The sequence below is a fragment of the Chanos chanos genome, chromosome 12 (genome assembly GCF_902362185.1).
Source record: "Chanos chanos chromosome 12, fChaCha1.1, whole genome shotgun sequence".
Classification (NCBI taxonomy): Eukaryota; Metazoa; Chordata; class Actinopteri; order Gonorynchiformes; family Chanidae; genus Chanos; species Chanos chanos.
The window spans coordinates 22,160,069-22,231,866 of record NC_044506.1 but is presented as its reverse complement, the minus strand read 5'-3'; the positions used below and the strand labels follow the sequence as shown (position 1 = coordinate 22,231,866).

The 71,798-nt window shown below is 42.5% G+C and overlaps 4 protein-coding genes and 1 long non-coding RNA gene across 5 annotated transcripts; 3 read left to right on the top strand and 2 right to left on the bottom strand.

Moving 5' to 3' along the window:
- Positions 1-28,963: 28,963 nt before the first annotated feature.
- On the top strand, positions 28,964-37,706 carry pip5k1aa (phosphatidylinositol-4-phosphate 5-kinase, type I, alpha, a; the record flags this gene model as incomplete). The annotated part of the gene is made up of 13 exons (XM_030788609.1): positions 28,964-29,121; positions 29,595-29,760; positions 31,800-31,834; positions 32,043-32,132; positions 32,818-32,948; positions 33,110-33,227; positions 33,558-33,710; positions 34,122-34,421; positions 36,262-36,449; positions 36,640-36,723; positions 36,997-37,045; positions 37,186-37,270; positions 37,459-37,706. Coding segments are annotated over exons 2-13 (1,527 nt in total), but the record flags the coding sequence as incomplete, so codon positions are not given.
- Positions 37,707-37,954: 248 nt separating this feature from the next.
- LOC115825247 (uncharacterized) lies at positions 37,955-41,411 on the top strand. The gene is made up of 4 exons (XR_004025744.1): positions 37,955-38,067; positions 38,785-38,920; positions 39,155-39,239; positions 39,405-41,411. It is a non-coding gene; the product is annotated as an uncharacterized LOC115825247 (long non-coding RNA).
- Positions 41,412-42,036: 625 nt separating this feature from the next.
- LOC115825127 (26S proteasome non-ATPase regulatory subunit 4) lies at positions 42,037-47,581 on the top strand. Its single transcript, XM_030788903.1, has 10 exons — positions 42,037-42,082; positions 42,980-43,120; positions 43,261-43,375; positions 43,738-43,824; positions 44,345-44,413; positions 44,798-45,013; positions 45,158-45,266; positions 45,536-45,667; positions 45,922-45,977; positions 46,872-47,581. Exons 1-10 carry the CDS (start codon positions 42,057-42,059, stop codon positions 47,043-47,045), a joined length of 1,125 nt encoding a protein of 374 aa, XP_030644763.1. The 5' UTR covers positions 42,037-42,056; the 3' UTR covers positions 47,046-47,581.
- A 16,268-nt stretch (positions 47,582-63,849) lies between these two features.
- apoea (apolipoprotein Ea) lies at positions 63,850-66,576 on the bottom strand. Its single transcript, XM_030788607.1, has 4 exons — positions 66,534-66,576; positions 65,506-65,659; positions 64,814-65,101; positions 63,850-64,135 (listed from the first exon to the last, which is right to left on the bottom strand). Exons 1-4 carry the CDS (start codon positions 66,574-66,576, stop codon positions 63,850-63,852), a joined length of 771 nt encoding a protein of 256 aa, XP_030644467.1.
- Positions 66,577-69,213: 2,637 nt separating this feature from the next.
- On the bottom strand, positions 69,214-70,354 carry LOC115825576 (apolipoprotein A-IV-like). Its single transcript, XM_030789359.1, has 3 exons — positions 70,315-70,354; positions 69,915-70,065; positions 69,214-69,793 (listed from the first exon to the last, which is right to left on the bottom strand). The coding sequence occupies exons 1-3, from the start codon at positions 70,352-70,354 to the stop codon at positions 69,214-69,216; spliced, it is 771 nt and encodes a 256-aa protein (XP_030645219.1).
- Between the last annotated feature and the right edge of the window lie 1,444 nt (positions 70,355-71,798).

Here is a 71,798-nt window from a genome sequence, read left to right as displayed (position 1 = left end):
CACTGACTGTGATATGACTTTTTTTCTCAGAGCCTAATTCATCCTTTGGTCTAATTGACAGCATTCACTGTTTTGTTTATACTCTGTCCAGTTGTAGGTTTCTAAGTCTCTCGTCTTAAAGCACACCTGAGCTCAAAGTGCAGTTATAATGAAGTTATAATACAACAGGCTAGTGTTTATGTATTCACCCACAGTCCTGGCTGGGCTCATTCTAAATTTTGTCAAATCAAATTTTTAATTTCCATATCATGTTTTACTTCAGTTTTACTTTAATACAGTGGTACACCAGAAAAGAACAATTAACTTCATTGCCTGTCATATTCCTTAAAGCTAGTGTATGTAGAACATTTTGGTATATGTGTTGTTTATCAGAGGATGTCAAGGAGCCCTGAAGTAAGCTTGAGTGGCCAATCACATTAATGGTAGTCTGTTATGAAAAGTTAACACAAAGGCATTGCAAAGCCAAAGTAAAACTCAAACATTTTGTCCAGGTATTATTCACCTTTATTTTATACAGAATCTGGAGGGTTAAAGTAATGCGAAGGCAGAGTGTGCAGTAAGAATAGCATTTGCAGTAAATATGCAGGAACTTGCTAATTGATCAGTCAAAATTATATCATTAAAAATTGTGTGTATATCCAGGTTGGTTGATTGAAGGCAAGAAGAGTCTTCTTTTTTCATTTGAAGTCACTAAAGGAAAACAGAAAACATCATTTACAAATCTGTTTTCTCAACATGCGAAAACAGCACATTGCTTTTTTGTTAACAGAATATTTGCTATGTTGAATGTAAGTTCTGAATTGCCGAAGCACTTGCATTAAAAAATGAGTTTCTTTTAGAGTTTTAGGGAATGTCAGAAGAGAAAATGACATATCAGTAGAACTTAATGTTATGTGAGACCTTTTGAAAGCACAATTGTAGTTCAGTTGGCATTTTCATTTTGCCATACACATCATAATCCTAAATGCAATGTTAAATTAATGTAATTGAAACAGATGTTAACTGTAGCATTTAGGTCTGATAACACAGAAGTACCACAATGACAAAAATGAGTTTCAGTTTTTTCCATAAGGTGCATGTATGTTTCACTGTACAATGCAGACCTAATTATGAGTGTGTTTAAAATAGTATTTAGATTTAAGTTTGGACAGACACATTTCCTTGATTATCTCTATTGAAGCAGCAATAATGCCAGACCTTAGCACCCTCTCCATTAATGACTTGAGACGGTGTAATGAGACATCTAACTAAAGGGTCAATTCCTTTTCAAATCATGGACCATGACAGACACTAAGTCAATTTATTCTTAATATTCTAAAGAACTAAGGGCTAAGGACGTGAAACTTGAATCTACAGAATAATATTAATCAAAATCATATGCACCTCCTGTTTTTGCTTTCAGTAGAAGGAATGACACTCACCAGGTGGGGAAGTCGTACGCTGTCCATGAATTCATGTAGACTTGCATGCCTTGGCTCTGAATGGAAAACTTGTCATTGAGTTTTCCACAGGCCCCACACACCTGGTCAGCCATCTGCTCGCTTACTGTCACTGTGACCGCTTCAAACTGGTTATAGGACACAGTGAGGCCAGACTCACTCTTAATGACAACAGCATCTTCAAGGAGTTTGACAGAAAGCATCTTAGAATTTGACCGAATTTCTCTGTAACCACTTGATGTCTTCATAGTGTGACTGATCTTCCTGCCATTTGCCTGTCAATAGAAAAGAAATTGTTAATGCAGTTACACAAGTTAAAGTCTTTAATTCCAATGTAGACAAATAGAATAAAACAGTGTTTAAAAATACAACAGTCTGGATGAAGCATAAACATTTCCTCATTACTTACCCAAATTTCACGTTTACTGTTGACGGAAACGAATGCTTCTTCATAGAAGACATACACATTGGTAACACTTCTGCGATTAGTATAGCCACATGATTGCAGTTCCACCACCACACGGAACCATTCTGCTTCCGAAGCGACATCACACACTCTGATGATCTCGTATGGCCCCGAGGCTACTACTATGCCAGCTTCTCCGTTAAAAAGAGAGAAAGAACCTCCTACTCCCATTGTGCACTGCTGATGTTTGGGGGCCACAGGGTAACAGTCCCTCTTCCCATTAACCACTCCACACTGTTCTCCACTGCGACAAGAGGTCGCTTCGCATTCAACTTTGCCGGTGTTTGGCATGCAAGTGCATTTTCTGGTACAGGTGTCATCTCCCCAAACTGACTCCCCGGTCTGTAGGTGTTGTCTCTGACCTCCCATGGTGTACACACAACCACCACCAACAGCACCGCCACACTCGGTCCTCGGGACACACTTCTGGTCACGGAGCACGAAGCCTTCGTCACAAGTGCAGGCCTCTACACAGGAAGAGTGGCATGTGGCGGGAGCATTGGGATTCTCACAGGTGGCAGGGCAGGCACTTGCACAGGTTTCAAAGTGGCTGTTCTTGGGACACTGCCCCTTCACTGGGTAACAGCCACGCTCATAATTCTGAATGCGGCAGATCTCATCACTGCTGCATTTCACTGGCTCTCGTTTCAGATGTCCGGAATACAAACAAGTCAAGCGTTCACTACAGTCGTCTGTTATCACGGACTCTCCAACCTGAAAGACAAAAATCGGTATTTCATTGGTGACGTGCCACCTGGATTATTAAGTCAGCCTTTTGTTGAGAACTACCAGGGAGAACTGACAGCAGCAATTTAGGGCATTTATTTCGATATCTGTCCTTCTTTATGACAGGCTCACATTCCGTGAGGTAACACATCTGTGTCACATCTGGTTGTAATATGTCTTCTTGCTACATCTGTTCACAAGGGGGCACTACTCCACATTAAACACCTGGCTTATTCTACATCAAACAGATTTTTCCTTCAGATATTCAAGGAATGAAAGCCAAACCTTATAAGTGCGGCCTTTGTCGTAGCAGCCACACTGATACGCTAAAACGCATCCTGTTCCGTTGAAGTAGTAGCCAGGGTTACAGGCACAGCCCTCAGCGCATTGCAGAGGGCAGGTGACACCCTTGAGGCCAGGACATGGTGTGGCACATGGCTCAGCGCATATTTGGTAGAAACTGTTGACGGGGCAGTACAGAGCTGCAGAACACAAGAAGGCATAATGTGAATCTGGAGCATAACGTGCATTTTCAGCAATGACGATGGAGATGACTGCACCTTGTACCGAGAGCAATGCTCTCATATGGTACCCACATTTTTAACAAATACTTACGGCAAAAGGTTGGTGTCCTCCAGCTCTGAACGGCAACTCCTAGGCTCTGACAATCCTGCACGTATGCTGCAATGCTGTCGCACAGCATCTTGCGAGCTCCCTCACTACTGCACAGGTCATAGACGCAATCATTGAAGTAGCTCTCAGGAGTAAGCACTCTGTGGCAAGCAGCAAATGGCCCGCTGGGGTTGGTGATTATGTTGCAGGTAGCTTCATACACACGCTTCGTTGCTTCTTGACATGTGGGCGTTGGGAGTGCCTTATTACAGTAGGCGCCTTGGCCAGGCACAATCCAGGCATTTCCAAAGGAGTTGATGTCTTTGGTCTCTTTGCCGTCTGGCAAGCGCAAGTCGTCGTTCTTGTTTCCGTTTAAGTTGCCACACAGGCCACAGGTCTTGCCTTGATAACTTGTTGGCACAGAAATGGCAACATGGTACTCCAGATCATAGGTGACTTTCAAGCCAAACTCTGTTGCGATGACATAATGGAAGCCCTCCTGGTAGACTTGCACTTGTCCGTTGTGCAAGCTCAGAGGTAGGTATGCTGAAACACCATTAACCTGAAATGAAAGGAACACTCTTATGGAAACCTGCAATGCATTTGCTTCGTGCAAAATCAGTCGCACGCTGACCTTTACCTCCCTTGGTCTGAAGGACATGGAATTACTGAAAACATCTCTTTGGTCACTATCAGCTTTTCTTTTTTTTTTTTTGGAACAAAGTTATTGTTATTACAACACGCTTAGGGTACTTACTATAACTGCTCCCTTCTGATTCATTTGCAGCACCAGGGTCAGACCATAAACCTCCACAGAAACCGACTTGGCAACAGATAAGTCTGAAAGAGGTGACACTCTCCTCAGTCTACCGTTTTCCACCTCTACTGTGAAGGGTTTGACTTGTGTGCCCTCCAGATGGCAGGCCTTGCTTGCAATATACGTGCAGTTGCTTTGGAAGTTGTAAATAGTGTTATCAAAGGTTCTGTAGTGGGTGCCAGCAGAGATGGAACAGGTGGCGGAGGACTTGGGGGCCACAGGGTAACAGTCCCTCTTCCCGTTAACCACTCCACACTGTTCTCCACTGCGACAAGAGGTCGCTTCGCATTCAACTTTGCCGGTGTTTGGCATGCAAGTGCATTTTCTGGTACAGGTGTCATCTCCCCAAACTGACTCCCCGGTCTGTAGGTGTTGTCTCTGACCTCCCATGGTGTACACACAACCACCACCAACAGCACCGCCACACTCGGTCCTCGGGACACACTTCTGGTCACGGAGCACGAAGCCTTCGTCACAAGTGCAGGCCTCTACACAGGAAGAGTGGCATGTGGCGGGAGCATTGGGATTCTCACAGGTGGCAGGGCAGGCACTTGCACAGGTTTCAAAGTGGCTGTTCTTGGGACACTGCCCCTTCACTGGGTAACAGCCACGCTCATAATTCTGAATGCGGCAGATCTCATCACTGCTGCATTTCACTGGCTCTCGTTTCAGATGTCCGGAATACAAACAAGTCAAGCGTTCACTACAGTCGTCTGTTATCACGGACTCTCCAACCTGAAAGACAAAAATCGGTATTTCATTGGTGACGTGCCACCTGGATTATTAAGTCAGCCTTTTGTTGAGAACTACCAGGGAGAACTGACAGCAGCAATTTAGGGCATTTATTTCGATATCTGTCCTTCTTTATGACAGGCTCACATTCCGTGAGGTAACACATCTGTGTCACATCTGGTTGTAATATGTCTTCTTGCTACATCTGTTCACAAGGGGGCACTACTCCACATTAAACACCTGGCTTATTCTACATCAAACAGATTTTTCCTTCAGATATTCAAGGAATGAAAGCCAAACCTTATAAGTGCGGCCTTTGTCGTAGCAGCCACACTGATACGCTAAAACGCATCCTGTTCCGTTGAAGTAGTAGCCAGGGTTACAGGCACAGCCCTCAGCGCATTGCAGAGGGCAGGTGACACCCTTGAGGCCAGGACATGGTGTGGCACATGGCTCAGCGCATATTTGGTAGAAACTGTTGACGGGGCAGTACAGAGCTGCAGAACACAAGAAGGCATAATGTGAATCTGGAGCATAACGTGCATTTTCAGCAATGACGATGGAGATGACTGCACCTTGTACCGAGAGCAATGCTCTCATATGGTACCCACATTTTTAACAAATACTTACGGCAAAAGGTTGGTGTCCTCCAGCTCTGAACGGCAACTCCTAGGCTCTGACAATCCTGCACGTATGCTGCAATGCTGTCGCACAGCATCTTGCGAGCTCCCTCACTACTGCACAGGTCATAGACGCAATCATTGAAGTAGCTCTCAGGAGTAAGCACTCTGTGGCAAGCAGCAAATGGCCCGCTGGGGTTGGTGATTATGTTGCAGGTAGCTTCATACACACGCTTCGTTGCTTCTTGACATGTGGGCGTTGGGAGTGCCTTATTACAGTAGGCGCCTTGGCCAGGCACAATCCAGGCATTTCCAAAGGAGTTGATGTCTTTGGTCTCTTTGCCGTCTGGCAAGCGCAAGTCGTCGTTCTTGTTTCCGTTTAAGTTGCCACACAGGCCACAGGTCTTGCCTTGATAACTTGTTGGCACAGAAATGGCAACATGGTACTCCAGATCATAGGTGACTTTCAAGCCAAACTCTGTTGCGATGACATAATGGAAGCCCTCCTGGTAGACTTGCACTTGTCCGTTGTGCAAGCTCAGAGGTAGGTATGCTGAAACACCATTAACCTGAAATGAAAGGAACACTCTTATGGAAACCTGCAATGCATTTGCTTCGTGCAAAATCAGTCGCACGCTGACCTTTACCTCCCTTGGTCTGAAGGACATGGAATTACTGAAAACATCTCTTTGGTCACTATCAGCTTTTCTTTTTTTTTTTTTGGAACAAAGTTATTGTTATTACAACACGCTTAGGGTACTTACTATAACTGCTCCCTTCTGATTCATTTGCAGCACCAGGGTCAGACCATAAACCTCCACAGAAACCGACTTGGCAACAGATAAGTCTGAAAGAGGTGACACTCTCCTCAGTCTACCGTTTTCCACCTCTACTGTGAAGGGTTTGACTTGTGTGCCCTCCAGATGGCAGGCCTTGCTTGCAATATACGTGCAGTTGCTTTGGAAGTTGTAAATAGTGTTATCAAAGGTTCTGTAGTGGGTGCCAGCAGAGATGGAACAGGTGGCGGAGGACTTGGGGGCCACAGGGTAACAGTCCCTCTTCCCGTTAACCACTCCACACTGTTCTCCACTGCGACAAGAGGTCGCTTCGCATTCAACTTTGCCGGTGTTTGGCATGCAAGTGCATTTTCTGGTACAGGTGTCATCTCCCCAAACTGACTCCCCGGTCTGTAGGTGTTGTCTCTGACCTCCCATGGTGTACACACAACCACCACCAACAGCACCGCCACACTCGGTCCTCGGGACACACTTCTGGTCACGGAGCACGAAGCCTTCGTCACAAGTGCAGGCCTCTACACAGGAAGAGTGGCATGTGGCGGGAGCATTGGGATTCTCACAGGTGGCAGGGCAGGCACTTGCACAGGTTTCAAAGTGGCTGTTCTTGGGACACTGCCCCTTCACTGGGTAACAGCCACGCTCATAATTCTGAATGCGGCAGATCTCATCACTGCTGCATTTCACTGGCTCTCGTTTCAGATGTCCGGAATACAAACAAGTCAAGCGTTCACTACAGTCGTCTGTTATCACGGACTCTCCAACCTGAAAGACAAAAATCGGTATTTCATTGGTGACGTGCCACCTGGATTATTAAGTCAGCCTTTTGTTGAGAACTACCAGGGAGAACTGACAGCAGCAATTTAGGGCATTTATTTCGATATCTGTCCTTCTTTATGACAGGCTCACATTCCGTGAGGTAACACATCTGTGTCACATCTGGTTGTAATATGTCTTCTTGCTACATCTGTTCACAAGGGGGCACTACTCCACATTAAACACCTGGCTTATTCTACATCAAACAGATTTTTCCTTCAGATATTCAAGGAATGAAAGCCAAACCTTATAAGTGCGGCCTTTGTCGTAGCAGCCACACTGATACGCTAAAACGCATCCTGTTCCGTTGAAGTAGTAGCCAGGGTTACAGGCACAGCCCTCAGCGCATTGCAGAGGGCAGGTGACACCCTTGAGGCCAGGACATGGTGTGGCACATGGCTCAGCGCATATTTGGTAGAAACTGTTGACGGGGCAGTACAGAGCTGCAGAACACAAGAAGGCATAATGTGAATCTGGAGCATAACGTGCATTTTCAGCAATGACGATGGAGATGACTGCACCTTGTACCGAGAGCAATGCTCTCATATGGTACCCACATTTTTAACAAATACTTACGGCAAAAGGTTGGTGTCCTCCAGCTCTGAACGGCAACTCCTAGGCTCTGACAATCCTGCACGTATGCTGCAATGCTGTCGCACAGCATCTTGCGAGCTCCCTCACTACTGCACAGGTCATAGACGCAATCATTGAAGTAGCTCTCAGGAGTAAGCACTCTGTGGCAAGCAGCAAATGGCCCGCTGGGGTTGGTGATTATGTTGCAGGTAGCTTCATACACACGCTTCGTTGCTTCTTGACATGTGGGCGTTGGGAGTGCCTTATTACAGTAGGCGCCTTGGCCAGGCACAATCCAGGCATTTCCAAAGGAGTTGATGTCTTTGGTCTCTTTGCCGTCTGGCAAGCGCAAGTCGTCGTTCTTGTTTCCGTTTAAGTTGCCACACAGGCCACAGGTCTTGCCTTGATAACTTGTTGGCACAGAAATGGCAACATGGTACTCCAGATCATAGGTGACTTTCAAGCCAAAGTCTGTTCCGATGACATAATGGAAGCCCTCCTGGTAGACTTGCACTTGTCCGTTGTGCAAGCTCAGAGGTAGGTATGCTGAAACACCATTAACCTGAAATGAAAGGAACACTCTTATGGAAACCTGCAATGCATTTGCTTCGTGCAAAATCAGTCGCACGCTGACCTTTACCTCCCTTGGTCTGAAGGACATGGAATTACTGAAAACATCTCTTTGGTCACTATCAGCTTTTCTTTTTTTTTTTTTGGAACAAAGTTATTGTTATTACAACACGCTTAGGGTACTTACTATAACTGCTCCCTTCTGATTCATTTGCAGCACCAGGGTCAGACCATAAACCTCCACAGAAACCGACTTGGCAACAGATAAGTCTGAAAGAGGTGACACTCTCCTCAGTCTACCGTTTTCCACCTCTACTGTGAAGGGTTTGACTTGTGTGCCCTCCAGATGGCAGGCCTTGCTTGCAATATACGTGCAGTTGCTTTGGAAGTTGTAAATAGTGTTATCAAAGGTTCTGTAGTGGGTGCCAGCAGAGATGGAACAGGTGGCGGAGGACTTGGGGGCCACAGGGTAACAGTCCCTCTTCCCGTTAACCACTCCACACTGTTCTCCACTGCGACAAGAGGTCGCTTCGCATTCAACTTTGCCGGTGTTTGGCATGCAAGTGCATTTTCTGGTACAGGTGTCATCTCCCCAAACTGACTCCCCGGTCTGTAGGTGTTGTCTCTGACCTCCCATGGTGTACACACAACCACCACCAACAGCACCGCCACACTCGGTCCTCGGGACACACTTCTGGTCACGGAGCACGAAGCCTTCGTCACAAGTGCAGGCCTCTACACAGGAAGAGTGGCATGTGGCGGGAGCATTGGGATTCTCACAGGTGGCAGGGCAGGCACTTGCACAGGTTTCAAAGTGGCTGTTCTTGGGACACTGCCCCTTCACTGGGTAACAGCCACGCTCATAATTCTGAATGCGGCAGATCTCATCACTGCTGCATTTCACTGGCTCTCGTTTCAGATGTCCGGAATACAAACAAGTCAAGCGTTCACTACAGTCGTCTGTTATCACGGACTCTCCAACCTGAAAGACAAAAATCGGTATTTCATTGGTGACGTGCCACCTGGATTATTAAGTCAGCCTTTTGTTGAGAACTACCAGGGAGAACTGACAGCAGCAATTTAGGGCATTTATTTCGATATCTGTCCTTCTTTATGACAGGCTCACATTCCGTGAGGTAACACATCTGTGTCACATCTGGTTGTAATATGTCTTCTTGCTACATCTGTTCACAAGGGGGCACTACTCCACATTAAACACCTGGCTTATTCTACATCAAACAGATTTTTCCTTCAGATATTCAAGGAATGAAAGCCAAACCTTATAAGTGCGGCCTTTGTCGTAGCAGCCACACTGATACGCTAAAACGCATCCTGTTCCGTTGAAGTAGTAGCCAGGGTTACAGGCACAGCCCTCAGCGCATTGCAGAGGGCAGGTGACACCCTTGAGGCCAGGACATGGTGTGGCACATGGCTCAGCGCATATTTGGTAGAAACTGTTGACGGGGCAGTACAGAGCTGCAGAACACAAGAAGGCATAATGTGAATCTGGAGCATAACGTGCATTTTCAGCAATGACGATGGAGATGACTGCACCTTGTACCGAGAGCAATGCTCTCATATGGTACCCACATTTTTAACAAATACTTACGGCAAAAGGTTGGTGTCCTCCAGCTCTGAACGGCAACTCCTAGGCTCTGACAATCCTGCACGTATGCTGCAATGCTGTCGCACAGCATCTTGCGAGCTCCCTCACTACTGCACAGGTCATAGACGCAATCATTGAAGTAGCTCTCAGGAGTAAGCACTCTGTGGCAAGCAGCAAATGGCCCGCTGGGGTTGGTGATTATGTTGCAGGTAGCTTCATACACACGCTTCGTTGCTTCTTGACATGTGGGCGTTGGGAGTGCCTTATTACAGTAGGCGCCTTGGCCAGGCACAATCCAGGCATTTCCAAAGGAGTTGATGTCTTTGGTCTCTTTGCCGTCTGGCAAGCGCAAGTCGTCGTTCTTGTTTCCGTTTAAGTTGCCACACAGGCCACAGGTCTTGCCTTGATAACTTGTTGGCACAGAAATGGCAACATGGTACTCCAGATCATAGGTGACTTTCAAGCCAAACTCTGTTGCGATGACATAATGGAAGCCCTCCTGGTAGACTTGCACTTGTCCGTTGTGCAAGCTCAGAGGTAGGTATGCTGAAACACCATTAACCTGAAATGAAAGGAACACTCTTATGGAAACCTGCAATGCATTTGCTTCGTGCAAAATCAGTCGCACGCTGACCTTTACCTCCCTTGGTCTGAAGGACATGGAATTACTGAAAACATCTCTTTGGTCACTATCAGCTTTTCTTTTTTTTTTTTTTGGAACAAAGTTATTGTTATTACAACACGCTTAGGGTACTTACTATAACTGCTCCCTTCTGATTCATTTGCAGCACCAGGGTCAGACCATAAACCTCCACAGAAACCGACTTGGCAACAGATAAGTCTGAAAGAGGTGACACTCTCCTCAGTCTACCGTTTTCCACCTCTACTGAGAAGGGTTTGACTTGTGTGCCCTCCAGATGGCAGGCCTTGCTTGCAATATACGTGCAGTTGCTTTGGAAGTTGTAAATAGTGTTATCAAAGGTTCTGTAGTGGGTGCCAGCAGAGATGGAACAGGTGGCGGAGGACTTGGGGGCCACAGGGTAACAGTCCCTCTTCCCGTTAACCACTCCACACTGTTCTCCACTGCGACAAGAGGTCGCTTCGCATTCAACTTTGCCGGTGTTTGGCATGCAAGTGCATTTTCTGGTACAGGTGTCATCTCCCCAAACTGACTCCCCGGTCTGTAGGTGTTGTCTCTGACCTCCCATGGTGTACACACAACCACCACCAACAGCACCGCCACACTCGGTCCTCGGGACACACTTCTGGTCACGGAGCACGAAGCCTTCGTCACAAGTGCAGGCCTCTACACAGGAAGAGTGGCATGTGGCGGGAGCATTGGGATTCTCACAGGTGGCAGGGCAGGCACTTGCACAGGTTTCAAAGTGGCTGTTCTTGGGACACTGCCCCTTCACTGGGTAACAGCCACGCTCATAATTCTGAATGCGGCAGATCTCATCACTGCTGCATTTCACTGGCTCTCGTTTCAGATGTCCGGAATACAAACAAGTCAAGCGTTCACTACAGTCGTCTGTTATCACGGACTCTCCAACCTGAAAGACAAAAATCGGTATTTCATTGGTGACGTGCCACCTGGATTATTAAGTCAGCCTTTTGTTGAGAACTACCAGGGAGAACTGACAGCAGCAATTTAGGGCATTTATTTCGATATCTGTCCTTCTTTATGACAGGCTCACATTCCGTGAGGTAACACATCTGTGTCACATCTGGTTGTAATATGTCTTCTTGCAACATCTGTTCACAAGGGGGCACTACTCCACATTAAACACCTGGCTTATTCTACATCAAACAGATTTTTCCTTCAGATATTCAAGGAATGAAAGCCAAACCTTATAAGTGCGGCCTTTGTCGTAGCAGCCACACTGATACGCTAAAACGCATCCTGTTCCGTTGAAGTAGTAGCCAGGGTTACAGGCACAGCCCTCAGCGCATTGCAGAGGGCAGGTGACACCCTTGAGGCCAGGACATGGTGTGGCACATGGCTCAGCGCATATTTGGTAGAAACTGTTGACGGGGCAGTACAGAGCTGCAGAACACAAGAAGGCATAATGTGAATCTGGAGCATAACGTGCATTTTCAGCAATGACGATGGAGATGACTGCACCTTGTACCGAGAGCAATGCTCTCATATGGTACCCACATTTTTAACAAATACTTACGGCAAAAGGTTGGTGTCCTCCAGCTCTGAACGGCAACTCCTAGGCTCTGACAATCCTGCACGTATGCTGCAATGCTGTCGCACAGCATCTTGCGAGCTCCCTCACTACTGCACAGGTCATAGACGCAATCATTGAAGTAGCTCTCAGGAGTAAGCACTCTGTGGCAAGCAGCAAATGGCCCGCTGGGGTTGGTGATTATGTTGCAGGTAGCTTCATACACACGCTTCGTTGCTTCTTGACATGTGGGCGTTGGGAGTGCCTTATTACAGTAGGCGCCTTGGCCAGGCACAATCCAGGCATTTCCAAAGGAGTTGATGTCTTTGGTCTCTTTGCCGTCTGGCAAGCGCAAGTCGTCGTTCTTGTTTCCGTTTAAGTTGCCACACAGGCCACAGGTCTTGCCTTGATAACTTGTTGGCACAGAAATGGCAACATGGTACTCCAGATCATAGGTGACTTTCAAGCCAAACTCTGTTGCGATGACATAATGGAAGCCCTCCTGGTAGACTTGCACTTGTCCGTTGTGCAAGCTCAGAGGTAGGTATGCTGAAACACCATTAACCTGAAATGAAAGGAACACTCTTATGGAAACCTGCAATGCATTTGCTTCGTGCAAAATCAGTCGCACGCTGACCTTTACCTCCCTTGGTCTGAAGGACATGGAATTACTGAAAACATCTCTTTGGTCACTATCAGCTTTTCTTTTTTTTTTTTTGGAACAAAGTTATTGTTATTACAACACGCTTAGGGTACTTACTATAACTGCTCCCTTCTGATTCATTTGCAGCACCAGGGTCAGACCATAAACCTCCACAGAAACCGACTTGGCAACAGATAAGTCTGAAAGAGGTGACACTCTCCTCAGTCTACCGTTTTCCACCTCTACTGTGAAGGGTTTGACTTGTGTGCCCTCCAGATGGCAGGCCTTGCTTGCAATATACATGCAGTTGCTTTGGAAGTTGTAAATAGTGTTATCAAAGGTTCTGTAGTGGGTGCCAGCAGAGATGGAACAGGTGGCGGAGGACTTGGGGGCCACAGGGTAACAGTCCCTCTTCCCGTTAACCACTCCACACTGTTCTCCACTGCGACAAGAGGTCGCTTCGCATTCAACTTTGCCGGTGTTTGGCATGCAAGTGCATTTTCTGGTACAGGTGTCATCTCCCCAAACTGACTCCCCGGTCTGTAGGTGTTGTCTCTGACCTCCCATGGTGTACACACAACCACCACCAACAGCACCGCCACACTCGGTCCTCGGGACACACTTCTGGTCACGGAGCACGAAGCCTTCGTCACAAGTGCAGGCCTCTACACAGGAAGAGTGGCATGTGGCGGGAGCATTGGGATTCTCACAGGTGGCAGGGCAGGCACTTGCACAGGTTTCAAAGTGGCTGTTCTTGGGACACTGCCCCTTCACTGGGTAACAGCCACGCTCATAATTCTGAATGCGGCAGATCTCATCACTGCTGCATTTCACTGGCTCTCGTTTCAGATGTCCGGAATACAAACAAGTCAAGCGTTCACTACAGTCGTCTGTTATCACGGACTCTCCAACCTGAAAGACAAAAATCGGTATTTCATTGGTGACGTGCCACCTGGATTATTAAGTCAGCCTTTTGTTGAGAACTACCAGGGAGAACTGACAGCAGCAATTTAGGGCATTTATTTCGATATCTGTCCTTCTTTATGACAGGCTCACATTCCGTGAGGTAACACATCTGTGTCACATCTGGTTGTAATATGTCTTCTTGCTACATCTGTTCACAAGGGGGCACTACTCCACATTAAACACCTGGCTTATTCTACATCAAACAGATTTTTCCTTCAGATATTCAAGGAATGAAAGCCAAACCTTATAAGTGCGGCCTTTGTCGTAGCAGCCACACTGATACGCTAAAACGCATCCTGTTCCGTTGAAGTAGTAGCCAGGGTTACAGGCACAGCCCTCAGCGCATTGCAGAGGGCAGGTGACACCCTTGAGGCCAGGACATGGTGTGGCACATGGCTCAGCGCATATTTGGTAGAAACTGTTGACGGGGCAGTACAGAGCTGCAGAACACAAGAAGGCATAATGTGAATCTGGAGCATAACGTGCATTTTCAGCAATGACGATGGAGATGACTGCACCTTGTACCGAGAGCAATGCTCTCATATGGTACCCACATTTTTAACAAATACTTACGGCAAAAGGTTGGTGTCCTCCAGCTCTGAACGGCAACTCCTAGGCTCTGACAATCCTGCACGTATGCTGCAATGCTGTCGCACAGCATCTTGCGAGCTCCCTCACTACTGCACAGGTCATAGACGCAATCATTGAAGTAGCTCTCAGGAGTAAGCACTCTGTGGCAAGCAGCAAATGGCCCGCTGGGGTTGGTGATTATGTTGCAGGTAGCTTCATACACATGCTTCGTTGCTTCTTGACATGTGGGCGTTGGGAGTGCCTTATTACAGTAGGCGCCTTGGCCAGGCACAATCCAGGCATTTCCAAAGGAGTTGATGTCTTTGGTCTCTTTGCCGTCTGGCAAGCGCAAGTCGTCGTTCTTGTTTCCGTTTAAGTTGCCACACAGGCCACAGGTCTTGCCTTGATAACTTGTTGGCACAGAAATGGCAACATGGTACTCCAGATCATAGGTGACTTTCAAGCCAAAGTCTGTTCCGATGACATAATGGAAGCCCTCCTGGTAGACTTGCACTTGTCCGTTGTGCAAGCTCAGAGGTAGGTATGCTGAAACACCATTAACCTGAAATGAAAGGAACACTCTTATGGAAACCTGCAATGCATTTGCTTCGTGCAAAATCAGTCGCACGCTGACCTTTACCTCCCTTGGTCTGAAGGACATGGAATTACTGAAAACATCTCTTTGGTCACTATCAGCTTTTCTTTTTTTTTTTTTGGAACAAAGTTATTGTTATTACAACACGCTTAGGGTACTTACTATAACTGCTCCCTTCTGATTCATTTGCAGCACCAGGGTCAGACCATAAACCTCCACAGAAACCGACTTGGCAACAGATAAGTCTGAAAGAGGTGACACTCTCCTCAGTCTACCGTTTTCCACCTCTACTGTGAAGGGTTTGACTTGTGTGCCCTCCAGATGGCAGGCCTTGCTTGCAATATACGTGCAGTTGCTTTGGAAGTTGTAAATAGTGTTATCAAAGGTTCTGTAGTGGGTGCCAGCAGAGATGGAACAGGTGGCGGAGGACTTGGGGGCCACAGGGTAACAGTCCCTCTTCCCGTTAACCACTCCACACTGTTCTCCACTGCGACAAGAGGTCGCTTCGCATTCAACTTTGCCGGTGTTTGGCATGCAAGTGCATTTTCTGGTACAGGTGTCATCTCCCCAAACTGACTCCCCGGTCTGTAGGTGTTGTCTCTGACCTCCCATGGTGTACACACAACCACCACCAACAGCACCGCCACACTCGGTCCTCGGGACACACTTCTGGTCACGGAGCACGAAGCCTTCGTCACAAGTGCACTTCTGTACACATGATGCCTGGCATGCGAAGGGAGCATTGAGATTCTCACAGGTGGCAGGGCAGGCACTTGCACAGGTTTCAAAGTGGCTGTTCTCAGGGCACTGCACTTTCGGTGGGTAACAGCCACGCTTATGATTCTCAACGCTGCAAATCTCATTACTGTTGCATTTCACTGGCTCTCGTTTCAGCTGACCAGGAGACAAACAGGTCAGGCGTTCACGACAATCATCTGTTATCACGGACTGTTCAATCTGAAAGACAGAAATCAGCTTTATTAGTTGCATTCAACATGGATTACTCAGTCAGCCCTTTGCTGAAATCTGACAGGAAAATGTGACAGTGGCAATTTTCAATGACAAGCCCACACCCTTAGAGGAGATATATCCTTAGAACATCTGTTTGTAACATGTCTGTTCACTACATCTGTTCACAAGGGGATGCAACCCGTTGTTTAACATGTTGCTTCACTCTACATAAAATATACTTTTCCTTAGGATATTTTGAGAATGTCAAACCTGAAAAGTCTGGCCATTATAGTAGCAACCACATTGATCCTTTTGAACACATCCTGTTCCGTTGAAGTAGTAGCCAGGGCTACAGGCACAGCCCTCAGCGCATTGCAGAGGGCAGGTGACACCCTTGAGGCCAGGACATGGTGTGGCACATGGCTCAGCGCATATTTGGTAGAAACTGTTGACGGGGCAGTACAGAGCTGCAGAACACAAGAAGGCATAATGTGAATCTGAGGCATCACGTGCATTTTCAACTGTGAAAGTAGGGGTAACCACACATTGTATCAAATTGAATGCTCACAAATGTTCCTCAATTTTTTTGCCAAATACTTACGACAAAAGGTTGGTGTCCTCCATTCTTTAATGGCAACTCCTAAACTCTGACAATCCTGCATGTATGCTGTAATGCTTTCACACAGCACCTTGTTATTCCCCCCAGTGAGGCAAACATCATAAACACAATCACTAAAGTAATTATCAGGAGTAAGTACTTTGTGGCAAGCAGCAAAAGGGCCACTGGGATTGGTGATTATGTTGCAGGTAGCTTCATACACACGCTTCTTTGCTTCTTCACACACAGGGGCAGGGGGTGTCCTATCACAATAGACACCTTGGACAGGCACCATCCAGGCATCTCCAAAGGAGTTGATGTCTTTGGTTTCTTTGCCGTCTGGCAAGCGCAAGTCGTCGTTCTTGTTTCCGTTTAAGTTGCCACACAGGCCACAGGTCTTGCCTTGATAACTTGTTGGCACAGAAATGGTGACGTGATACACCAGATCATAGGTTACTTTTAAGCCAAAATCTGTTGCGATGACATAATGGAAGCCCTCCTGGTAGACTTGCACTTGTCCATTATTCAACTTCAGATTAAGAGGTATTTGCATTAGAACATCATTCACCTGAAATGGAAGAAACACTCGTGTATAAACTTTGACTGCATTGGTTTTTGCAAAATCAGTTTCAGACTGATCTTTGCCTCCTTCGGTCTGTTAGCCATTAATTATATATTAATTAATTATTACCAATTATATCCCTTTGAAAAGATCTCTTTGGTCACTATAAAAAGTTTTTTTTTTTCTCAAAGGCATTAGCACAATGACGTTCAAATACTTACTATAACTATGCCCCTCTGATTTATTCGAAGCACCAAGGTGAGGTCATAAACCTTTACAGAAACCAACTTGGCAACAGACACATGTGGAAAAAGTGACACCCCTCTCCACCTCTCATTTTCCACTTGCACTGTGAAAGGTTTGAGTTGTGTACCATCCAGATGGCAGGCCTTACTTGCGATGTACGTGCAGTTGCCTTGGAAATCATAAAAAGTGTTGTCAAAGGTTTTATAGTGAGGATCACCAGAGATGGAGCAGGTGGCAGAGAGCACAGGGTAGCAGTCCTTCACGCCATTAACGACTCCACACTGTTTCCCACTAGAACATGTGGTTGCTTCACATTCAACTTTGCCTGTGTTTGGGATGCAAGTGCATTTCCTGGTACAAGTTTCATCTCCCCAGAAGGACTCTCCAGCCTGCAGGTATCGTTTCTGACCATCTTTGACATAGACACATCCACACTGTGTCTTAGGGACGCACTTGTAGCCACTCAGCACATAACCTTCGTTACAAGTGCAGGCCTCTACACAGGGAGACCGACATTTGGAGGGAGCATCTGGAGTCTCACAGGTTGCAGGACAGGCACTTGCACAGGTGTCAAAGTGGCTGTTCTCAGGGCACTTTGGGTTACCTGTATGTATACACAATAAACAAGAGGACAATCTCTTAATACTGTGATTGTCATACCTAGCTTTTATGTGTAAATATCTATAGCCCCTTTCAGACATGCAGTGCAACCCTAAAATAATCTAAACTCTAACTGAAGGAGCTGTATGTGAGAACACAGACGTCCGAATCAGTCGGTTCGGACCCTAAACAGAATTTACCAGCTCCCTAGTACAAAGTCCTTTGTATGTACGATTGAGTTAATATGTGAATAGAGCGGATTATAGTCCGGAGAATGCACAGTGAGCAAGCGGGTGCGTTGATGCCGTTTCTAACATGCGACTGGTATGAAACCGGAAGAATACAAACATCCAAGGGTGAAGAAGAAGGGTTATTTACACAAAGATGCTTAAGAAAATGTCTAACTGGAGAGACAATGAGATTCGGGAACTTCTGTCGGTAAGGGTTGACACTGAAATCGTCGCAAAAAGGTCAATAGCCTCATCTGCCATCTTCGATGTGCTGTAAACAAAACACTGAGATTTCTGCAGCGTACTTTTTGCGTCTTGTCCTGCCTCCTGCATGCCCTACGCAGGTGCCACCCCTAAACTAAACCAAACGGAGTTTTTCGACTAGGTGAGAACACATCTGACATTGACAGTCTGCTGTTGTACACTACATGTGTGAAAGGGCAACTTCAGACAAAGTCCGAACCTTATTCTGCGGACATAGTCTGTAGTTCATATGTGAAAACGGCTTATATTTAAAAAATATGACAAAATGGATAGTCAGTCTAATTCTTCTAAGGAAAATCCAGAAACATTTCATGTTCAGTTTTATTTTAAAATCTACTGTCTATTTAAAAAAAAAACAAGCTTTCAGTTTGGCCAGTTGTGATTAGGCATATAACATACACAGACATGAAAATTTTCATCTGTTCTTTCTGTCATTAGCACATCATCACTTATCACTGATATGATTACTGCTGATTACTCACCACATCCAAGAATTTTTCTTATCAAACTTGGCACCTTTCCACCAGCTCTCTGACAGACATCAATGTAGATCTGTATTGTGTTGCAAAAAAATTTTCCCAGCCCTTCTCCCATGCAGGTGTCAAACCGCACAATCCCATAGAGGAATGCGGGGTCAATAATGCTTTTGCATGCTTGTAATGGTCCTGCTGTCATAAGTGGCATGTTGCCGAAGATGGCTCCTCCATTCAAACCCAGAAATCCACTCTTGCATTTGTCACACTGTCCTACACATTTATCTGTGCAGTAGGCACTGTCATGCAATCCTGGCACCAGCCAGCTCTTGCCCAGTGCAGCCACACTGCCAGAATCTGAGCCACTAGGGGTGGTGAGGTCATCATTGCCATTGCTGTTGAAGTTCCCACATAAGCCACACACCTTTCCCATGTAACTGTCTGGCACAGTCACCATCAGATACTGCTCCCAGTTGTATTGCACTGACAGGCCAAAATCAGTCTCCAGGACAACTGTGAGACCGCTTGCAGTCAGTGTTATTCTGTCATTATCCAAGGAAATCGGGAGGTTCCAAAGTGAATTCTGAATCTATGACAAAAGACAACATGCTATTTCATTGACAGCTCACTGAAGTCAACATGTAGTTGACTTAACTGAGACAAAAACTGGTAAAGAAAATCATATCCTCATACCACCTAAAGCCTACTTACCCTCACAAGACCAAACTCAGCATGGACAAGAGTTATGGTTTGACCATACACCTTGATGACAACCGTGCCCATAGAGTAGATTTCTGTGTTATTGAGTCTCTCATTTGATATTTGGATTTCGAAGGCTGGATGTTCCGTGTCAACATGGCAGTTCTTGACCAAAGTGTAAGTACAGTTTCCCATGAAGATATAGTCACGGCCATCAAAAGTACGGTAGTGAGGGCCACCTAAGACCAAGCAGGTGCCCACCATACCAGGATCATCGATGCATGATAGACTATTGCCCTTCTTACAGTCATGACTCTTGCAAGTCACACTGTTTATATCAAGAAGGGCTGTGGAGACAGAAACATTTCGACAAATTTTCTCTTACATATCAGTCGATGTAAAATCTCATATTTCAATGCATTTATTTAAAAATGAGACATGAAATACAACCATCTTTGATGAGGAAATTACCAGGAAAATTTATTGAATCTATCTATCAATTTATGAACATATGCCATTTTTGACAGGATGGAAAAATGTTTTGTTTGGGCAAGTCAGATCTGTAATGAATATTGATATGTACATTTTCACAGGTCATGTTCTTAAGCACGCTGTCTGAAGTTCTGGAGCTGCATCAGTTCAGAATCAAAATTGCCAAGATATTTGGCCAATATATTTGCGAGGTCTTCATGGAAATACACTCAAATTATTTAACAAATGACTAGTTCTATGCGAATGTATTGTGATCGTGATTGAGGATCACACCCAATCCAGGCACTCTCTCTAACACTGCACAGGTGTGTCCTACACCTGGGAATCAGGGATGAATGCGCTGATAAGAAATATGAGATAATCAAACTTTCCCATCACTTCTATATATAGGACTGGAAGCACTTTATAGTGAGGAGCTTACCACAGAGCACCAGAGAAGCGAAGCCCAACAGAATCCGTCTCCTAACCATGGCTGCAGGCAGATAGAGTTAAATAACACACCAACATTATTTTCATCGACATTCATAATGTTAAAGAGCTAGTCCATGTCTACAACAACAACCACTACCTTGGGTAACCCTACTCTAGCTCAGCACTGAAGTGTCAGAGTTTACTATAGTCTTGTTTACTCTATAATGTGGGGCTGACTTTGACGTCCACTTCTCTCTCTCTCTCTCTCTCTCTGTTTTTGATCTGTATGTTTACACTGAAATTTTGACAAAATATATCTATAGTAAAAAGTGTATTCTTTAGTTTAATGAATTCGTCATATGTTGTGTTTAGGGAAAATAACTTGCTCACATAAATGTCTTCCAAAGAAAATATTATCCTTGGCTCTGATAGAAGAGTTGCCAGTTTCTTACTGCATGCAAGTGGACACACATCTCCACAGGATTGTAACAGATTGTGGAGTCTATGTCTCTGGTTTTGCTTGCATCTGAGCTGTGTCACTATCAATGCTAGAAGCTACTAATGTGCAATGACTGGGAGATAATGCTGAGATTTGAATTTGCAACCCTAGCATTGGGGGCACACTGTAATTTAAGTTTATGAACTGTTATACTATACAACCACATTATTACTCGTATATGATCATGTACATGCCTATTACCCACGTACACACGTAAAGATATAGTCATACAAGCATAAAAGTTAATGAATAGTAACCGAAACATATTTAGCAAAAACAGAAATGGTAGTTTCAGATGTTACTGCACTAAAAAAGACAAGAAAGATTAAAGAAAAGAAAAGAAAAGAAAAGAAAAGAAAAGAAAAGAAAAGAAATCTTGTGTGTTCTCTCACCTGAGCATGAATCGGGACACCTGCTGTGAAGTGGTCAAAGATTGCTCTGCTTATATTCGCTAGACCACTTTGTCAGCATCCAATCAGTACACAGACTGAACACCACTGCCCAGCATCCTGTGTATTTCCTGTGGTCACACCTTGATGTGTCAAACCCAGATATTTGGATATTTGCTCAAATAAACACAAGGTGATTTTCAGCCAGGTCACACCTATGTTATCTTAAACTTCTTAATGATTAAATAAATTTCAATTAAGTTGTATTTCACTGTGCGATGTGTTACAGAGTGTGTTCAGTTCATCAGGTGTGATCTTGTGGACCTTACCCATGCACGTTTCTAAAAAAAAAAAATATATATATATATATATATATATATATATATATATATATAGTTGTTTTGTTTTGTTTTGTTTTCTGAGACTTGAAGTATGTTCCTGTCACCAGCAAAAATTGTGGTGCAAAAAAAAAAAAAAAAAAAAATATATATATATATATATATATATATATATATATATATATACACACACACACACACACACACACACACACATATATACATATATATTTTTTTTTTTTATTTTTTTTTTTTTATTTTATTTTATTTTATTTATTTATTTTTTTTCTACCTAACCATTATATAGCATGTACTTGACATATTAGTTTGACCTAGCTCAAATAAACCATTTAGTAATAAAAAGGTCCACTTTTGGTGCAAAAAAAGACCCACCCTCTCTGGTAGGCCAGGCACAGACCTGCTTAAAGTGTCACAATGCTTGCTAGTGACAGAAACACACTTCAAGTCTCAGAAAACATTATACTGGGAATGCCAAAACCAGTACTTCACATCATCCTAAAAACAACAGTTTCCTCAATTCTGTAAGCTCAAAGTAAGTTTAATCTCATAAACTAGATTTTCTTTTCTGTATTCACAAAGTAGAGCTGCTAAGCCACAAGTTGTTTGATCCATGTGAGATTCAAATTAATTTTAACTCAGTCACACAGAGAGCTAAACGGTGCGTCAGAGAAATGTGACTACTCTTATCTTAAACATGAATTAAACATATGTCTCTCATTTTAATCACATTCTGATAGGAGTATTTTTATATATTGTTCTGATTAAATCTGCATCATAATCTGCAGTTCATTTTTCATGTTTGCTAAGAAAATCTATATACAAGACTTATTAAAAGAGCATTTTCATCTGACATTGAATTTTGTTCAAAACTGACTGTGTTTTACATTCCGTTATACTAAGGTTAAAAAAAAATGCTACCAGACACATGTTGTTGTTGTTGTTGTGTTTGTGTGTGTGTGTGTGTGTGTATCTTGGTGTAAGGTAATAGGGCAACTGTAGAGAAACTATGACAGTAAGAGGTACAGAGATATTTTCATGTAGGTAGTTACGTTCAACATTAAGGTCCCCACCATGGGGACACAAATACATAAAGCAGAAAGCCTGAAATTCAGAATGACAATAATCCTCCAATCATACTCAATAAATACACTATGAAGTTCAAGAAGTACAGGGTCTGATCTATATTTTAGCCTTGAAAACTGATACCAGAAGATGTTTGTGGAAGCATTTAATCTTCATGCCCTTGTAGCCGAAGCACTTTTATTACTGTGAAAACACAAACAAGAGCTTTCTTTATGTACGCAGCTGCAATGCTCTTTAGCATTCAGTGCTCTCACAAATGTGTATGTCATAGTATCCAGTTAGCTGATGTACAACCAAAAATGTGGTCACAAATAGTTAACAGACAGCATACTATATCCATTCAGACAAAAACCAGATAAACATTATTTGCCAAATATCAGCTTTGCGGAAGGTGATATGTAGTGTGTCGAGTCAAATGACTGGATTTCTAGGATAAATAGGCAATCAAATATTTGAGGCGTAAGAGATGGGAAAGTAATTGTAATTAATATTCATTTTATCAATTTCAGGCACAACAGTGAAAACACTGAGACTTGACAGTTAGAGACTGATCACATTTCAGTTAACAAAGTTGGACAGATGTTGTATAGTACATGGTTACTGGCCGCTAAACAATGGGATTGGAAATGCCATTGGTGTGCCTGGTTCTAGTGGAGTTGAAGATCAGTGTTTGTGTCAGCATCCATCATGCTCAAGACCATTCAGTAAGAACATCTCAAAACTGCTGATGTTTTAAATCAATGCAATGCGAGTAAATATGTTTTTAAATTGATTTAAGTTAGTATTGCATCTTTTTATTTCAATCAAGTAAATGGTTGGAGATTTTTGTATATTTAACCTTAGTTTGCAAATCTTAAAACAGTACTTAAAATCAATATCTTAAGTGCTTTGTTTGTTCACTGTATGGTTCTCCTAAGCAACAGTCTGACCAATAAATGAGAAACTTATGGAAAAATCAGATACACAGTACTAATTAGCTAGATAACCCTCTTTTACATTATGTACAAAAGTAGTAACTGTATTAGTTTGTACTGTGTTACAGTCTGTATACTATTGCCAAATAGAATGAAATATTGAGTTTTGAGTTTGATTCCATGTTATTTGTGTAGCATTTTGTTTTTAAATAGACATTGTCCCAGAGCAGCTCAGGCTTGAGACCCCCAGTGAGCACGACTAAGGTGACAGTGACAAAGATTAAACTTTCTTTGACTAAAAAAGAAGGAACTTGGAGAGGAGCCACTCGCCACAGGCTCTCCCTGGAATCATTAGCTATGTCTGCTAATTCCGACAAACATTATTGGATTGCTTCGCATCCTACAACTCACCTTTACTGCTGACAGCTAAATAAATAAATCATAGAGTAACTTGCTTTAATATTTTTCCCCATGAATGATTTCTTTAGAGCTGACACAAGGCATTTTAGAGAACTCCTCTGCAAGCCAAACTTTTTATCAGCTCTTTGTCAGATATGACTCACTCAACACAACAGCCTCAAGGAACAAACTTAATGTTCTCTTCTCTCAGATGTACATACGGTCAGTTGTGAGTTGTGAGTTGTGGTTAGGTGTGGCCCTAACCTAGCACAAAACAACGGCATTAAGTTCTGTGGTTTTAGCTCCAAGGATTTGGAGGATAAATAAACTTACAATATACTTACTTACTATAATTTTGTAGATAATAACCAGCCTCCCTTGCTTTGGGTTTTGGTGAAACAACATATGGAAGATATGCTTGGATTAAAGAGAGCTGATGAATTGCATTGAGGGCATTCCTGAAATGTTTGACTATTGTCATAGAATGGTTTTCAAATGTTACACAACACATCACGTTACAACAACACGTTACACGTCACATTTTACGATTGTGAAATCTTAATGAAGCTTTGAAGAGAATATTGTATTAGTCTGCAGAGAGCTCTGATCTATGATCACAGTTGAATTCCTTTGACTACACTATCAAGAGAAAGGTCAAGATAACCATATGGAACATGATTCTAATTGATGTTTTAATAAGAGTTAGGTGACAATACCTCCACATAGTGAATAAAGAGAAATCTTTCATAGACATATCAACACACTGTTATTTTCTTTGAGTTACATTCATTGACATTTCTTATTCTAATAGCTGGTGCAATGGGAATTACAGTATTACGTATTTATAGTATTACATAATACAGGGGAAACAGCATAATTTGTCATTCTATAGACTATGTTAAGAGAATGTATGTGAAGAACTCTGAGATTATACATTAGGTTTCCATGTTTCACAGATGTCCTTGGCCACAGAAGGGTTTTGAATCAGTGTACTAAACACCACAATTCTGTATATTACACTATGAGTGTTATAACCCAAACAAAATCAATGATTAGCATGTTTACAATGCTGTTTTGACTACCCTAGAGAGGATTATCAACTCTCCCCAAAATACAACAGCAGAGCTGAAGGACTTTATAAAAATAATTAATCTTTTACCTACGAAGCTTGTAACAACATATATTGTAAAATGTTTCTAACCTTTTCTCCCTACAACCCTACAACAAATAAATGAGATAAATAATGATCAGTAATCAGTGGCATTTATGGCACATTCAGTGGCACAGTTACTGAAATTTACTGAAGTTTTTAAAATGCTGAAGCTGTCTCAGCCACAGACATATTTTCACTTCATCACTTTCTATTCACAGCAGTAACAAAGTTTACAAGTGAATTACAACCAAACAAAATGTGCACTACTCGATTCTTTCTTATCTGGGTGATAATAAATACTTCCTTGTACTATAGCTGTTCCTGGGCAGATTTTACACCCCCATTTGGAAAGAGTACTTCACAACAAATATTTCAGCAGTTTTTGCTGACTGCCTCAACTCCCACATTCTGAACATCCCTCCTCCACGAATCCCCTTCACCCCCTCTCCTTTAAAATGGGTCATGGTTGTGGAAATCACTAAATGAAATCTCAGCGTTGAACTGGACTCATTAGTGAATCTCGCTTGACTTGGCAAGAAAGCGTTTTTGTTTCACCTATAGACCTCCTCAGGAGCACAAAGGCAAACATGGGTTTGAGGAGCTTTTTGACAAGTTTGCCATTGGCCGCTGTTCTGTTGTTGCTTCATTTGGCTTCATATGGAGGTACGACATGTATTGAATATACTTATTGTCTTTGAAGATTATCAACATCTATGATCTCCATTTCAAAAGACATTCATGAGAGAATACTGGGGTAGTTAGCAGAAATTAAAGTTAAAAAATTTGTTGAGTAACCTGTAGCCTACATTTATCGGAACCTGATGATAATGTTGTTTCTTGCATGACAGCTTACTTAAAATGTCCATTTCCACCCTATGTTTTAACAGATCCATACACTTTTCTCTCTTCCTACCTCCTCTTACAGAGTGCCAGTACCACGAATCTCAGAGCCTTGAACCAGAGGTTTTCTTCCCGCCAGCCCAACCCTCGCATGCCAATCTCCATGCCCTCTGTGTCCTAGGTGGCGGTCGTCCTCGATATCCTGAGAGCTTCTTTCCTAGGTCGGGATACGCTTATGCAAGGCGTCGTGGGACTGCTGTAAACAGAATGGAGTCATGGTCCAGTGAGTGTTGCAGTGGGGGGGTTGCCCATGGAGACGACGAGATCCTGTGCTGCGCTCAACAGGCGGTGAGAAAGATTTCCTGTATTTTATAAACCACAAATCCTTTTCATTATAATAGTAATTAATTATGGAGACCACAAATTTTACTTGACATTCTTAATTTCTTTTCTGTGAAGTTCTGTGCTGTTCTATAATGGGCACCATACTTCCACATACTGCAATATCATTACTTTAGATAATCACAATTTGGCCTCACAGTTCTGTGAGTTAGAATTCCGACTAAAAACTAACGAACCTTTAAAAAATGTGTCTAAAGCAAACTAGGTTTCATTGTATTTTTACACATTAAAATAATCTTTTTTTTTCTCTTTCCTTCAGTGGGAGACATCACTCTCCTACTTCTGTTCTGAAGAATTCTCTGTTAAAACCCTGCCACATCATTGCTGTGAGGAGACAGGGGATGCCAGGTTGAACTGCTTTGACATGGAGGCTCCCAATCCCTATTACCTTCCCATCCCTGGTTATACCGCACCTAACGTCCCAGTAAAGTTAGGTTTTACCTGGGATCCCAGCACCTGCATGAGGTAGAACTACAAAGCAATTGTGAATTCATTATAACACTGATCTACTTATAGTACTGTATAGCACTGATACAGCTTTTAAATGTGGTTTGGTGTGGCTGATTTCAACACAAACACCACAACATTCATGTTTCATTTTGTTCTTTCAGTTATATTGTCTTCAAAAAAAGCTGTCATAGGTTATTTTTGTGGTAAGGAAAATTTTGTCAGGGCTGTGCACTCTTTGTTTGTTTTTTTTTTAACTGTGTGCACCATCTTTGTTTAAAAAGAACACCTGTCTGAATAGGCCCCTAGTACTTTTTTGTGTGTATCACATATCTCCTACATCAGAAAGTGCCACACAACAATAGATAACAGATGAAAATTTGCCTCTAATAGTTTTAAATGTTGGATTTAGCTGGAACATGAATCCTGTCTGTTGATCTATATGACACATTTCATATAGATCGAGTCTGTCACAAATAGCCACTCTGCTTCCTACCACAGGAAACAGTGGGTGAGGGTGCAAATTGTTTTTATTCACACGAATAGGACACACTCAACCCTGCCACTTAAAACATTCCACTGGTGAGCAAATATTGACCTATACTCAGAGTTTATTAGCTTTATCTTCAGTTGTAGCCTTTTTATGACCTAAAAAGGCTTCACATAAGAAGGCAAACTCCCATGGGACTCCCCCTTTATACCATGTATGAATCAAATAATGCCTATTCATTGTTTCAGTATTTCATCATTCCTTGCCTTTAATCTAATCTGTCGGTGTCTTTAAGGCAAAGTGATGAGAATGTTGTCTTCCGGTCATGTAACAGTGCTTTTTTTTAGGTTGAATTTATATGGTCTATGTCTCTGATCGGTTCACTCATAAATATTGATGGTTTTGAAAACTGTAGGAATGTGCTTTAACTCAAGTCACTACCAAAACTTATCAATAGTTTGTTATTCTTACCTCACTTCTGTCCTTATAAGCAGCCTTATCCCTGTAGAGCAGGGCTTACCCATCCTGCTTTTGGGGACCCACAACAGGTTCGAAGTCTCTCCCTGTTCTAACACTTCAGGCTTTAAGTCTAATACTTCTGATGCAAGTGCACAGTTGACTGTCAAGCCCTTAACTGGCTTAGTGAGGTACATCAGGGAGAGACATAAACTGTGCAGATGTATGGGTCTCCACCAGCACAACTGGGAAACACGTCTGTCAAGAAAGGACTCCACCACATGATTTTCCTATTACCACCAGGAGAGACAGAATTCATATTTGCATGCCAATTTGTGCCAGGTCTGGCTTTTGATCAAAAAGTTAACTTTTTAGGTTTTGTCAAACCACAAACAGTATACGAAATTACGGCAAGTTTTTATTCATTTTCTAAAGATATAGTTAAGATGTTTATATATGTTGTTGCTTTTCACTTGCTAGAAAACTATAAAATGCAGTGCTATAAAATGTGTACCTAAATACTATTTAATAACTGGCTATGGCAATGAAAGGTTAAAATAGATGTTACTGTATGTCCTCTTGTACATTTTCTTTTCTTTTTTCCCACTGACCCATTTTAATTTGTCTGCAGAGTGGAATGAGCAAGGGGAAAGCTGGAGTCAGTCACCATCATAACCACCCAGGGGATCGCTGCAGGTTTAGTCACCAGCGATAACAACCACCTGCCCTGTCATTCTCCAGTACCTGTTCTCTCACTCACTCAGCTCCGCTTAGCAGACCTGTTCTGTTCTATTTGCCACTGTTTCCATAGAAAGAGTATTGCACAAGTATAAATGTTTATATATGCATGTAATAAACTTAGCATGAACCAAACGTCATGGCTTTTTATAGTCACATTCCTGTCGTTCACTACTAGGTTATATTAAACTATATTCAGACTTCACATTTTGCCCGTCAACTCTTACTTGTACACAGACATCTCCCACAAAAACGCACTAAGAAATCGTGTCAAACCGGGTAAACGTGCCAGATTAACAGCGCTGCAGTTGCATTTTGAGAGAAAACAGTTAGCTCTCTAAATGCTTCTGCGCCCTGTTTCAAACATTGAGCTGTAGACCAAACGCCGAGTCTCACATGTCTCCGAACGTCATTGGACAAACCACCCACAATATCGAGAACGACACTTCCGCCCGATCCCGGAGGTACGAACCTAGGGAGTGTCTTGGAATATCTCGGTACCCCAAGAAAGTTTTCCATCCGTGTTTTGTAAATGTGTTTACTTGTGTTTGGCTCTTGATAATTAAACAGTTTGGATCGTCTGGGAGCTTTTTGACAAAGTTTCAGGAAGCCATCAAAAAGTTCGTCGAACGAAACGAAAGCATACTCGGCCACCAAGAACACAAACAAGTCAACAAAAGGGTTAGCTCCTATTCCGGTGTAAGCCGGTAGGTCAAGTTAAATTTATTGGTAAACAAACTAGCTATACAGACAAGAATTTTAACTAATGTTTTTTTGTTTTGTTTTGTTTGCCGGTCAGCGTCACGCTTTTCCCTTTATTTACTACAGGCGAGTTTGTAAGGTGTTAAATGAGAAGTTTCAAATAATATTCTGTTTGTACAGTCTCTAACAGAGAACAAAATGTTAATATTTGCTAACGTAAGCTAAATAGCATGAGTAAGATAGTAGTAGCTTGCTTGTCGGTAAACAATATGAACCGTCAGCGTTAGCTACGGTTTAGCTGTGTGACTACAAACTGAATTATACGTTTATGTAGTTTGTCCATACAAGGTACACCTATAAAGACTCCCAAGCTAAAATCAATAAATGCTGAGAAAGTTCTGAACCGAAAGTATGCTGGAGGTTGTGCTTCGTTCTGATGACTGGCGCTTTGCTATTTCATTCACCACTGAAAATACAGGAACATTTTACAGAAGTCCAGTTTAAGGACAACAGTGCTGGCAGATTTTGAGTGTTCGAGTTCATGATTCAAGGCAAAGTGGATCGGAACAAGTCGATCTTATGAAATTTAATCTTCCAAATGGCCACGGCCGGTCCAGTCTCCACGGGAAGTACGGGTTCAGCGGGTAAGTCTTAATTTTCCGGCAACTGTAAGATTTCCTAATACTACCGGTTTTGAATGACGTCTGTTGTGTTTGCAGTTGGACTGGACTGTGTGCCGTCCAGTCAAGTTATCAGCACTCTCATTCGACTTAGTTAGTGACATCTGTGTAGAACTGGTGTTTATAGTGAAATGATGTAGGCCTACTCTTATAGAACATGTCCATGTGCCCCCTCAGATGTCTTCACTCAGTTCTGGCGGAGAGTGTTACTACGCCGAGGTACAGGAATGTCCGTGTGTTGATTTAAGGGAAATGCGTGTGCATACTACGCACTGCATTTGGCTGGTTGCATGCACGGCGAAACCTTGGCTCTCAGACGCCTGTGCTGTCCTGTGCAAAAATTGTGTATACAGATTGTCAGGGTTGTTTGTGTGAAATGTTGGTACCTCACACAGAATCTTGTACAGAGAGAAAAAAGGAACTGAAACTCAGGTGTGTGTGTTTGTGTGTGTGCATGTGCCCATGCGAAGGTGATAACATTGACCAAGTTTTCATTGTGGTTCACACATGAGGTTTACACTAACAAAGTTTCCATGAAATGGCTAATTCCTACTTACAGAATGCTATTAGCATAGCAGCAGTTTTAGTTATTATTATTGCTGCATTGCAGTTTGGCTTTAGGAGATGATACAGTGTTCTTTACTTAGTAACTCGGTGCAAACATATTACTATAGGAATACGAATGTACTGTTTTGGTAACCTCGGTAAAACAAGGCAATATTAAGCCATTAACAGTAGTTTTTCATTCTTATTAGCAACAGGTGAAACACATCTGAGCATCTTGCGGATTCTCTTTAAGACTGTGTCATATGTGTTTGGACATATGGTTTTAGATTTGCGGTTTGTGTGTGCTTTCTGGCTGCATGCAAAATATCTGCACTGAACTGAGGATCTAGACTCAATAACCATGTTATTAGTAATTACATCATAAACCTGAGAATATGGGTATTTACTCCTTATGGTTTCACTTGTTACAGACCCCAGGAGACGTAGTAATAATATAATGACTGAAACAGCCTTTGTATTAGTGCCCTTTTGCTTTATGAAAATCATAACCAATACTTTACTCTCACACTGACAGACCAAAAGCAGCTGTGAGGTAATGTGTGATGTTTATCCTGTGTTTTATTAGGCCCAACATGAGTGTCAGAGCTCATCAGCTACTCTATTTTTGTGCTAAAGTCATTTTTCCATTCAGTAATAACACAGTATTAACCGAACTTTTGTCACATTTCTTTCACAAGTAAAGAAGTTGATTGACTCTTCTGTCTTGGTCGTTAAGAGGCTCTGCATATCTGTGAACACCACGATTATCAGCTCGTTCATGCACTGGAAATTCTTGTGATTTCTCGCTCAAGTTCACAGAGTGCAAAAGCTTATAACAGGGAACGCGTTTGGTGTCACTGCCCAGTTGTCCTCATGTACAGTGCTATAGTACTTCTGACGTGTATCGCTGCACTGCATTTAGAAATGTGACCTGAATAAAGATGGACACTTCATGCAGCTTCCCTTAATCTGGAAGCTTTTCTGCAGCTCTGACATTAAGACAATACCTTGTACCACTTTCTGCTATGTCCCCTTGGTCTGCCAATAGCAGTCTCTCTCTCTATGAGCTTCTTCAGTGTGTGGTCACACTTTAGCAGGAATCTTTAATCATGTAACAGACTGGAGAGTTTGTATGTAACACAACAAATTAGCTGATTCTTTTGCAGCTTCGTGACCTCAGCCGAAAGTGAATACCATCTCATCGTCTAACCGTGCCTAGCCTACACTGAAGACCAACATGAACTTCTTTTAACTTCTGTCTTACTCCCTCCCTCCCTCCCTCACTCTCACTCTCTCTCTCTCTCTCTCTCTCTCTCTCTCTCTCTCTTTCCCTCTCTTGTTTCCTTTTTCTCACTGAGAGTGTGTCTCACTTCAGTTTTCTTTCTCTGTTGGGGAGGAACTGGTGTTTTTGTCACATAGCAGTCTGTAAGATCCCCTCTCTCTCTCCCTCTCTGTAGGCTCTGCGGGCACTCGGAAGATGACTTCTTCAGAGGTGAGACAATCTCGGTGCTCTTCCTCTTTTCTTCCATCCCGTCTTTCACAACTGCATCACACAGTCATCACAGTTATTCACAGGGCAGGCTCTTACAGCAACAAAATGAAGTAAAAGACAACTTCAGTTTGGTTTGTGTTTTAATGACATCTCTTCTTATTTTTCCTCCTCTAATCCAATCTCTCCCTACATCCTCTTTAACTTTCAGGGTCTCGGGACCTCAGGCTCGTCCCAGACCATGAAGAGAACCATCGGTCACCGAGGGATTGACCCCACAGGAGAGACCACCTATAAAAAGGTTAGAACACATGCTCCATTATTAATAGTGCCCCACGGTTCAGTCAAACCCAACACAGTCAGTCTTTCCACAACAGGCAGGTAAACAGAGTGGATAAAAATGTTTAATATGATCAGATTGTGGTTTGTGTGAGGGGAGACACTGCAGTATCAGTATCGTATTATGTAAGCTCTGTACAATTAATTAAATGCTTGTCCTTGGAGCTTGTTGAAAGATTAGATATGTTGTCCAGACTGTGGCATGACTGGAATCTGTGTAAAGGTCACATAATCACAGAATTGTTTTGAATGTTGTCTGAATGTTTTGAATGTTGTCTGAATGTTTCAGCGTCCAGCCACTACAGTTTTTCTTTGCTACACAATAATTCATTTAGATGTTCAGATGGTTCACTGTTCTTTGTTAGCTACTGGGCCTCCTTCTCCTTCAAAATGGTCCATATTAGAGTATGCCACAGCTGAGCCTTTAGCATAATTTTTAGCCTGCTTTCTAATTCAAAAGCTTGTGTGCTATCTGTCAAATGCCTGCTTCTCTGAAAAATCTAAAGCCCTGATCATATCAGTGAACATATATCTCCCTTCCCTTCCATTTTCCCTTCATCCTTCCTTTCCTATCACCTCCTGTCCTTCCCTCCTTTTCTCTGTTCATCTTTCTCTCTGGTCTCCTCCTGTCTTCTCCTCATTTGCAGACCACGTCCTCAGCTCTGAAAGGTGCCATCCAGTTGGGCATTGCCTACACCATTGGCAGTCTGAGTCAGAAACCAGAGAGAGATGTTCTTATGCAAGATTTTGAAGTGATGGAGAGTATCTTTTTCCCCAGGTATGTATGTATGTATGTGTGTGATTGTTTGTGTGAAAGAGACAGAAAGAAGATTTTTTGTGATGTTTACTTGCCTAATGTTTTGTTCCTTCATTTTAGTTTTACCATGTGGTACGACAATCTCAAATCTGTCTCTCTGTCTCTCTCTCACTCTCTTTCAGTGAAGGCAGTAATCTTACTCCAGCTCACCACTACAGTGACTTTATGTTTAAGACCTATGCACCCATTGCCTTCCGTTACTTTAGAGAGTTGTTTGGAATTCGCCCGGATGACTTCCTGGTAACACGTCTCTCCTCCTCTGGCCCTCATTCACTCTCTTAATCACCATTTTAATCCACCGTAGACTGGTTTTATTAGCCCCTAATTAGCCTTTGCTTATGACTCATATTGTTGGTTGGTTTTGCCCTTTGAACTATGTAGACTGAACTAAGTAGATTAAGTTTAATCTTTACTGTAGACTCTATCCCTGTAGTTTATGCTTAATGAAGTGTTTTAGATGAAATGCATTGGCTTCATACACTCTCTGAAATCTTGAGCCTCATTAGGCTGTGTGCGTGTCTGTGTTTGTGTGCGTGTGTGCTTGCGTTTGTGTTTGTATTCTGTTTACAGTACTCCCTCTGTAATGAACCACTGATTGAGCTGTCCAACCCAGGAGCGAGTGGGTCTGTGTTCTATGTCACAAGTGATGACGAATTCATTATTAAAACAGTACAGCACAAAGAGGCTGAGTTTCTACAGAAGCTCTTACCTGGATACTTCATGGTAAGATAGGAACAGACAGGGAAAATTGGCCCATGTGTAGTTTGCCTCACTCTATTCTGATTGGCTTGTGTGTGTAGTTTGTCTCACTCTGATTGGCCTGCGTGTGCAGTTTGTCTCACTCTGATTGGCCCGTGTGTGTAGCTTTTCTCACTCTACTCTGATTGGCCTGTCTGTGTAGTTTGTCTCACTGTACTCTGAGCTCTGCTCCTTTTCTCTTCTTTTCTTTTCTTTTCTTTTCTTTTCTTTTTTTCGTGTAAATGGACGTCGTTTGAAGGCCAGGCGTAAATGTTCATTAGGTGTGCTGTAGGTTCACCTCTTGCTAACATTTTAGCGTGAGGGGTCTGTCAAATCTGTAATACATGATAGCTTTGCTTTCATGACACTAAAGCAACAAACCGGTTCCCTCTCCAGAATCTTAACCAAAACAAGCGGACACTTCTTCCCAAATTCTACGGGCTGTACTGTATACAGGCAGGCGGTAAGAATATTCGCATTGCGGTGATGAACAACCTGCTGCCCAGGGCCGTGCCCATGCACATGAAGTTCGACTTGAAGGGCTCCACGTACAAACGCCGCGCCTCATTAAAGGAGCGCGCCAAAGCTCTGCCCACCTACAAAGACCTGGATTTCATGCAAGATGTGCCTGAAGGCCTTCTCCTGGATGCAGACCACTATAATGCCCTCTGCAGGACCATCCATCGAGATTGCCTGGTGAGTGAGCACTGTGTGTGTGTGTGTGTGTGTGTGTGTTGGTGTTGCATCAGGAGTTGAACTTACAAGTTTGTGTGTGTGTGTGTGTGAGAGAGAGAGAGAGAGAGGGTTTGGGAAGAAAGATAAAATGTGAGGAAGTGAGAGAAAGCAGCTTGCTTTATTGCCATGTTTGGACAGCAATGACTCCTCTCTGACAGATGAAGCATAAACTGACCATTATTAAAAAAAAATCCAGTCATACTATAGCACACAGATGCTTGCAACAACATGTGTGAGAAAAAGAGAAGTGGTTCTCGTATTTTGAAATGAAAAGCCTTGGAAACATACAGTTCATTTTGCTGACGTGATTTGAAAGGGCGTGTCCCGTAGTCACAGCAGCAGAACTGTGAGGTCAGTGACTCTCTGGGATAAACACTCGGTCCTTCCCCTGACCTCTTAGTAAGAGTACAGTGAAGTCTGTACAGTGAAACAGACTCCACAGTTTCACTGTACAGACTCCACAGTTTCACTGCACAGACTCCACAGTTTCACTGAACAGACTCCACAGTTTCACTGCACAGACTCCACAGTTTCACTGCACAGACTCCACAGTTTCACTGCACAGACTCCACAGTTTCACTGCACAGACTCCACAGTTTCACTGAACAGACTCCACAGTTTCACTGCACAGACTCCACAGTTTCACTGAACAGACTCCACAGTTTCACTGACCAGACTGCACAGTTTCACTGAACAGACTGCACAGTTTCACTGAACAGACTGCACAGTTTCACTGCACAGACTCCACAGTTTTACTGAACAGACTCCACAGTTTCACTGAACAGACTCCACAGTTTTACTGAACAGACTCCACAGTTTCACTGAACAGACTCCACAGTTTCACTGAACAGACTCCACAGTTTCACTGAACAGACTGCACAGTTTCACTGAACAGACTCCACAGTTTTACTGCACAGACTCCACAGTTTCACTGAACAGACTCCACAGTTTCACTGCACAGACTCCACAGTTTTACTGAACAGACTCCACAGTTTCACTGAACAGACTCCACAGTTTCACTGAACAGACTCCACAGTTTCACTGAACAGACTCCACAGTTTCACTGAACAGACTCCACAGTTTCACTGCACAGACTCCACAGTTTTACTGAACAGACTCCACAGTTTCACTGCACAGACTCCACAGTTTCACTGCACAGACTCCACAGTTTCACTGAACAGACTCCACAGTTTTACTGCACAGACTCCACAGTTTTACTGAACAGACTCCACAGTTTCACTGAACAGACTCCACAGTTTCACTGAACAGACTCCACAGTTTCACTGAACAGACTCCACAGTTTCACTGCACAGACTCCACAGTTTCACTGAACAGACTCCACAGTTTCACTGAACAGACTCCACAGTTTCACTGAACAGACTCCACAGTTTCACTGAACAGACTCCACAGTTTTACTGAACAGACTCCACAGTTTCACTGAACAGACTCCACAGTTTCACTGCACAGACTCCACAGTTTCACTGCACAGACTCCACAGTTTCACTGCACAGACTCCACAGTTTTACTGAACAGATTCCACAGTTTCACTGTACAGACTCCACAGTTTTACCGTGAGAACTGTGCAGGTTTACTGTGAGGACTATGCACTTAGCCTCAGGGCTCCAGAGCCTTCTGGCAATGATTAATATGTCTTTGAGATACAGTAGTTTGCTATGTCTGTTACAGCTCCTTCAAACAGTGATTAGTCTGTAGACTGTGTTTATTCTTCGAAAGTGTGCAGGTAATTAATCAGTCTGAAATCCACTGTATGTCTATAAAAACTGTGTGTCTGTAACCACAGGTGCTGCAGAGTTTTAAGATAATGGACTACAGCCTGCTGCTGGGGGTGCACAATGTGGTCCAGGTCGGCCAAGAAGCTGCTGTGCCCACGTCTGACCAGAGGAGGGCGCAGGGTCAGAAGGCACTTTACTGTACGGCCTTAGAGTCCATTCAAGCAGAGGGGAAAGCAGGATCCGAAAGCCAAGATCAGTAGGAGTCTTTTTTGTTTGTTTGTTTCTTAACCTGTGACTAGTATGATCTTAGGAGGAGAACTGATCATAACAGGCGTAGCAAGACACCATATATAACACCATAATATAAAGACTCAGGTTGTAACTGTGGTCAACTTGTGTGAGTTCTGTTCTGTGTCAGTTGATTTGTGTCTTTTGGTAATTGTTAGCTTGGGAGGAATACCTGCAGTCAACTCAAAGGGCGAGAAACTGTTGCTCTTTGTCGGCATCATAGACATTCTGCAGTCATACAGGTACTGTAACTCCACTCTCTCTCTCTCTCTCTCTCTCTCTCTCTCTCGCCCTCTCTCTCATGCACTGTGTGTGTGTGTGCGTGTGTGTGTGTCTGTGGGAGTGTTTTTATCTGTGTATTTATGCTTCAGTACACATTTCAGGATATGTGTGTGCAATTTATCTGAGTATTTGTCCTTGTTGGTCTGCAGCCTTCAGCACACATTGACTCAGCGCTCTCTCTCTCACTCTCTCTCTCTCTCGCTCTCTCTCTCTGTGGGTATGTGTGTGAACAGGTTGGTTAAGAGACTGGAACACTCGTTTAAAGCTCTGGTGCATGATGGGGTAAGAGATTCTGTTTTTACACATACACCAGTGGCACAGTTAGTGCTAATGATAAATACTGACTACACATTAGCAGATTTTCATGCACATTTTGGAATATCTTTCCTTTCCTTGATTTTGATCGATCCTCCCTCTTTTAGGATACTGTCTCTGTGCACAGACCGGCTTTCTATGCTGAGCGTTTCGAGAAATTCATGTGCAGTACTGTGTTCAGGAAGATCACACGTAAGTCTAACAAGTCTTAAATTGACGTTACTGAAGTTTGTTTCAGTTTCTGTTCCTACAGTTCTGTTTAAACCACTTTTCTCCTTGCCCATCTCTCTACCTCTTTTCCCTCTCTTCTTTTGTTTTCCCTTTCTTGTCTTCTCCATCTCACTTTCTTTCTCTCTATCCTATACCTCCCGCTATTTTAGTGAAGACCTCCCCTTCTAAGAAGAGTCGTTCAGGGGCGTCATCTGGTCTAAGGAGAGCCAACACAGCCCCACTCGGACAATCCCAACAGCAAGCATCCCGGCCACAGCAACAAGCCCAGCCTACACAGGAAGCAGCACAGCAACAAGCCCAGCCTACACAGGAAACAGCACAGCAACAAGCCCAGCCTACACAGGAAACAGCACAGCAACAAGCCCAGCCTACACAGGACACAGCACAGCAACAAGCCCAGCCTACACAGGACACAGCACAGCAACAAGCCCAGCCTACACAGGACACAGCACAGCAACAAGCCCAGCCTACACAGGACACAGCACAGCAACAAGCCCAGCCTACACAGGACACAGCACAGCAACAAGCCCAGCCTACACAGGACACAGCACAGCAACAAGCCCAGCCTACACAGGAAACAGCACAGCAACAAGCCCAGCCTGCACAGGACACAGCACAGCAACAAGCCCAGCCTGCACAGGAAACAGCACAGCAACAAGCCCAGCCTACACAGGAAACAGCACAGCAACAAGCCCAGCCTACACAGGAAACAGCACAGCAACAAGCCCAGCCTGCACTGGACACAGCAGAGCAATGTGGTGAGATAGCAAGACAGTGGTAAAACAGTGAGACACAGGGAGACAGTAGTGAGACATGGGATGACAAACAGGCAGAGGTTAGACATAGGGAAACAATGTTGAGTCAGTAAGGCATACTGAGACAGTGGTGAGAAAGTTACACATAGGCAGACAGCGGTGAGATATAGAGGGGACAGCACTGAGACAGTGAGACATTGGGAGACAGTGGTGAGAAACTGAGACACAGGGAGGCAATATAGAGAAACTGAGTAAGTGGGGAGATAGTGAGACATAGGGAGACAATGGTGTGACAATGAGGTGCAGGACGGCAATAGCAACACACGGAGAGAGAGTGCAGTGAGACAATGCTGAGACACAGGGAGAGATTGGTGAGACGTAGGTTGGGAGTGGAGAGTAAGGCTTAAGTATGCATAGACAATGAAGAGCCAACACTGAAGATTAGCTGGTTAATAAATTGTTTATAGGGAGGCAATAGGAGAAAAGCAATAGAAACTGTAAAAAGTGGAGAGAAACTTTCAGATTCATTTCTGCCATTGACGACCACTTACAAACACAGGTTGTTATCAGTTGTCTTCTCTAAATGCTAATCATAAACATTCACACTGGACTGAAGCGACATGCTTTGCACTGTAGTGGTGTATGTTTTTATGGAACATAAAATAACCACTTTTCAGAGGGGGTTTTGTGGTCACTGTATGTATATATGTGTTTGATCAGGCGTGGAACCTGCACAGCCTGACCTGGTCCTGCAGACCCTTCCCCATGATGAAACCACAGGAAACTCAGCCGAAGTGGCCCCGTCCACATCCTCAGGAAACGACGCTGAGGCCGAAGCCAAGACTCCACCTGTCAGGTGTGTGTATGTGTGTTTCCTTTTTACCATGTCTACATTGGAGACCTGCAAACAAACTGGCCAGCTGGGTGTGACATTGTTTGACCTGGCTATGCTAGTTCTTCCACACTAATCTTTTTCATAGGCCAGTGAAGCTTTCGTGTTCTCTCACTCTCTCTCTCTCTTTCTCTGTCACTCACACTCTCACACTTACAGTCTCACACTATGTTTTGTGTCTTGTGTCTTTGTTTGCAGTAAAGCAGTCCCAGCTTTAGAGGAAAGTTTGGGTTTTGAGGTCATCTCACTCAGTGACATTGTCCCTCAGAATAATAGCTGCTACGTAAGTGATGCCCAGTTCACAGCCAATAAAACACTGAATTCCCTCACAACCCTGAGCAGCACTTAAACATTACTGAATGGTTTACATTACTGAACTATGATTTGTGTGTTTGATTGTTTCCACTCTGTTACAGTGATTGACTGAATCTTCATCTGTTTCCTGTAGTAAAGGGCTGAAGGAGATGAAAAGCTAGTGAAAGAAAGTGCAACAAAGGAAGACAAAAGGAGAGATGGAGGACATGGATCTCTGCTCCTACAGAATGACTGTATAAGACAATGGATGGAGAAAGCAGAGACAGAGAGGGGAAAAAAAATCAAAGTTTAAGGAATGCTGAAAAAAGACATAGGTATTGGGTGTCTATGGTTTCTATGCACTTTAGCTTGTTGCTATGGAAATACTGCCAAAAATATATAAATAACTTACGTCAGTATGTGCCTCATATCTCCCTGTGTATAACAGGTAGACTTGCCAAACATGACAGCAGAAACTTGCCAGCTTGTCAAACGGGACGGTAAAAGTGGTCGTGTCTTAGGTACACGTTCTGTCCTAATTTCCCTTCTTCCACAAGCTTAGGGCAGGAATGTGACGTTTCATGGCTGGATCCTCTCTCAGCCTGTCTGTTCTCACATCAATCTCAAATGGAGAAACTGAACTAGACCTTAAGTATGAGTTCAGCTTGGTTTGGAATTATGTAAGAAAGAGGACAATTTTGTCTGGTAAGAGCCTGGTGTTATTATTGTTGTTGTTGTTGTTTTTAATGATGTATTTCATCTATGTAATGTGCCTGTACTCACATGTAACTCTTTACACAACTGTACATGGCACATCCTTCTCTGGCCCCCTTGGCCATCTCTGACATAGCACTGCATGATGGTGCCCAAGAAGAAAAAAAAACACGAAAAAGCAAAACAGAAAAAAATAAAGCATTGTAATTTTGCTGGATTTTTAATGTAAACCAATACTGTTATAAAACTGTTCATTGTTTTTGTTTTAGCCTGTATCGAGCACCCTTCACTTTTCTCTGTAACAGAGAAGAAATTTGCCCTTGATGTGTATATGAAGGAGAATACATAACTACAGTGCAGTAGAGGATCTATAATAGGTTTATCCTCAGCATGGTAGCATAGCTAAGTTTACCTTGATTGAACTGTTCGTGTAAGGTCTTCACGGAGGGCTGTGTATTAGGGTACACACACAGACTGGTATGTTTCGATTCCCTATACCCTGCATGCTGGATTTTTGAAGTGGCTCATGGTTGAGAGCTGAGTAATGTGCCTTGCCTGACAGTCTGTCCTTCTCAGCTCCACTAGAGTGTGCTGATCTTACTGTTCTTCCCAGATACCGTCACAGTCTCCCCCAAGGGTTAGGTGCTCTGAGAGCTTTTCACAGTTCTCTTGTTTTCTTGAAGGAAATTCTTAATCTCGCCTAAATTTCTGAAGTATTAATATGAAAGGGTTCCCGCTACATGACTGTGAATTATTGGAGTTGAGAAGCTATAAGCAAAATGTGAAACATTTGAAATGTATTGAAAGAGGGCTGAGTGTTTCTGAAGCCACAGATCTCTGAGACTAACCTCAGGACAATTCACATCATCGCTGCAAAACAGTTAGGTGCACCAAGTGTGTAAATAGTCCTATTTATTTTTCTCTGTTTCATAATTTATTTTCTTATATCTTGTGCCCAAAATGTATTATGATGTACCTTTTTATGATAGTGTTGGAAAAGAGAATGGTGATTATAAATTGCTTGATTTTTCTGTCTTTGTTTGATTGACAAGCGATTGGATGGCTATGCAGTGATGTTTGATTCTTTGTATGGTGAAGTCACCAGCATATTTACCTTCCTTTCGGTAAAATGGGCTGATTTACATTTTTAAATGAGATGTGTGAGATCTCCTCCTGTATTGTTGTCTCAGACACTGAGGTATGTTTGATGCCTGCTCAGAACCTTTTGTTTTGTCTGAATGTTCAAAAAAACTTTTCACAACCCAAGAAAATGATTCTAGACATGTATTTAACAGTGCAGTTCCAATTCTGCTCCTACTCAGTTTTACCGAAATACCATTGTCTCATTATACACTGCCTTTCGTGGTATTGACCATGTGACTGACGCTTCACTGAGAGAGTTTATTGGATGACATTTAAAATAAGTGGTAAAATATTTTTAAAGGATTTTGGTTTTGATTCTCATTGTGTCTACAGCAGGCTGCAATTGTATCCACTTATACACAAATTAATTCAGTAAAAATGATAAAAACATTTATGTTGCCTCAGCGTCTTCTAATGTAATATACTTCATTACACATTTTCTATATAATAATAATAATAATAATAATAATACAAGTTTATTTAGAACCCAGTATCACTATTTATAGTCTCAAAGGGCTTTGCATGTCCACACAAAGTTAAATCAAAATGATATTATCCATAAGTTAGGGAAAATAGATAAGTCTTTTGTTTTGAAGGTACGAAGAGAGTTTGCCTCCCTTATTTCTATAGGTAGACAATTCCAGAGGAAGGGAGAGTGGTAGGAAAAGGCTCGGTAGCCAGCAGAATTCTTTTTAATCTATCTATCTATAAAACCACACATATATGTAGAGAGAGAGACAGCCCCAGTACCTAGTACAAGCTCTAAGTCCTGTGGAAACAACAGCAGTCTATAGGGCGGCGACGGAGAATGATCTACTATGACCCGCCAATCAGAGAAAGAGTGCCAGCAGAGCCAATGGGATTCACCGTTAATAACGATGTATGTGACTCTCTATTTTAGACCAATTACAAGCGGTATTGTTCAGAAGTCACCGACAAAGTTTTCAAGATGGTGCTCGAAAGTACCATGGTCTGGTAAGACATAAACAATTAAGTTTGTGACATTTTTTACCAAACACATTTACAGCATCATCAGTAAGTTTTACTATAAAGAGACGCCTGTGCATGTGTTGTCATGCTTCTTGTTCGATATTTTGAAAATTTGAGAGCAATGAACGTGCCCAATAACCACTGGGAGGTTATTTTCCTGAGTCATTAGCTAGCGACTTCATTACCAAAGACAGCTTCAGCATCAAGAAGCATTATAAAATAATTTCAATTTAGTTTAAGTACATTAATCTTAATAATGTAAACTGATATCCATTTATTTTTGACACTAGATGTGAACAACGAACAAACGCATTCATTGCCGGAGTGTTGATTAACTGCTAATGGAGCTAGTTAGCCATCGGTGAACCGTTGAAAAAGATAGCTAAGCAATCAGCTGAATTTTTTCCACTTGAACGGAGAAAAGTCTTTCCCTACTTTAACAGCTTTGTGAAATTTTCTAATTAATTCTGAATAAACTTTGACACAAATCCTGCGGAGAATAGCGGATCAGCGCTAGCGATAGGGCTAGCCTTTCGTGATAATAACGGGAACTGTCCGTCTTTTCCACATTTAAGAGCCAGTAATTTAGAGTCATATGAAATTTTGAGTCTTCTGACTGGATCAACTGCCTAACATTTAAGAACTCATGAAGTTACCATATGGATAGTATATATTCGATCAGTTCTGTGCATTTCTATACTTGTCATATTTCGTTGTCATGAAAACCTTCGATTCTGGGATTTTGATGAAAGCTTTGATGAGGTTTCCATGGTTTTGTGTTGGAGTTCAGGTTTGTTTTAGTGAACTAGCAGGAGATTCTGAGGCGCAATTAGGCGTGTGGACCACCCACGCGCACACTGACCTTCCTTATTTGTGTTTCAGTGTGGATAACAGTGAGTACATGAGGAACGGCGATTTCCTGCCCACCCGATTGCAGGCCCAGCAAGATGCTGTCAACATCGTCTGCCACTCAAAAACGCGCAGCAACCCCGAGAACAATGTGGGTCTCATCACTATGGCCAAGTAAGTGTGTGGAAAATTTACCCTGTTCTAGTACGTGATCAGCAGTCATAATGCAAATGTTCGAGTGTACGGCAGAATTTTAGGGTGCCGTGTGACGGGATAAAGACGTACTGAGTGCGCTTTAATGTGTTTTTGCTCAGTAACTGTGAGGTCCTGACGACTCTGACGCCTGACACTGGCAGAATCCTCTCCAAACTACATGCCGTTCAGCCTCGCGGCAAAATCAGCTTCTGCACCGGCATCCGTGTTGCACACGTGAGTCAGTTCCTGTAACACCTACTCTGTCGTGCACTGTACTGACACCAGTACAACGACTACTACCTGGGTAATGACTGGTACCGAGCAATAGTTGAACCCCTAATGTCACTTATTAACCTCATTAAAAAAACAGTCATAAGTTTATCCAGCATTTGGTCAACCAGCCCCTCAACCCCCCCACCCCCCAGTTGTCACTGTATAATTCACACTCTGCTGCAACATGTAATGTGGACTGTCAGTTAGGACGACCGGATTCTGATTGGATATGCAAAAAATCAGATTTGGACTGACAGTGTGAACCTAGCCTAAGAACAGATCTGGGTTTAAAATGTGTGACCTATTCCTGTGTGTCCCTGTAGTTGGCGCTGAAACACAGACAGGGGAAGAACCATAAGATGAGGATCATTGCCTTTGTAGGCAGCCCGGTGGAGGACAATGAGAAAGATGTGAGCAGTTTTCTTTTTGTGAATAATATGTCAATTGCTGTATGGATATATTGTATCAGGGATGTGAGGGATCTCAGGGCCGTCGTCCACAAAAGGAGATTGATCAGCACCGCATTCACAAACTCCCCTTATGTTTTTGGCAAAATGCCCCTTTTTACTGGAGCCATCGACTGTGTTTTTGTTGTTGTTGCTGCTGCTGCTATGACTACACCAACCGTCATCTGTTCTCTACGTCCACAACACCCACAGCTATTTCTGTTAATTACATTAGTACACAAAACAAAGTGTCTTTTCTGCTTCACATATGCAGCGTTCCTCCGGGGTGCTTATTTGTTCTTTGTCTCTTTAGGGGAGGGCATGGTGAAAATTCGCTTTATGTGGACGCAAGGCCTTATTGAGACAGATTATTATGTTTTATCATATGTATTCTCTACTTCAAGATCTGAGCTGTCGATGTGTTCGTCTCTCACTGTCTATTCCTTTCATTCCTTTCTTCCAATTCTCCATTTGACGGCTAAAGCTGGTGAAACTGGCAAAGCGCTTAAAGAAAGAGAAGGTCAACGTGGATGTGATTAACTTTGGAGAAGAGGTGAGAGAACTTGTATTTTTCCTCTATAGTTTAACACCCCCTCCCCGTGCACCTCCCCCTGCCCTCCCATACTCCTCTCTCCTCTCTTGCTCCTTTGCCCATAACTGAGCTGATCTTTGTTATAAGCAGATGGTTATGAATGGTCCTGACAGCGATGTTTGCATTTTCCTGGTCTGTTGTCAGAGCACTGTTTATGTGTTTATGACAGAGGGGAGACAAAGACATAAATTTATGTTCAGAGTTTTTGAATTGGACAGTCACCTCTCTTCACTTTATTCCCTCTTTCTCCCTCTTTTTTTATCCCTCTTTCTGTATTTCATCATGCGTTTTTTCACATTATGCCTCACACAGAATGTCTGACGTCTTCTTTGTTTGTCTTTGTAGGAGGTAAACACAGAGAAGCTAACCGCATTTGTAAACACTCTGAATGGGAAGGAGGGCACAGGTTCTCACCTGGTCACAGTGCCGCCAGGCCCCAGTCTGGCCGACGCTCTGCTCTCCTCGCCCATCCTTGCAGGAGAAGGTGGAACCATGATGGGGCTGGGCGCCAGCGACTTCGAGTTTGGGGTGGATCCCAGTGCCGACCCCGAGCTCGCACTGGTACGAGAATGGCCCGTGTTGAACTGAACCCAGTGCCGTGAATCTCAGATACCGTTAGGTGGTCGGTGTCTGTGTTTGAGTCGATTGCAGCTCTGTCTGCATCAGCGCTTCTCTCTTGCTCACCGTCTGTGTCTCTTTGTCCAGGCCCTTCGTGTGTCCATGGAGGAGCAGAGGCAGAGGCAGGAGGAGGAAGCTCGCAGAGCAGCTGCGCAGTCGGCAGCCGAGGCAGGCATCCCGACCCCTACTGCTGATGGTAAGTATACGTCACCCTAACGCTGCACTTTCTTCCCTTTCATTCATCTCAAAAAATTAAATCAGCTTTGACATTGTCAGCAACTTCCATGAGAAGTTTTCATCGATTTGCTGAACTTTTTTTTTTGTCTTTCGACTTTTCTTTTGACCTTTTCTTTGCTCAGCTGCATTGTACACATAAGGCCATTTGTACCGTTGATACTATTTGCGAAACGTCATATGGATTGTGAGTGGTGTTCAGCTGTAAAGAGTTCTGTGTTTGATTGTCAGAGTCAGAGGAGGCCTTGTTGAAGATGGCAGTGTCCCAGCCTGAGTCGGGTGTGACTTCACTGCCAGACTTCAGCAGCATGACGGAGGATGAGCAGATTGCCTACGCCATGCAGATGTCTCTGGCCGGGGGAGGTCAGGCTCTCTCTTGTATATAGACATACACACACACGCACACGACCAGCACACAAACAAACCTCAGGGCATCTTTCACACAGGTGTCAACAGCTAAAATATGATGGTATTGTCTCACACACTGCACATGCACAAAAGCAGCAGATTCTTTGGTTGTCCTCCCAATTAAACACACACACACACACACAGACGGGTGTATGCTACTAGAGGCAGGATGTTATGGTTTTGTTGATCATATGGCTCTATGTGAACAGAGTTTGGAGAATCAATGGATACTGGAGCTCCTATGGACACTGCAGAATCTGCTAAGGTAAAGGTATTTTACATCAAACCACATATTGGTACAGTGGAACTGTTTAATCTTTTATTATTATTATTATTATTATTATTATTATGTCTGTTAGGGCTGAGATGCCTCCATTATAACCTAATCACTGAGTTCTGTGACTCAAAACATGTCAGTTCAATGTGCTCAATGCACGTTTTTACACACAAGTGACCATTTAAAATTACAGTGGCCCTGGTCTCACCTGACCCTTGTTACAAATGTCGCTTTGATGCTTTACATGCTGATCAGTCAAAAGAGCTGAAGATTTTTGAACAGCCAGCTGTGGCTGAACAGAAGACCCTGAAATGCTTTGAGTGTCATCAATTACTTGGCACTTGGTGGTGACAGGCTCAACACTCAGAGTCAGTGATATTTAAGAACTAAAAGTGACACAGACTTCGGTTTGGCTCAGCTCAAAGTCAATGTCCTGTGCACAAACACACACCTAAACATGTCTGTCTGCGAAATGAAAGAAACACCCTCTGAATAATGATCTGACGGGTAACGGTGGAACATAATGGTCTGTTTCAGGCTTTTTATTTACACATTTTAACATTTTAGGCTTGTGAGCTCAAAGTCACGTCCTAGGCAGCTAGAAAGCAGTCCATCCTCTGGAAAATGTGGAAGGAAAAACAGTTTGTAAATGTATTTAATTAAAAAAAAACTGATATGGACTGATTTCTGCGCAACAGCAGAATTTGAGACTGTAATTGTTTGGTCACCATTGCTGTTTTTGGCTGTCTGACAGGACAGAGATGTTATGGCCAGTGGAAGTCATCACTGACAGCCATCCTAAAATTATTTCAACAGCATAAAGCAGCTACCCCCAGTGATCAATTTAAACCCCTGACCCTTGCCTCTCTGTCTCCATGTCAGGAGGAGGATGATTATGATGTAATGCAGGACCCTGAGTTCCTCCAGAGCGTGCTGGAGAACCTGCCTGGCGTTGACCCCAACAACGAGGCTATCCGCAACGCCATGGGCTCTCTGGCCTCCCAGACTGGGACAAAACCTCCAGAGGGCAAGAAAGACGACGAGAAGAAGAAATGAGAGCAGGACGCTTTACAGAGACAGAAAGACAGACACCACCTGACCTAAGAAGACAAGAGCCCTTGGAATGCACCGAACTCTCACAAACGACCGATAGATCAGCCACCGAACTCTCACAAACGACCGATAGATCAGCCACCTAACTCACAGACGACCGATAGATCAGCCACCTAACTCACAGAAGACGTAGAATTAAAAAAAAAAGAAGAAGAAGAAGAAGAAAAATGAGGCCAATGTAGACAGACGGAGAAACGGGACAACTTTGTGTACAATGAGAGAACCGGACCTCAGTGACTGTAATATCTTTCAGATTGGATCACACTGACCAGACACGACTAATACAGGGACAACGAGAGGCAAAAACAGTTGTTTCATTAAAAGGTTGTTTGCTTCTTCTTCTTCTTCTTCTTCTTCCCCTTCATCTGTTTCCATCTGAAGCTGAAGAGATGTTTAACAGACCCGTACAAAACTTGTCAACTTAACTGTTGTTTTCGTTTTATTCTGTTTTTTTTTTTTTCTATTGCTATTAAAAGAGGTGGGCAATGATTCGTGATTGTCTCTCCTTTCTTGCTGTCCTAGACATCACTTAGCTCTGCTTAAAGAATTCAACATTTTCACCTCACTTATAACAACATCTTCCCAGTGTAAAATTCACAGACTCAAAAAGAAATAAAAATATACCAAAGTAGTATTACCATAATGTATTTATTACAGAATCAGAAATGGTTACAAAAATGCTACTTCAGAAGAGAAAAACTTTCATTGAAATATCCTGGACAATCAACCAACTGTACAGTTTGTCAGCAAACAAGAAAATGTTTCTCAACAGCTTCAACGGACGTACACATGCGATCTAACTATATATAGTTCATATATATATATATATATATATATATACACAGGGAGCCTGATGTGCATGTATGTTGGTCCAAAGTAAACATTTTATCTGTAAAGTTGAGAAAACAACCATTCACAGTCTAATAAAATGAACTAAAATGATAAAACAGACATTGGTTTTTTTTTTTTACAAAATTCACAGACCTGAGAGTCCATTGCTCAGTGCAGTTAACTGTGAGACTAAGAACATAACTCTGCACAGCACAGAAAACCTGATCCAATGTCAATCATGAATGAATCAAATATGTCAAAACTAATACCGTTTTCAGGCGGGACGTCTTTAAGCACTGTTAAAAAAGGCACAAACTTCAGCTTTAGACATGAAATATGGAGTGATGTGATTCACACTTCAGGGACAATGACTTGACTAGGCCAAGAACACAAGGATCATTTCTCTTGATTCAAACAGACTGGTTACACCCTAATTAACAATATTATGTGCATGTAAACACACTGGATCTACACCACGACTATGCTGTCAACTCAATGAGCATATTTTTTCAACAATGAAGATAACTTATGGATTTTTAAGAGCACTTTATAATGTTCATAATCTGTTAAAAAAAACGACTTTAAACGCCTAAACCATTGGAGGCACTATCTGAATACCTCTCTTGAAAATGAAAGAGTGTATTAAGGGGATTTTTGCCCAAGAAAGAATAGCCAGGTATATGGGTACATAAATCAAAATCTAACATGCTACATTTTTAAGGTGCTCTGTGCAAACTCATCATTGTAGAGCAGCCAACAAAACCATGAATTTATGATTTACCGTTCAGTCATGATGACTCTTAAACAACTACAGTATTATTAGTATAATAAACAGACATTTTTGACCTACAAAGTTTTTGCAACATAAAACATTCACGTTTGTAATGCAGTGCCCACTGCATGACACAGATAATGTCTGTGTAACTCTGAGACACTGTTGAGTTCTGCTCCACAGTCTGCACACTCAAAGCTCTCCTGACTGTCTTCCTCCAGACACACAGTGGTTGTCGCCGCTGCGATAACGTGACTCGACTTCTCGAGGCTGGAGCACACTGTCAGACCAGGACGGTTAAGGTCATCCTTGTTCTGGAGGTTACTGTATGATCTGTCCATTTGCCGCTGTGGCTGACATTCTACAGACTCTGAATCCGCGATGACGATTATGTCTAGGCCTGAGAGGGCCTGAGGTAGATAAGCGTTGCCAGTTCCAGAACTGGCTTCTGTAAACCTTTGTATTTCTTGTCCCGACTGTCCTCTAGGAGGAGACACATCAGTGTTTGCCATGGACTGGCTGGTACTTGGATTCTCTTGACAATCCTCGTCATCGTAAGAGTCCAAATCAATGATCTGGGTTCGGACCACCGATTGGCTGGGAGTGACATAAAGCCTGTCTGGGTGGGGATACGTGTACAGGCTGTCATTACCATTAGAAATGGCAGTGGTGTTGAGAGTTGACATCCAAGGAGGGGAGGGAGCTGTAGAATCAGGTCGACAGGAGTCCCCAGTAGCACCTAGACTGGACACCACAGTCTTTGCACGTGTAAAGTGGCATATCTGATGGGCATAGAGCAAATCTCCAGTTGAGAAACTGGCCTTGCATCTCTTGCACTGATGGGGGAATGAAAGTGGCTGTGACGTCACCTCAGGGAGCGGACAGAGTTGACCTGAGAGTTGAGCGCTGTGAGACCTCTTATGTTCCTGTAGGACTCTATTATTTGTAAAGGAACATTTGCAAAGAAGACACTGGTGGGAGGTAGAGCTATTATGAAGACGACTGTGCCTAACCATATTTCTCAGACTACTGAACCTCTTAGCACAAACGTCACATCTGAGATTTGTATCAGGACTATGGCACTCAGACTGATGAGCATTGAGACTTTCCTCAAGGGCAAACGTTTGGGGACAGAGAGGACAAGCGTATGGTTTCTGCTCTGCATGAACCAATAAATGCTCTTTGTATGAGCCAAGGAAGCGAAACTGAAGACTGCACTGAGAACAAGGGAAAAAACGTCCTTTGCGTTGATGTAGACGCTGGTGCAACCAAAGTTTGTTCCACCTCTGGAAAGCTTGACCGCAGTATCCACAACGGTACCTGTAAACAGGAGCATGTTTCTGCATATGGGCCTGCAAAGTTCGGCGGTGTTTAAACCGCTGACCGCAATGTCTACACTCAAGTCTCCAAGGTCCTGGGCCAATAACTATGCATTCGATTGATTCATTTGATGAGGTACAGCTAATTACTGAAGGCGTGGGTGAGGGTGGATAAGAATCAAGGTTTATGGTTGAGAAGCTCTCTATGGTAAGAGCAGCGTGATGCTCAGGACCTACGTCCTCAGACTGTGAAACTGCAGTTTGCATTTCAGTTATTTCAGGTGGAGAAGACAGACTAACTGAGACTGACTCAGATTGCTGGTCATTATTTGGAGTAGGCTGTCCTGAACAAAATGCAGAATCAGTGTTTGTTTGAGAATCCTGCTGACATTCAGAGAGATTTTTGGAACTTTGCAAGTGATCGGTGGGATTCTGTAGAGGAGCAGGGCATGTCTGGATTTTCCGTTCCCTTTCGTTAGTCTTGAAAATTTGAGAAAGTGAGACACCACATACATTTTCCTCCCCGCTCGACCGGCAGCACACCTCACAGTGAGAGCTGACCTCAGAATCCTTCTCGTAATTCTGACCACAGGCAAAACAAAGGTATGGTTTTAGTGTAGTATGGGTTTGAAGGTGAAGGGTATACTGGCACCATTTCCTATAGAGTTGTTTGCATATTTGACACTTGAAGAAGAGAGGGGTGTTAACTTGACTGTCCACTCCTTGTTGGACTAAGAAACCCTCAATGCCAGCTTTGTCTCCATCTCCCTCTTTCTTTGCAATGCACAATGAAGACCTCTGATGTATTCGTAATGTAGAGAGATCACTGAAGGCAAGACCACAATGGGAGCAGGAGAAAGGGGTCTCCCCAGTGTGCTCAAGAGCATGGAGTTTTAATGCCTTTAGTTGACTGAATCCTTTCCCACAAATAGAACAGGCGTACGGTTTGATAGGCCAGTGTGTTCTCTCATGGACAGCGAGGCTTGCAGACTTCCTAAATTTCTTTCCACAGTCTTTGCACGAGAAGGGCTTTCCTTCATTGTGTATTCGCATGTGGATAATCTGCTGACGCTTGTTCAGAAAATATTTGCTACAAACCGAACACCTGAAACTTCTTTTTCTGATGAGTCGTGGACTCTCCAAAGAATCAGTTGTGCAAGATTCAGGTTTACTCGGAAGATCAAGGCCAGATTCATCAGTCATCCTGCCTTGTTTTGCCTCCCGCACGTGGGTCCCGAAATGGGCAATAAGGTCACCTCTGTGGTGAAACTGTTTAAGACAGCAAGGACACTGCAGGGAGACAGGTTGCTTATGGATATTAATATGGCATTTGAGTTTGGCTAGTTGAGCAAAGTTTTTACCGCAGTGCTGGCACCTGTAAGGTTTCTCACCAGTGTGAATCCGCTGGTGTATGGTATATGCTGAGAGATGGCGAAAGGAACGACTACAGTATTTGCAAAGAAGCGGCTTCTTGGCGTTTGTGTTTTTTAGAAATCTCTTCCTTTGATCAGTTGATTTAGCTCCTGGGCATGACCTCTCATTCTGTGTTGTCGCAGGATCTTTAGGGCCTTGTGATTCTAAAAACGACCCCTCATAAACTCTCTCTTGAGACAGACATGCTTTAACCAAAACATGGTTTTCTGTTTTGTCTGTAGCTGACACACTGTTTGTAGGCTCTTCAATCATGCATCCACAGCCACTCACATCATTTTCAATTTCCTCTGCTTTTCCTGTAGTCTTGGACTTTAAATCTGAGGGACTCGTACTTGACGTTAGCCCTTGGTTTCCCGCAGGCTGGGTATCAATAAATGGATTTAAAAGATTGGAGGTAAGTCCTGCAGTGTCAGTAGAAGATTGCTTAAGATTATGGAAATGTTGTTTGGAACCTGCACTCTCAGACATTCCTCTCTCATCCGACAAAGTCTTTCCTCCGCAGCAATCTGTTTCAGAACCATTTAAATGAGGCTTTTTATCTAATATCTGCATTTTACAGTGTAAATATGTAACTGCACTGCACTCTTCATCAACAGTGTCTATATTGGACTGACTAACTATACTGGACAGCTGAGGCAAATCAGTTGCTTGCGTTGATCTTTTCTTGGATACCCGGGTAATTCTTTGTTTCACTTTTTTGTGCTTTGTTTTCTGTCTGGGAGTGGAAGGCACTGTTTCTTCACATCCAGGTATTAATACAACATCTCCTGGTTCCTCCATGGCCCTCATTTGATCAACCTCCTTCTGCACAGTCTGGGCAACCAGCAGTTCAGTACTGTCAATGGACAAGCTGGCATTATTTTGCAGATCAAAAGGTTTTTCATCTGTGATGGAAGTCACCTCTTGTGTAGTACTGTGGGTACTGAGTTTCTGGATCCTCAGTTTTTCTTCCATGTTTACTTGTGACAGTAAAGGGCTGTCCTGCTGCCTGATGAGAGAAGTAGACTTGGGTGTCTCTCTCTGATTCCAATGTGCTGCCTGGTGGCTTCTGGGGTTTCTGGTGTTGGCAGTGGTTATTTCTCCTTGTGGAATCAGTGCTTTACCCGATGCATCCCTTTTCTCTTCATTAGCCTCTCGTAATTCAAGGTTGTCACTTACGTTTCCCTGCACATCTTTCATCTCACTTGTTTTTTCAGCTGATGAAGTATTCTGAGTATTTTGCACACACTTAGGGGACACTGTCACAGATGAATTTGTATAATTCCCTGGAGAAACATCACTGTTATTCTGAGGAGCCAGAGGTTTGTCCAGATTTTCATGCAGGAGAAAATCCTCCTGTGGCAGAGCAGTCCCATCCTGTAATGCATCCAGTACTGGAGAGACTTGAATCGTACCTGTGTTTCTTGCTGATTTTGTGGATATATTTAATTCTGAGCCTTGGCCTGAACCAACTGAGTCTGTCGGCGACAATTTTCTCTTTTTTTTGGGTGGTCTTCCTCGTTTCCGTGATTGTTGAACACCACCACCACCATCAGTAACTTTGCTGTCAGAAGATACTGTTAGTGTAGGTGTAGAGGCTGCTGAAGATCTAGATGTTTCTGTCACTTCTCTGACTTGGCCTGAATCAACTGAGTCTGTTGGTGCCAATTTTCTCTTTTTTTTGGGAGGTCTTCCTCGTTTCCGTGATTGTTGAACACCACCACCACCATCAGTAACGTTGGCGTCAGAGGATACGGTTAGTGTAGACGTAGAGGCTGCTGAAGATCTAGATGTTTCTGTCACTTCTGTCTTTACAGGGCATTTTGAGAGATCTGAGGAGTTCAGACTGGCCGTAAGAAGGGTGTGGTCTGGCAATCTCTCATTTTCGGAACATGAGTTAATTTTGCATATACGGCTGGACTTCCTTAAGGGGCTTATGTGTTCCTCGGCTGAAGGCTTTTCTGACTTAACCAGTCCTCTGGGGACTGAAGTAATGTTATTCTGGTTCATTTTTTGCAAGCCTTGGTTAATTCCATTCTCTTGAGCATTTGTTCTGACTTCCTGAGATGCTGCAAATAATTTGGCCATTTTCAGTAGTGTTTTCTTCTTACATGGGCGACCAATTCTTCTCTTAATTTGGGAGACATCTCCCAAGGTTTTTAATACTTTAATATCCTCTCCTTGACTTGGATGTTTGTGCTGTGCAGGTGTAGGCATCATAGTTTCTTGTTTTACTGTAACAATTTCCTTTTGCTTCTCACGCAGCAGTTCCTCCTTTTGAGGAACAAAATGTTCAAATTCACAGGTCCTTCCTTGCTGTGAAACAATAGCTTCTGATTTCTTGTCTGTGAGGTAATTATTCTTCTCATTGCCCTTATTTATGGTACATCTCTGTTTTTTTGGCATTGATAAACTGCTCACATCTGCACTCGTGACGGCAATACTCGTTTCTTGTTCTTCACTTTTTACTTCACAAAGACCATCGCCTGAGTGACCACGAAATGAAACTTGAGGAGATCCTGTCCTGCTTATGTTTTGTTCCACTAATTTCACATGCTTGCTTTTCTTTTTGGAGACTTCTCTAACCATACCACATTCGTGAGCCTCAACAATATCAGTGGCTACTTCTCCTAAATCAAGATGTGAATCAGGATGATGAAAGCGCCCCTGAGACAATGCAAGTGCATTTGGTGGTTCAGTGATGAAATCACGCTCTGATCCATTGTTACGTCTGTTTCCTTTTCTTCTGCTGGATTTTTCTATCTTCTCTGATGTGGTCTGTGGGTTCTGATCATTTGACACTCCAATTTCAGACACAGAGATACCTACTTCCACAACACTACTTGTTATCTTAATATTTTTGCTGTCTTTGTGAGATATATTTCTACTTTGTCTTTTTTCTTCTGCATTTTGTGCTGGGCTGCTGGGTCCATCCTCTGCCTCATACTGTAAATGAGCAGAAGGGAAATTCTCCAGGGGTGAAGTAAGCTTGGAAGAAGTTAACACATTGTTGTTCAGTAGTTCTGATTTTACTTTATTTGTCTCCACCACTTTCTTCTTTTTCTGTTTTTTTAACGTGCTTTGAGATATGATTCTAGATAAGTGTACCTCTGTAAACGAATCAGCATCTTCTGTCGGCACTAACTCCAAGGGGGCAGGTTGCGGCTCGAAACCATTGCTCATCTTGACTTCACTGAGGTCACTTCTACGAGCTTTTCTAGAACCTATTTTGTCCCTTGGAGTCTCTTGTATGATGGAGGGAGAGCTGCCAACCTCAGATTGTGAGGCTGGAGAGAGAAACTCTTCTTGTAACGGTGAAATACTGGATTCAGATTCAGTTTGGCTGATTTGATCAGGTTTTACATTTACTTGCTCTGCTTGAGCACGGTAAATGTCCAGCGTCTTGCAAGGAGATTCACAGTTCTCAGCCAGCTGGCCATTTTCTTCAACACTGTCCACTACTTTCCATCTCCTTGGTTTCTTTTTCTTTTTTTCAGTGATCTCTGGAGTGTTAACGTTGGAATGGACAACGTCAGGAATGGCCATGCCGTCCTGTGTCACTTCTGGTATTCTGTGTGAGTGGGTAAAACTAATCTCTTTGACATGGCTGAATTCTTTTGTTGAAAGATTTTTTAAATCACTGTGTTTCTTTGCCTTTGATTCTTTGGTTTGTGCCATTGCTGAAGGAGATTTGTCATTAGGACCCAGGCTGCCAGTGGGGTGACTGCTGAACTGTCCATTCTCATCACACTGTTGAGTTTTCATCTCTCTTGGCATCACCTGCTTTTCTAACGTGGTCAGAGGCTTCGAATGGTCCTTGTCAGGGTTGAATGTGGCATCATGTGTCAGTGTCAGCTCTTGTACAGAGCTGTCCTTCGTTTTGTTCTTCGATTTAGTGGATGTGGTCTTTGGGCATCTCCCTTGTTTTCTAAACTGTATAACACGGTCCTGTGTCTGACTGACTGTAGACTCTGAGGTGAACGTTGTGCTTAGCTTAGCTGAAATGCTACCATGGGTAAATAGTCCAGCCTCTTCATTTAATTCCTCATTTTCTTCTTGAAATTCATTATCAGTCTTCATTTCACTGGATGACAGAATTTTTGCCTCCTTTTCAGGACCAATGGACTTACTTCTTTTAACGCTTTTACAATGTCGTATTGCTTTTGTGGGCAGTCCCTCCTCAGACACTATAGCTCCTGCTTCTGAGTCAGAGAATGGGGAGAGAGCTTGTGATGACGCTACATCATCATAGGGACTGACAGTGTTATGACTGTAAACGTGCTGCTTGCTTTGTGACCGTTTCTCTGTAGTGTTTCTCTTCAGTGACTGCTTTTCCCTCACTAACTGTGCCGGGCTACCAAGGTCAGAGATGACATCCTCTTTTAGCATGGGTTCTTGAACGGCATTTCGGTCTATTGTAGGCATCTCCTGAAGTATTTGTGGCTCAACTTTCACAACCTGTAGTTTCTGTTTGGTCTTTGGGGGTCTTCCTCGTCTTGGAGGACAATGCTTACACTTTTCCTTCACTAACTGTGCCGGGCTACCAAGGTCAGAGATGACTTCCTCTTTTCGCATGGGCTCTTGAATAGCATTTTGGTCTACTGTAGGCATCTCCTGAAGTATTTGTGGTTCAGCTTTCCCAACCTGTAGTTTCCGTTTGGTCTTTGGGGGTCTTCCTCGTCTTGGAGGACAATGCTTAGGGCTTTCACATTCTGAGGTTACCTGTGGTACTGCTATTAAAGTAGGAGTTACAACATCTGGTGGCACCGGATCAGTGATTTCAGTTGTTGGTGTTGGCGAGATGAGCTTGTCCTTCAGTGCACTGACTGAGGACTCTGAGGTAGATGAAGAGGTAGAATCTTGTTCAGTTAAAATGTTTGAGACACCTGGCCTGGTGAGGTTTTTCCTCTCTTTTTGTACACTGCAGTTCAGAGGCCGAATCTCACTGGACTGAGTCACACTCGATTCTTCAGCAGATTCTGACTCCTGTTCTTCAGTTTTTGTCTTTTTCTTGTGTGAAAAACCGGTTATTTGTGTCTGTTGCTTTCTCAAGACGCACATTTTATATGTCCTTTCAAACGGCTCCATTTTCAATAATGCTCCTGTTGACTGATCCGTTTGACAAGTGTTTAAGTTGCTGACATCAGCTACGTTGCTGTCAATGTTTTCAGGGTTTACATTTAGACCAGAAGAACTACAAAAGTCCCTAGTGACCCTTCCAAGATGCTCTTTTTGAGTAAAAACATCCAAAAGGTCAGATTTAAGATCAGGTTTACAACTTTGCAGTACTGCCTCCTTAGCCTCTACAAGAGCCAAAGTTTCTCTGGGATTATCATCTTTGCGACAGAAAGCATCATCTTGGGGTATTCCCTTGTTAGTGTTATCTACATATTGCTCTGCTGGTGAAACATGTGGACGTACTGTAGTTTCAGCTTTAAACAGTTTTTTCAATGGAAGGACATTCAGTGATTGAGGAAGAGAAACCTTTGACCCACAATCCTCAAGTGATTTGGATTCACTCTTTATAAAAGATGGAATAGGAAAAACCCTGTCGGGAATACAGCGCCTGTTAAAAGCATCTATAACTATAGCCTCTCTAGCAGTCCTGGGACATTCCGGGGAAGGCACACAAACCTCAGGGGAACCACAAAACGTCAGCGATGTGCTTGGGTCCACTCCAGTGCGACAACTCCGTCCACTCTCTTTAACATTCCCCACTCTCTCCTCAGGGAAGGTGTCTGTGTCCAGGTCTGTCCTCTGTATAAACAGACAAGGAGCAATTGAAATAGTTTATTTTCATTTGATCACAGATTATACATTACTTTGATTTGGAAATTTGTGCAGCCATTTATTGCAGCAAATCTCCTGGTATCACCTACCTTTTGATGAAGCTCTGATTGACTGCGTTTGAAACAAGACGTTTGTATGAGATTTGACGACACAATTACAGAAGTCTTTCCAACACCTTTGCCTTCATGCGTCCTGGTACAGTCATTTCCTGTATTTGGCTGGCTGAGGTCTTTTATAGATTCAGCTGGTGTCTCCTCATTGCTAGGTCTGCTCTGTTCGGTGTTTAACACAGCCATTGGAGAAGCCACATCTTCGGACAGATCCTGCCCCAATTCCATACCATTACTCATCTCAAGTGCCTCTTTGATCACAGATAGCCAGTTAGATGAACTGCCTGCTTCCAGGTCTTGCCCCTGCATAATTTTGAAAACCATGGCATAAGTGCACGAATCCAAAACTAACTTCACATTTTTCAAAAGACAAATTGCAAAAACTGTCAAAAATATTATCCCTAAAAAATATTATCCCTAATTTAAGTTTTATGGACATTTGCAAGGATAACAGTACTGTGCCTATCATGTTTTGAGACTGGAGAAAACATCAGCAGGACCTTTAACACAAATTCTAGACCTTTTATATTTTCTGTTTGTTCTGAACAACTGTCCTTATTAGCTTTTCATAGTGGATTAAAGAACACAGCAACTGCAAAACATTTATGAAGTGTTGAACAGATCAGTTCTTTGAGGATTATGTTGTGTGTTGCCATAACTGTATTGCTGAACGATCCAGTTGTGACCAAGTTCCATGATGCTTTTTGCCACACGTAAGACCATCTGCACCGGGAGGCATCAGCCACATAACAGGCAACCATCCAAATAGCCTCCCAGCTAAAGGAACATTTAACTGGAGATTTGGAGACTTTGAGACCCCATTATGCCACCATGATCTGTAATTCTCTAAGAGTAGTTCTTGGATTCATCTTTGCCTCCTAAATCACCTTCGTCTTTGCACGTGAGGGGGAAACACGCTTTGATTGTCTAACAGGCTGACTGTAGCAGCTTTAATTTCTTGAGTACTACATTATCAGTAACTAGTCATTGTAGCTCTTTATATCCTGAGTGAAGCAAAAAGCTGCGAAAGGCCATCTTAAACTATCTTGGCCTGAGATGAGAATATGACATCAATGCAGATTCAATTTTTGCCTGATTTTATTTTAAGCATCTGTAGGGATACCTATCATTTCAAAACCTACCTCCTTGTTTCAAAAATTGCTGACAATCATTCTAAGTAATGGCATTAGAACACAATAAGATGTTTGCCTGAGGTCATTCCTCATGACCTGAGCAGGTAACTTAATGCACTCTACGTTTGGTTAATGCTGATGTTTGGTTGTTTTGTAATTACTTACCTTTTGAGAGACTTGCTGACGGGTGTCTTCTGTAAATATATTTTTATTCATTCTCTTATCTGGTCGTCTTTCCGTATAATCCACTGTGCTATTCTCTGTACTCGATTTGGACTGGAACGAACCATCAGAGTAACAGGAATACTTCGTCAGGTCCGCCGATGTCTGCACTGTAACACTCTGACCAGGTGACACCTTCGGACCACCACACACGGACGCCGATGATGCTCTTTCCTGGTCTGGTCCCTGTGAATGAATGAACAACGCATTTATGCCACATTTATGCTCACAAAAACCTGCTTTTTATCCTTTCTTTTCCCCGTATCATGAGTTACCCGGTACTGAGTGGCTTGCGGCCAGTGACTGTGGACAGATTCTCTTCTTTTTTCATCATTATTTCCTTCCTCTGGTGTTCTTCCATTATTCATATCAGAGTCAGTACTGTCCCTTGGCTCTCGGTGATCCTCCATCTCCAGATAACTAAACCTAGAGGTAAGCCTCCTAAGACCTCTGAAAGAACTCAGCTTGTCCTCCATGCTTTCATGGACTCTGTGCAATCACATCTAATTCTCATTTACAATCTGTGGATGACAAAGAAAAAAAAAATTCAGTAAGAAACATTTGAAACTGTAAAATGAAAATGGTATGTATCCTCAGACCTCTTCTAAGGTACGTTTAAATTATAATAATATTTTTCCAGTCAGTACTGGACGTGTAATACTTTCAATAGAGATATATCATAAATATGAGCATACTTTCAAATAAATACATTTTCAAATCTTCAGAAAGAATCAGTATCACTATAAGTGTTGTGAGAGTGCGTTTGAAGTCTTGAGATTTCCAAAGAAGTCTTAGTTCTGTTGAGACATATAAGAAATCCATTTGTCATCCATTATCAAACCGCGGGTCTGAAAGTACTCCAAACACGTGGGCCTACTTTCAGATATCAATTTTCTCAGGAAACCTGCCAGTTTTTCAGAAATCTACGATAACAGAGCAGAGCGTTCTGCAGACTGGAGCAAGGAGGTAAAACACTTTAGTATTCATAACCACGGCACATTTTACTTTATGTTAAGGTTATAAGTTAAATTTGACCAGTGTTGTTTGTAGTACGATAACATTTACTCATATTGGTGCCACTGGAGCGACATAGTCCTCTCGTTTGACACCCACTGCTCCACTACATGTATCTTGGTAAGTGGGACTGACGTCTGGTATGACCCATTTCTTTCTGATATCACAGCAAACTCCAAAGAGTTTTTGGAGCCTCGTGACTCATCTATTAAGGACATTACTGGGGAGACCGGCCAGATCAAATTCAATGTACAGGTACAGGTATATGTAAAACATGTAAAGGCATATTTAAAATTTACGTTGACTCAAGAAGTCAGTAGTTTAAATCTGAATTCACTAAAACATCTTCAAAAATGCTTTGCAGCAAGGTACACCCTACATTTATAATTTTGCTCCAGTGTTTCAATCTCATCCTTTCTCTTTCTCTCTTTCTTTTTGGAAACTGACATTTACAGTTCTATTTCTTTCTAACTTTCGTTGTCCAGTGCCCTGTCAGTAAAGAGTCTTTTCAGTAATGTGACATCTGTAAATACAATTTTTCCCCAAAATCAGATCAGCTGTGATAATACGCCACAAGCAAACAAACCACACTTCGCCGCTTGACAAAGGAGGCCATATGCATTTTCTGTGTACAAAACTGTCTCGATTCAATAGGTTACCACATTCATTTATTGTAAATATATCTGTATAAATTGGCCATGCGTGATGCAGCAATGCTGGAAGGAAAAATGTTTTCTCATTAAAATAAGTTTGTCCGAGGCAAAAGTTAAGTAAAACATCAGTACTACAGACTGTTCCCAAAATGTCACTCACGTTTACTGAAAGCACCTTGCTGACAAAAAAAACAAAAAAAAAAACAAGAGTACTTAGCAACCTGATTACCAGGGACTGTGGATGTTTGTTGTCCAATACATTAATTAAAAATGCCCTTGTGATGAGACTCGATAAGATAGGTTTCTAATGGTCAACTCTGAATACATGCGTGTTGTAAATACTGCAATCTACGGTATCCAGATATCAACAGAATGATCACATTCTAAACACTGTTTGTTACCAGATCTAAATCTTTAAATATGTGGACGCTAGAGTGAACAACAGTTATTTTGACGCACAAAGAACGCTACAAAGCGCCAACTTTTCCGCCAAATCATAAACGTGTTACTTTAGCGTCTCACGTTCGCTGGCACAGCCAAATGGCTGATATTCTCGAGGGCAAACAACGTGCGTGAGAAGGGATCTGATTCCTGGATACATTTGATTGCAAATGTGTTGAACAATGATATCAGCACTTGTCATCGAGGGATTAGTGATGAATAAGTTTTCCGGTTTCGATAAAGAATGTTTGAGTCAGAGCACTGTTTTGATCCGCTAACTTGCTAACCCCGCTCCATATTTCCCACTTTGCCCCCGTGCCTCTGCACAGCAGCAAGCCTCAAGCAAGCAAAACTCACCACTTCAGCTGGCTTGACAATTATCCGATTCATTCCAAGTCATTTTACGAAGAAGTGCACGAAGTCATTGTTCGCGACTTCACCTCATTTATGCCATATGCTTCTTACTTCAATCAAGCATGCAGTAAGCATTTGTTTCCCAGTGGTCTGGGATCCTCGGCAAACAAGTATCCCAGCATAACATCCGGCACACACCGGAAGCGAACGCTTGGATGCAGGTCCATGCGATGCTCCGACGATCTTTGAGAGGGGCTAATTAACAACTCATAACATACTTGTGCAGATCACAAATTTGACCGTGTCGCTGCTTTCGGAAACGCCAGTTGTGTGTGTGTGTTAAAGATCAGTACTTCTGAATCATAATGTAATTTAATGATGTTCTGTGTTAATGTTATAATAGCCATATCCTTCAGACCAAGTCCATAGCCAACTGTAATCCAAACAGGATTTTGTTTGTTTCTATGTTTCTTTGTTTGTTTTGGGGTTTTTTTTTGGGGGGGGGGGGGTGCAAGAACAGGAGACAGTTAAGTGCAGGTCCATGTTAAAATTATGGCTAAATTATTGGGTGTATGGACTCAAAGACAGCGGTTAAAGAAGATTAAACCTGTAATGTCACCCACAATATGTGCTACCAACAAAACATCAGAGGCAAAAATAATAGTGTAGAACATGAAGATCTCCAAATTTGGATCATTCAAAATTTGATTCATCACCATAGTTACTGAGCTTGACAGCCATACTTCTTAATGAGGCTTACCCAGCTTATGATTAACCCTGCCACATTTAGAAAAAACTTTAGCTGTGGCCTTTTATGGCCAAAGAAGTTACAGAAGATACAAGAAGAGCCATTCATGGGGGAAATCCATTCATGGGGAAATGGCATAATATCCATGCTAGTGTCACAGGAAATCAGATCTTAGAGGCTGACTCTCTCTGCCTTTAGTCCTCAGAACTGGCAGAGCTGACTGTCTCAATTCTGACCTAATAATTTTGTACCAAGAGCATATTCCAACACCAGTGGAAGGAACACATGTAAGAGGAGATACTGGACTGGGAATCTAGGGGAAGGTCACTGGACATGCTACCTTGGGCATGGCTGTCAGCCAGGGTTGTTCTCCACCTCACTGCTCAGTGACAGTCATGCAGTTGATGGAGTTCGGTAAATATTGCTCTTGTCCAAACACCTTACACTGCATACCTTTACAAAGCCGTCTGTAGTGTGAAAAAAAAAACGATGTGACTGATGTATTTGCATATTTCAGCAATACAGGGGCTGGTGGTTTATATATTAACAATTTTATTTTCTGTCTCTCTGGAAAGAATTCAGGCAAACACAATCTCATATCCCACTAAACTTTATTGGTTTTGATTCAGTCTTCCTCCATTTAAAAGACATTATCTTAAAAGGCTGCTCTTGACTGTTTTGCACAGTGCATAGGTTTCTTTTTTGTTGATACTGGGGTAATTTCTTGGTCGTAAATTTGAAGCCTCTACATCCATATCTTTCATGCTTCATTATCCTTTCTGGAAGCTGGTAATACCAAACTAAACTCATTCTCACCAGAGGGGGGCATAGTTGAGCAGTGTAACACCCCGCATAGATACACTTAACACACACTCATTTTGACAGGTATAGCAAGCTTAATTTCCTCGGTGAAAATGATCAAATAGTTAATTAAATCAAATAGTCATTTAAACACTGTCTGTTATTCAGATCACTCCATAATGATTGGTCAAACCAATGAAATGTGTACTCTGGAGCCCTGTCTGTTATTTTAGAGGAAAAACACTGATTTACTAGATTGTAATAAGTGACTCAACAGAGAGGGCTCTCACTTTCCTTTCTCACCGTTCTCTGTCAAAACCCAAGCCTTTCTCGAGTGGTTATTCATTCTCTCCCTGAGTCCTACCCAGTTGTTTGGGAAGGTCCTCCCTTATTCTTCTGTATCTCTCAAATACCTTCTCTGGTCTTTCAAAAAACCTCACTTATCAACATGGAAGTGAATGCTATGCTGAAACGTCTGGACTTTACAATGTTGTACATTGTTATACAGTTTTGGGCTTTGAATGTTTCTGTTCGGTGAAAAGAGAATGAAGAGAAAATACATTGTAATTTTTTTTTGTATGTTTGTTTGTTTTTTTGTTTTGAACAAGGCCACGTTGAATCAAACGTTTCCTGTGAAATATGGAGTCAACCCAGGACACAAAACAGACACGCAACCAGCGAGATGCATTTAAGGGAAATATTTATTGAAATTTGATGATAAACCAATGGTGACTGTAATATGCAATTGTAAAGCTCTAAAAATATAGTTTTTATTATATTGAGACATCTAACACATCCAATTTGGATCAATTTATTTCTGTGGATATCCACTAAGCAGATTGTTGTGGAGCCCAGTTCAAGTTTTCTATGTGGAGGTATTTTACATTGGTTTTATTATTTCCCTGAATACACTTTAAAAGCTTAAATTCTTTGGAGCCATTTCGGTGGCAGTAGACAGCCCAAGACCTGATAAGTAGTTATATTGTAATAGCAGCTTTTCATACTTTTCATTTTCATTTCCAAGATAATGTGCTGTTACATTAATGCTGACAGAATCACAGATACTTCCCAGAATGGTTTTAGTTCTTTGAGTGTTTTGCAAAATCATCAAATGACGTTTCCCAGGTGGCAGTTTGGTCTTTCAGCTCAGGCACTAGTTTGAAAAGCCTCCTGGACTTTGGTAATGTAAGGTTGGAACCAGTTACGCATATCCTCTGTGGTTTTCTCTGCCCTCTCCTTGAGTTCCTCCAGATGAGGCTTCAACATCTCCTGCAGCTCCTCCATCTGGGTCTTCAGCAGGTTACCCAGGCTTTTCATTTTCTCCTCAGCGCGTTCACGGATCACGGCGAGGTAAGGCTCAACCCTGTCCTTCATCGACTCCATGTTCTCAGTTATCCGTGACTGAACCTCCTCAAAGAAGGACGTCATTCTCCTGAGAGACAGAGAGAGAGAGAGTTTTGAGTATGTCAGAACCCTCTTAGAATATTTGACAACATACTGTCAACTGGGAGAGTTTCACTTGAATCACAAAAAATGTCATCTTCCGTTGTTGCTTTTTTGTTTTGTTGTGTTTTGTTTTGATTTGGTTTTGTGTAGGGGAGTGTAAATACAGGGGAAATATATATCCTATATATATCAATTCATGTCTGTGCTGACTGATGGACTCTCGGTCTTGTCAGAAATTCCTCAAGTCTAATGAAAAACTCTGTGCCCTCACCTTAATGCACATTCATCAATAAATAGCACAGAAAACTGCATTTGAGATGCTAAGGCTTGTCAAATAAAGGCACTTTGTGCCTTTTAGTGCTTTACATGTTTGTGGGGGTTTTTTTCAGTTTGCACTTTGTGAGAGATAAAAATATTCCAGATGTTATAGATCAGAATTTATTTTACTGTGTCCCCTGCGTCTTTTTAAACTCCCTGTTCAACCATCCACTCTCACACTTCAGTTTTAACAGTTTACTCTGGTTCTCCACAGTGGACACTGAATCCAGCTCAGGAAAGAGACAGGCTTTGCTTTTTAGTTTTTGTTGTTGTTGTTTTCTTCAAAGTGTCCTTCCTGATCTAGAGTCAGTGTCCACTGAAATACCCCTCTCTCTATGGAACTCACTCATTCAACTCCTGTGTGTCCTTAGTCAGACGTTTCCTCAGTTTGCGCACGTAGATGTTGACTCTGTTCATGACGTCTTTGGCGTTCTGGTCCATCATTGTCTGCAGCTCCTCCATGTATCTTCCCAGGTTAACTGTTGCCTCCTCCATGTGCTCGCGGAGCCTTTTCCCCATCTCCTCCATGTCTACTCCGAGTTTCTCAGCTGTTTCCTTGGCATAGGGCCCCAGTTTTGTGTGCATGTCATCTCTGTACATGCGCAGTTCTGCCATGGTGTCTGTGATCAGAGTGCTGGAGCAAAGGGACAGAGGAATTCAGCAAAGTTACAACAGCGAACTGACCTGGGATCAGCTCTCAGATACCAAAGGCCTTATGTGACGTCATTCGTACGTGTTACCTAAACTCAACCATAACACATGGCTGTGGACTGTGAAGCATTTTCCTACTTACTCACACACTCCTACAAATGAAATTGAGAGTAAAGATGTCTGTACTGTAGTGTGTGCTTTTATGTGTGTGTGTGTGTGTGTGAGCATTGGGACCTGATATGTGTGTTCTTCACTGTGTTTGCCTGCATTTGTTTGTATCTGATTGTGTGTCTGTGTGTGTGTGTGTGTATGTGTGTGTGTGTGTGTGTTAACATGTTTATAGCTGAATCTGTACTTTGACCAAGTGATTATGTTTGATATGCTCACTCTAGTTCTCTGCCGACTTTGGTACCCTTGATATTGTCACTCATCTCCTCAGCCTTGGACTGGAGGTCAGACATCTGCTGCCAGAACTTCTCCACAGCATTCTCCCAGCGGGATTTATGCTCTTCATGTAGGAAAAGGAACCGGCCATGACAGCCTACAGAGCCGAGGGAAGAAACATATTAACAACCTGTAGTAAAGACTAAAGCAATTTAATAGGCAAAGAAATGACATGAGAATTTCCAAGTGATCACTTTTTCTACGGTATTTTCTGTTCAGAAACTTTTGTAACTTTTGAAAAGGGCACTCTTTCACTCTTTTTTTTTCCATACCAGCTCATCGTAACCCTTCTTACTTCTGTGTTTTTGTCAGTACTTTGGTGTTTTTCAATGCAAAAGTCTTGGATTTTTTTTTCCCCACCGGAGATTTTTCACGATGGCCTTAAACTCTCCCGAACTCACACTGACTCAATCTCACGTTATCAGTGGTGGCTGTATTGAGAACCTGTTTTCTTGTGAGGGCTGGGTTTTGTATGTGTATATAGATCAAGGTATTTATAAAGATCAAGGTATTTTTAAAGATCAAGGTATTTTTAAAAAAGGTATTTATACAGATGTTGATATGCTGTTGCTGTTGATATTATGCTGTTGATATTATTCTCATCCTTTTCTAATCTTTTACTTTGGATCTCTAACACAATCATCTAACGTGAGATGTCTTGATACACATGCCAGATTTCAAATCAGAAAAAAAGTCACATTGTTTGGCTTAAAATATATCTTAAAAATTAACAGCTTAAATATAGGGAAGAAGTTGTTAAAATGAGTTCATATGTCAAACAAGCGAGGAACTTCCTCATTAAATTCAGGTCAGTTTGCGAGGTCTTGATTTTTAATGCTGTAACAGTTATGGTTAGGAGTTACCAAACTAAGGTGAAAGTTTTACAGAGAGTTACAGAAGTCAGCTGAGATTTAACAATGATTTTTAAGAGTTGCTAAAACGAGCTAATAGAGTTGGCATAAATATCTCACCAGAAATGATTGACAGAGCAAGGATTACAGCAACGATCTTCATGGTGACCCTTGGACAGTGCACTTGTCTGAAATATAAGAAAAAAAAAATCTATGAAGCTCGTAGAGAATTTTCTTGCAAATATTGTCAAAAATTTAAAGCAAGTCAAATACATAACATAGAACAACAGTTTTCCTTCCGAACACGGTGAACCAGTTTCACCAGACAACTCACCAGAGAATTCTTCTCTCATTCACCGTCTTCTGTAATGAGGAGATGGTACCTGCTGATATTTATATACGATGGATCACGGTCAGATGGTCCTGGTGTTCACACTGAGGTGAAGCGGCGCCCTCTGACCAAAGTTCTCAGCACTGAATGCTTCGCTGTTCATTTTTATTACCAGATTAATCCATTCCACGTCATACGACACAAGAGTCAAAAGGACACTGGGTTTCAAATGAGTTGCAATAGTGGTGCAATAATGATGCATTGATTGTCCAGAAATTTTGATACTTTTTTTTTTCTAATTAGCTGCAAATGTTTCTCAGGGTAGTTGCATTCGGTAAAGATGCATTATGAGATCATTTATCGACACATTGCTCTTCTTTAGGTGCAAGTGAAGGGAAGTGTCTCTTGAAGTATGTAATGCAGATGCTGCTTAAGTACAGTTTTATTTTTGAAATGTACTGGACGGTGAAGAACAGTAAGTAATTCTGAATTAGGAAATGACTCTCACTGTAATTATCATCATAGATCAAGATCAAAGACTTAGTCCATACATAAATTTGTTCTTAAACACAATTGGATGCTCGGATCCAAACGCACGTTCTGCTCTCTGAACCCTTAATGATTCCATGTAATGAGGAACTGGCTCAGAGGTCAAGTGAGGAAAATAAAACGGGTCAAAGTTAGAGTGACATCATATCAGAATGAAAATCATCTCGACGCTGACTGATTGTGCTCGTCAACAGTTCTGATATCAGCTGAGCACCTCCTCCCAACACTTTATATGACTTTTAAAGAACACTGATAGGGAAGGATGTATTGACATGAGCGTAATAACCCAGTCTCATAACTGATAGAGAGCTGAATGCAGCTTTGCTTGGTGTGTTATCGCCTACGGGGAGCAAAAAAATTAATCCTTGTCTCTGGTACCATGCGAAATCCATGTCCAATAGTTGGCACTGCAGCTACTGTACTGTTGTATCTGTTTTTTCTAACGTGTCCCGAGATGTTGGTACACTTATTTTGAAAATGCAACTTTGTCCCTGTTTTTCTCACGTGTAGTTAATGAGGCCTCATTGGTCGAGAGGACGAGCGTAAAATATGGCTGTATAAAGTATGACTATAGGATTGTGCCCTCAGCAGCATAGTGGGAAGGCAAGCGGCTGAGGTACCTCAAGGTTCAGTTTTTGGATTCAATCTTAGACTGTTCATTGACCCCTCAGAAAGGCCAGTCAGCCTCAGGGTTTCTCCAGAGGAATGTGCCTGTTGACATTTGGAGCCCAACCAAGGTAAGGCCCCAAGCCAAAATGTCAGATCGTAATCTGTGACGACTGGCAAGAGCCCTATATGGCGGCGGTTGGTTTAAACTAGGAAATACACCTTGCCTCTACTATGAAACTGGCTTTTTTAATTTACCTTAATTAATTCAACTTAATTTAAGTTTTTAATTTAACTATATGATTGTAGTGTGCCTGTTCTCTTTGTGTTAAACCAAATCTCTTGTGTATTCTAAATAGTCGTCATCATTCCGATTAAATGCCCTTCTGCCGATCCATAAATGCAACTCCACAATAGGCCATTCCCTAGTGACCACTTCTGATCATATTGTAGTAGATACATCAATTCTCTTTGCTCCAGGGAATTCAGGTCTCTGAAGCTTGTTTTTCTCAAACCTACAGTGACATATGTGCTGAGTGCCACAGCTTGTGCTAACATTTTAAACAGAGGTCCATTATGTTCTGCTGAACAACTCAGTGGTATGAGTGACAAAAATCTTTATTAAATGAACTGAAAAAATACTCTCGTGATAATTTGATGGTTTTTATGTCAGTAAATCCTTTGTAGATATTGCTTATAATCAGATATGTCTACGTAAAAGTTTATGTCATGCCTTCACAACAAACCATTTTGCAGGTGTCGTGCAACTTTTGGAAAATGATGAGAAAAAAAAAAAAAGAATTCAAGAAAATTCTGGTCAAAGTTTTTATTTGTCATAAACCACTTAAATAAATACATACAGGCAGACACACAGAGGTGAGAGTACTGTATAAAAGAAATCTGATCTCTGTTAAACCTGAAATGTTCTCTCTCGTTGTAAGGTACACTAAAAGAAATGTGTTTCTTGACGCTCACAGTTTTGGACTTCATTGCATATTAACATCAGTGATCTATAATTTGATCAATAAATATCAGAAGGCAGTAAGACTTTGACTCAAAACTGTGACTCTTCCACGAGGAGACAGAGAAGATGTAAACTAGATCAAGCATGGACCAAGGCGTTGCACAAAAAAACACATCTGGAATGTGTGGGCCTCAAAGGATGTTTTTCAATTAAAATCAATCATGACAATGCCAACAGAGACTGCTGCCCCTGAGAAATGCAAGTAACACACCTGTGCCTGACAGAGCAATTCAGAGTTCATTCATTAGTGTTATGTGAAAAAGGCCTGGAATACTGTTTTTATTGTCTGATCACTGCTGTGTCTTGGTGAAAGACTCCCAGAGTGAAGTCAGTTGGGTTTTCAGGTCCTTGGCATAGGGGTCTAGCTTTGTCTTCAGCTCTTCTGCAAGTGGGACCAGACTCCTCTCAACCTCCTGACCTCTCTGGACTAACTGGGCCTGGATGCTCTGTGCAAGTGGTGCCATGTTCCTCTGGAAGTCCTGGAGGTGCTGATCCATTTTCTCCTTCAGCTCCAGAGTATGGGGGCCCAGCTGAGACTCCAGCTGCTTCACACTCTTCTCCAGACTCCCCCTCAGCTCCTCACTCTTCTGAAGCAGTGTGGCTCTCAGGGTGTGGGCGTCCAGGGCCTCTGAGTAGGGAGCCACATTCTGTTTCAGCTGCTCCACCTGTTTCTGGACCTCCATCCTCAGCTCCTCAGCGTAGGGCTCCAGCTGGGACCTCAGAGAGCTCAGGTCCTGCTCCAGACGAACCTTCAACTGCTCAGCCTCCTGGGAGACTTTGTCCAGGAGCTCCTGAGTCAGAGGAGTCACCTGACCACGCACGGCCACTGTGTATTGGTTAATGGTGTCGGCGCCCTCAGAAATCCTGGCACTACACAAATAAACATTTGTAAAGATCGATGTGAATGTGTGTAGCAGGGGAGTTTGGCACCACAGGAAGTTTCTCAGTATGAATAAATTCAACAATCCTATACGGACATATTGTGACTTACTTGATTTCCTGTCCCAATTCAGACATCCTGATCTTCTGCAATGTGTCTTCAGCGGTGAGTGTTGCCTTAGCAACGTAGTCCCAGAATGCATCTTTCACCAAGTCTGTCTGGACCTGGAGTTGGTCTGGCCACATGACATTGGCATGGCAACCTGTTAAGAAAATTTGGGCTACATGAATTTGACTTTTCATTTGTTATCCTACCAAGTGACAAGACATTCTAAAAAGAAAATGTGAATTTAGATGTGTTTCATATTCTGATTGTTATTTGTCTGTAGGTATGATCGATCGAGTGTATTGATAACACTGTTTTCACTGTAAAATAGTAGAGACCAACACAGTATGTCAGGTATTTATGAATCACAAATTAACTAGTTTACACTGTCTCCACAGCAACTTACCAGAGAAAACAACAACAGCAAGAAACACAACGACCCTCATGTCTGTATCTCACACTGTAGTGGGGGAAAATGAGAAGTTTGGTTAATATATTCCAGGATTTCACCAATATACCTTAATTCAGAAATACCAGCCAGACTCTTACCAGCGAAGCTTGTCTCTGTCTGAATTGTGTGTATGTTGGTCTGGTATGAGGATTGAGGTATTTATACAGAGCAGAGAGCTGATGCAGGAGACAAAGTCCAGAAATGAACTCCCTGTTGTCTTTACTACCTGAAGACTGTCACTCATTCCACATCACACCTTTAACTGAACTGTAACTGGCCCCCAGTGCACACAGGTGGGTTCGTTCACTGTTCTCCCTTACACATGTCTTTATCTACTGAGACTTTCAATCACATGTTCACATTCCACTGTGTCTTCTTCACTATGTGATGTTTTAGCATTTATCTTATGGATCATTTTCATAAACATTCTCAAAAAAAGAGTGACGCAGAGAAAGAGATCACAATGTGGATGACTTCCACTATCCCATTGGCCGGGAAAATATATGAAAAGTATTATTTTCAATCACAGATAATGTTTATGTGGATGTTGAATCACATCTGAAGCATGTCTCATTTTTAACCTATTTCTGGTAAACCTTTGTACACACTTACAATACCATAGTAAGTTTTCTATGTTTGGGGCCAAAGTTTTATGCCAGGAAGCATTCTGTACATTGAACGCTGATGTCATAAAGATGAACATACACCAGCAGCGTCATAATGAATCCCTGTGAATGTTGGGTGGTCGAGTCTGGTCTTCAAGGGTCAAAGTCCTGCTGATTTTCTGCCTCCCCAATCAGTCGGAGACTGATTTCTACCTGCCAAACTGGTGTGTGCCTTCCTCAGCCAGTAAGAGAAATGAAGTGCTTAATGGAAACAAACTCATAAAATCAAAGAAGACATATGGGTTTCAGGGCCTGAGTTGTGATTCCCTTGTATGTACTTAGAGACTTTGGACACAGAGGATCTTATTCAGTCACATTGTCACTGGATTATTACTGTGAATGTTAAGTTGGTGCCATTTCACCACAAAACAACATCACGGGTCCCTTTCTCCATCATTTGATCGAGTTGCAAACCAATGTTCAACATCTCGTCTGACTTACTCATAATCATGAACAGACAGTTCAACATTTTTAATTTCATACAAAACACTGTATTATTATCTGACCCAAGGGGTTTTTTTGAGTGACTGATGTATATGTATCAGGATTCGTCATACATTTTAGTTCAAAAATTGTAATTGTCTGATTACAATTAACCCAGTAACATGAATGAGGAGTGGGAAGCCAAATTATTGGTGTGATGGTTTATGGTGACCAGTCCACCAACTGCATGTTCTTTTAAAAAGTAAAGGTTGTAGTGAAGGAGACAGAGGACAAGAGGAGAACAGACTGAGTGGAGTGAAAAGGATAAACTGATGGAAGCTGATGGTTCTT

Bases quoted from the DNA above. Each gene is read 5' to 3' on its own strand.
- LOC115825576 (XM_030789359.1), bottom strand. From the start codon at position 70,354: ATGAGGGTCGTTGTGTTTCTTGCTGTTGTTGTTTTCTCTG. The intron at 70,066-70,314 runs GTAAGTTGCTGT...TTTTCTTAACAG, and splicing joins TGCTGTTGTTGTTTTCTCTG to GTTGCCATGCCAATGTCATG. The intron at 69,794-69,914 runs GTAAGTCACAAT...TTATTTGTGTAG, and splicing joins GAATTGGGACAGGAAATCAA to TGCCAGGATTTCTGAGGGCG.
- apoea (XM_030788607.1), bottom strand. From the start codon at position 66,576: ATGAAGATCGTTGCTGTAATCCTTGCTCTGTCAATCATTTCTG. The intron at 65,660-66,533 runs GTGAGATATTTA...TCGGCTCTGTAG, and splicing joins TGCTCTGTCAATCATTTCTG to GCTGTCATGGCCGGTTCCTT. The intron at 64,136-64,813 runs GTGAGTTCCATA...TCTGTCTCTCAG, and splicing joins GACACACAGGAGTTGAATGA to GAGAATGACGTCCTTCTTTG.
- LOC115825127 (XM_030788903.1), top strand. From the start codon at position 42,057: ATGGTGCTCGAAAGTACCATGGTCTG. The intron at 43,121-43,260 runs GTAAGTGTGTGG...GTTTTTGCTCAG, and splicing joins GGTCTCATCACTATGGCCAA to TAACTGTGAGGTCCTGACGA. The intron at 45,978-46,871 runs GTAAAGGTATTT...TCTCCATGTCAG, and splicing joins ACACTGCAGAATCTGCTAAG to GAGGAGGATGATTATGATGT.